The sequence below is a fragment of the Scleropages formosus genome, chromosome 10, assembly GCF_900964775.1.
Source record: "Scleropages formosus chromosome 10, fSclFor1.1, whole genome shotgun sequence".
Taxonomy (NCBI): Eukaryota; Metazoa; Chordata; class Actinopteri; order Osteoglossiformes; family Osteoglossidae; genus Scleropages; species Scleropages formosus.
Genome location: NC_041815.1, coordinates 12973654 through 13045742, shown reverse-complemented (window position 1 = coordinate 13045742; position 72089 = coordinate 12973654). Strand labels below are relative to the sequence as shown.

The window sequence follows — 72089 nt, the reverse complement described above, 5'->3', positions numbered from 1 at the left end:
TGAGCCAAACGTCGGGGTATCATCCCCAGGCGAATGGACAAGTAGAATGGCTCCAACAGGACATCAGCCGGTTCCTTCATAGTTATTGTACAGAGAAGCCACAACAGTGGATATGATGCTAACCTTGGGCGAAATATACACACAATTCTCTGACCCATGCCTCCACAGGATAGGCTTCAATTAAGCACCCGAGTTCAACTGGAGCACTAGTCCACAAAAACCCCCATTCTACCACTTCCCAGTTGCAGCATATTACTTGAGACAACTGTCCCCACTGTCCTTTCTAACCTACCTCACCTTTTCCAACTCCTGTTTCTCATCATTCCCCAGTTCCGTTCCATGTCTTTTTAGTAACGACCACCCGCCTTGCCCCCCAACCATGACTTCAGATCCTCCTCTCCGCTCAGTTCACCGATTGACCAGCCATATGTCTGTCCTTGACCTGTCCCTGACCATGAGATCACGTCTAATCCTTTGGTACTGAATAAATGATTGTGCACTTGGGTTCAGCCTCCTTTATTCGCCATAACAATCTGCCGATCGATCGACCCCGAACAACTCTCGATCATTCTTGTGCCTAGTCCATTTGATAAATGAATGAGCCTGCAGCTGTGTCCGTTGCTTTTTCCGGACCCCCGTTATGACAATAGATTTGAACTTTTTATTTAGCAGATGTTTTTTTTCCAAATTGATTTCCAATGAACTCTATGTTATGTTTTCACTCCACACACCTTATTCACCAAGGTGATTTACACTGCTAGATAAATTACTTACAATGTAAAATAAATTTAAATCCAGTCATGTTTAAGATAATCCCTCTATGCTGCTGGGTGCAATTAATTGCTGTAATACCCTCTCCTTTTATTGCGCTCTCACACTTTACCTCAAAGCAAGTTACAATGTTAAGCTACTTAAACTTATTTACCCATTTATACAGCTGGTTAATGTTTACAAGAGCAATGGAGGGTAAGTACCTTGCTCAGCTACACTACACCCGTACACAGGATTTGAATTTGCAACCTTTATAGCCAAAGACAGCAGCATTTTCCACTACATTATCAACTGCCCCCATGTGTCGAAAAGTTACAACAGATTTAGTTAAACCAAAAGAGCCCTTTCACGTGAAGCCGCAAAAAAAAAAAAAAAAAAAAAAAGAAAGAAAAAGCACCCAAAAAACATTCCCCAAGCAGTCCTCTCCAACAGTTTTCAGACCAGCTGCTTCAATGTCCATCATGAAGTTCACTCAAGGGGCTGCAGCTGATTGTCATTAATTAGTCTGAGGCAGGGGGATTTGAAGAGCTTTCCATCAATACAACTCCATCTCTGCCCGTGTGCTGCCTCCCACCCGCTTATACTTTGGAGAAAAGCATCATATAGATGAATTCATTTAAAGATCTAGTTAAGTTCTGTAATTTTTTTTTTGCAGCTACAAGTATACTTTGAAAGGCTCATTGTAATATGTAAATGGACTTTGAGATACATTAAGATTACAACCAGTAGAAAGTAGGTGAAAATAAAAAGGCATTATCTCTGGTTTTGTTTAATGCTCACTGTTGAGAGAATCATCTTGCAAACAGGCAGTTTTTCTGTCTCATTATTGATTGACACGTGTGGAGCAAGTCCTATTGTTCTGCCCGCAGATTTGTTTAGTTCATGTGATTAATTGCTTTGTTGAGCGGAACCTTTATTTCCCTAAGTTATACGCAATTTGTGCACATGCGCTATTTCCATGATGCGCTACTGTCGCGATAGGCATAGTGGAAGCGTCTTGAGTTCTGTGTGCTTTCCTACGCCCGTGGAAGCAATAACTGTAAGTTGTGAAGTTCTTGCAGACATTGGCTAAAATGTTTACGTGCTTTTAAGTTTGACCTTTGTAATGTAAACTCTGTTTATTCAGCCGTAACTCCACGTTATTGTCTTGTAAAACGCGTGTGTGAGTTCGCGCTGTGTCATGCTAAGTGTGCTATCGGCAAACGATTTAATTAGTTATTATGACGATTGTTGTAATTAGACTAAGTTTCCTTTACTGTTTCTGTTTATTATAGTTTCACTCGCATTTTCACATTTGGAGACAATAAAGGAGCAAGATGCTCATAATCCTGGCTCGTGAGAATCGAGTTTGGCTTGCTGTTAAACTGCGTTAACGTACTGGGTGTGCACAACACGCAGGGAGAACAGTACAGTGAAAAGTTATACCAGCGGTGGGTGCAAGGAAAAAATACAGGAACGCAAGCATGCAGCGTCCATCTTCACCCAACTCTTCAGTCCATGCAGCATCAAGAGCGAGCTCTAAGCGCTCATCTTCTTCCGAGTCATCTATTATGGAGGCTGCTGCCAAGGCTAGAGCCTCAGCTGAAGCAGCTCTTACCAAGGTGGCTTATGCTAAAAGACAGCTAGAAATAAAAAAGCAGAGAGCTAGGCTAGATCTAGAATTAGAAGCATTGGAGATTGAAAAGGAAGCGGAAGCTGCGCGAGTAAACGCTGAAATCTTAGAAGCAGCCGCAGCTATGGGAAATGATGACATGCAAAGTGTGAGGAGCGCTGTCTCGCCACAAGTGATTCAGCAGCGCACGGAAGAATATGTGCGGTGCCGGTCACAGGTCAGTACTCAGACTCCTGCTTTATCGCATCACGATGAAATCCGGCACGCTGCGAACAATGATACTCAGCAAACAACACCTGTAGCTGCAGAGGAGAAGCCTCCACTCAATCTCTTCAGACCCTCAGCAGATCAGCACGCATGTGCAACTGAACGCATACTTACTTCACGACCATCGGATTACCCACGCAGAGAACATGGTCAGCATCCTTCTCATGCTAACACTTCAACCATGTTAGACTTTGCCAAGTTCCTAGCACGCAGAGAATTAGTGACCACTGGTCTCTCCAAATTCGATGACACGCCAGAGAACTTCAGAGCATGGCAGTCCTCATTCCTCAACGCGACACAGGGCTTGGGGCTCACATATAGTGAAGAGTTGGACCTTCTCGTGAAATGGCTGGGTAAAGAGTCATCTGAGCATGTGAGAAGGATCCGTGCCGTTTATGTTACTGACCCCAGAGCTGCCCTCCATCTGTCCTGGGAAAGACTTCGGGAATGCTATGCTACACCAGAAATAGTGGAAAATGCCCTATTTAAAAGATTGGATAGCTTCCCCCGTCTGTCGGCTAAGGACAACACAAAACTGAGAGAGCTCAGCGATCTTCTCATGGAGCTGCTCGCAGCTAAAAATGATGGCTATCTTCCTGGCCTGGCCTACCTCGATACTCCTCGTGGGATAAAGCCCATAGTGGAAAAGTTGCCTCCAGCCCTGCAAGACAAATGGCTCTTCACCGGCTCACTATACAAGGAACAGCACAGAGTAACTTTTCCTCCTTTTTCATTTTTTGTTGACTTTGTCTATGACCAGGCTAAGGCCAGAAATGACCCAAGTTTCATCTTGTCTGGCAGCGGTCAGTCTTATAACAAAGGTGAGAGAACTCAATCAAAGCACAGCGGATTCAAGACTGCCATATCTGTGCAAAAGACAGACGTGTCTGCCACAGTTGATGCAGACTCCACAAGCACTACAGAGGCTGAGAGAGGAGACAATGATCTAGCCCGATACTGCCCTGTGCACAAGAAAACTCATCCTTTGGAAAAATGTAGGTTATTCAGAATGAAAACATTGCAGGAACGAAAAAGCATCCTAAAGGAACACAAACGCTGTTTTAAGTGCTGCTCTCCAAGGCACCAGGCCAAGGATTGTCAAGCGACTTTGAAATGCGGCGAGTGTGAGAGCGAAAGACACTGCTCTGCAATGCACCCTCTCACCTCCCAACCTCCTGCTTCACTGACCACTCTAGAACCAGACGCAGAAGCACGAGGCAGTCCTCCACTCGAGGTGACATCACGATGCACCAAGGTCTGTGGAAAGGGCAGCCTCACGCGGTCCTGCTCAAAGGTGTGCCTGGTGCGTGTCTTCCCCCGGGGTCAACCGGAGCACTCCATCAAAATGTATGTCATCATTGACGATCAGAGTAACCGCTCACTGGCCCGCTCTGAATTTTTCCACCTGTTCCGGGTTGAGAGCAACCTGTCACCATACCTGATGAAGACATGCGCAGGCACCACGGAGATGACTGGAAGAAAGGCGGTAGGCTTTCAAATTGAAGCAGTGAATGGAGGTGTGTGCATGGACCTTCCACCACTCATTGAGTGCAATGAGATAATGACCAATAGATCTGAGATTCCAACTCCAGAGGTCGCTCTCGCACACGCTCACCTAAGGCACATTGCTCCCCACATTCCCAAGCTAGATCCTGACGCGCAGATGATGATCCTGCTAGGGAGAGACATGATACGTGTGCACAAGGTGCGAGAGCAACTCAATGGACCACATAATGCACCCTTTGCTCAGCGTCTAGACTTAGGCTGGGTAATTGTAGGTGACGTGTGTATTGACAATGCTCATAAACCAACTCTGAGTGTCTTCAGAACCCACATCCTACAGAACGGACGCCCGTCTCTCCTCACTCCTTGTCATAACAGCATCAGGGTAAAGGAAAAACCGTGCTACGGCGGGGAGCGCAGGTATGGTCTCTCTACATCCACGTCAAACCCTATGCAACCTGAAGACAAGCTCGGGCTTATGGTCTTTCAGCGTACAGAAAATGACAACAAATGTGCCATGTCCTTCGAGGATGAGATCTTTCTAAAGATTATGGAGAAAGAAGTCCATCAGGATGAAAAGAACAATTGGGTGGCTCCCTTACCGTTCAAGTCACCTCGTCCCCCACTCCCGAACAACAGAGAGCAAGCACTGTCCCGCCTTAGGTCTTTAAGACGCACTCTGAGCAAAAATGCGGAGATGAAGCAACAGTTTTCCTCCTTCATGGAAAAGCTCTTCGAGAACAAACATGCAGAGAAGGCACCGCCCATCCATGAGAAGCAAGAATGTTGGTACCTGCCCATTTTCGGGGTGTACCATCCGCAGAAGCCAGGGCAGATACGAGTCGTGTTTGACTCAAGCGCCCAACAACACGGTGTCTCCCTCAACTCAGTGCTGCTTACAGGCCCCGATCTGAACAATACTCTCCTGGGTGTGCTGTTACGGTTTAGGAAGGATCTCATCGCAGTCACTGCTGATATCCAACAGATGTTTTATGGATTCCTGGTAAAGCACGACCACAGAGACTACCTGAGATTCCTGTGGCATAAAGACAATGACCTATCCAAAGAGATAGAAGAATATCGCATGCGAGTGCATGTCTTTGGCAATAGCCCATCCCCGGCGGTTGCTATCTACGGTCTGCGGCGAGCTGCTCAGAAAGGAGAACCAAAGTATGGAGCTGACACAAGGCACTTTGTTGAAAGACACTTCTATGTGGACGATGGGCTCATATCCCTTCCTACAGAGTCTACAGCTGTAGACCTACTGCAGCGTACTTGTGCATCACTTGCAGAGTCTAACCTGAAGCTGCACAAAATCGCATCAAACAGCATCACTGTGATGAAAGCCTTCAAACCAGAAGAACTGGCCTCAGGCATCCAAGACCCGGGTCTAGATGATGAGACTCTGCCGGCCCAAAGGAGCCTAGGCCTATGCTGGGACATCAGCACAGATATGTTCACCTTTAAAGTAGCTGTCACTGACAAGCCTTACACCCGCCGTGGGGTGCTATCAGTCGTCAACAGCATCTTTGACCCCTTGGGTCTGGCAGCACCAGTGACGATCAGAGGCAGATTGCTGTTGCGGGAGCTGTCCAGTGGAGTTCAGGATTGGGATGCTCCTCTGCCAGATGGAAAGATGAGCAAATGGGAAGTGTGGAAATCGTCACTCGAGGAGCTAAGCAGCCTCCACGTGCCTCGCTGCTATATACCCAAGTCACTCTCAAGACCTATGTACACGGAACTGTGTCTTTTTTCCGATGCCTCAAACTGGGCCATAGGGGCAGTAGCTTATCTAAGAGCTATCACTGAAGATGGCCGTTGTGAAGTTGGATTTGTCCTGGGAAAGGCAAAACTATCACCGCAGCCGGAGCCCACAATCCCACGCCTTGAGCTTTGTGGAGCCGTCCTAGCGGTTGAGAAAGCGGAGCTGATCTTAGACGAACTGGACCACAAGCCGGACGCTGTACAATTCTACTGCGACAGCAGGGTGGTCCTCGGATACATCTGTAATGACTCAAAGCGATTCTTTGTCTACGTACACAATCGCGTGAATCGCATACGCCAGTCAACGTCCCCTGAGCAGTGGCATTACGTCCCTTCAGAAGAGAACCCAGCCGACTTAGCCACCAGATCTGTGGCTGCATCACAGCTCATGAACACAATGTGGTTCAAGGGACCTGACTTCCTCTATAAGCCTCCAAAGCCAGAGAAGCACGAGCACTTTGAACTGATAGACCCTGAAATGGACGTGGACGTCAGACCGCAAGTAACGGCTCTCGCTACCCACATTGAAGCTAAGCGACTTGGCTCTGAAAGATTCCAGCATTTTTCCACATGGAACTCCTTGTTGAGAGCTGTTTCCCTCTTGATACATCTGGCACGTTCCCACAAGTCAGGCTCCACCGACACATCGCAGCACATGTGTAAAGGATGGCATCAGTGTAGCAGGCCTCGCACTCCTGGAGAACTCGAAGCAGCCAGGAGGCTCATACTAGAGTCTGTTCAAAGAGACACATATCCGAACGAATATGCTGCTCTTCAAGCAAACACAGAAGTCCCTAATTCAAGTCCAATCCTGACCCTTGACCCCTACATCAGTGATGGCCTCCTGAGGGTCGGAGGGCGTCTCAGACATGCTTCCCTTGAATCAGAGGTAAAAAACCCAATCATCCTCTCAAAGAATAGCCATGTTACCAAGCTGCTTGTGAAACACCATCACATGGAAGTGAAACACCAGGGGCGTCAGTTCACAGAAGGGGCCATCAGAGCGGCTGGACTGTGGATTGTTGCTGGCAAGAGGCTGGTGAGTTCTATCCTTCATCGCTGTGTAATATGCCGAAAGCTCAGGGGGAAGGTAGAAGTGCAAAAGATGGCTGACCTCCCTCCGGAGCGGCTCAACACATCTCCACCCTTCACGTACGTGGGGCTGGACATATTTGGACCATGGTCGGTGGTCACTCGACGCACTCATGGAGGTGCAGCGCAAAGCAAAAGGTGGGCCATTCTGTTCACATGTATGAGTACCAGGGGAGTACACATCGAAGTTATAGAGTCTATGGATGCCACCAGCTGTATCAATGCATTGCGGAGATTCTTTGCAGTTAGAGGCCCCGCAAAGCAGCTTAGGTCAGACAGGGGGACTAACTTCGTCGCTGCCAGCGCGGAACTGGGCATGGGGTGTCTTGATGAGAGGCAGACCAGCATCCTGAAGTATCTCCACAGCAACGGCTGCACATGGAAGTTCAATCCCCCGCACGCCTCCCACATGGGGGGAGTGTGGGAGCGTATGATTGGAGTGACACGCAGAATATTAGACTCTATGCTTTTACAAAACAAACGCACTCACCTGACACATGAGGTTCTGTGTACCCTGATGGCAGAGACCTCAGCAATAATCAACGCAAGGCCGCTGGTCCCCATCTCATCGGATCCCTCCTCACCAGTTCTGCTATCCCCTGCCATGCTCCTAACTCAAAAGCCAGGCCTACATGCTCCACCAGGAATCTTCACTGGAAAAGATCTCCTGAAAGGCCAGTGGAGGCAGGTGCAAGCGCTTGCGAATGAATTCTGGGGCCGTTGGAGAAACGAATACCTAAGCACTCTCCATTCAAGACGCAAGTGGCACAGAACGCATCGGAACCTGCAACCTGGGGACATTGTGCTGTTACACCAAAGTCAAGCGCCTAGGAATGAGTGGCCAATGGCTCTGGTCACGTCAACCTCTCCAAGCAGCGATGGAAAGGTCCGCACAGTTGAAGTACGGACGTCATCTCAGGGCACCTCGAAGACTTACCTGCGGCCCATCTCCGACGTCGTCCTTCTGCTGGAAAATGACTGGGAAGGACGGGATTGAAAAGGACAGAGAGAAAACAGCTTAAATTTAGTGGCATTAATCATGCCAGACGGGGAGTGTTCTGCCCGCAGATTTGTTTAGTTCATGTGATTAATTGCTTTGTTGAGCGGAACCTTTATTTCCGTAAGTTATACGCAATTTGTGCACATGCGCTATTTCCATGATGCGCTACTGTCGCGATAGGCATAGTGGAAGCGTCTTGAGTTCTGTGTGCTTTCCTACGCCCGTGGAAGCAATAACTGTAAGTTGTGAAGTTCTTGCAGACATTGGCTAAAATGTTTACGTGCTTTTAAGTTTGACCTTTGTAATGTAAACTCTGTTTATTCAGCCGTAACTCCACGTTACTGTTCTTGTAAAACGCGTGTGTGAGTTCGCGCTGTGTCATGCTAAGTGTGCTATCGGCAAACGATTTAATTAGTTATTATGACGATTGTTGTAATTAGACTAAGTTTCCTTTACTGTTTCTGTTTATTATAGTTTCACTCGCATTTTCACATTTGGAGACAATAAAGGAGCAAGACGCTCATAATCCTGGCTCGTGAGAATCGAGTTTGGCTTGCTGTTAAACTGCGTTAACGTACTGGGTGTGCACAACACGCAGGGAGAACAGTACACCTATATTCATGTTTTATTGACATTAACCACCTAGCATTGTAATCACTGGTGACATTTGTTACACAACAAAAATGCATTGAACAAAATGAAGGGAAAAGTGAAGAAAATACAGCTGAAAGCGGGAAATATTTATATCTTTGGAAATTTGCCACTTGTTGTAACAATTGGCAGCAGTTTTACGCAGTAAAATCACTTTGGTATTAGTCTGTACACAACTCTTATGACACTGTTAAAAGCCATAAAATTACTGAGCACCGATCACACTTACAGCTGCATGAAAAGAAGAACCTGATCTGTGTTTCTGTGTGTATTGTCCTGATTTCCTGGGTTGTTTCGTTTTTCCCAAATTGGTACTCTCTTTAACAAGTGTTCCCTGATTAATGTATAAGGGTTTTAGAAAATTAGGCTCAGGTGTTTTGATGGAAGTAGTTTTCTGCCCTCAAAGATTGCCCATGAGTGTTGTTTCTCCTTCTGCTGGTCATTTAAAAGTTGCAGCCTAATTGTGTTAACAGTGGTGCAAGAAGTGATTAGGACACATCCTTGTTTATCACTGGTCCTCATTACGTACCTGTTGTGTGCTGTGCATTGAGTCCCTAAGATTTCCCTTTTTATTACCTATGGTATTCCCTAGAAGAGGAGCTTCAGACAGAAACACAGGACCATCGTTCTACTTATCGACAGCGGACAGTTTTGCTCTCAGAAAGGCCCTGCATGCCTGGAAGTTGAGCAATGGTTTCAGACTTCATTGTTATATTATACATTAAAATAAAATGCCATTTTTAAGTTTACATGATGGGCTTTAAACAAGTTCTTAAAACGAGCTAAAAATATGTTTGTGTTATAAAAAAAATATCTTTTTTCTTCAGACTATTTCACCAGAAGATGGTACTTTAGCTTGAAAGAAAATTGAGCTTGAGTTGAAACTTTTGACTTTTCACAACAGATGTTTCTTCTGATGGTTCACCTTGCAAAATACAGGTGTTATTCAGACTTAGGCCTACAGCTGAAATTAAAGCCAAAGCCATATCATAATACATTACATTTATTTAGCAGATGCTTTTCTCCAAAGTGACTTCCAGTGAACTCTATGTAGTGTTATCAGGCCACACACCTTATTCACCAAGGTTACTTACACTGCTAGATACAATACTAACAATGGGTCACTCCTCCATACACCAGTGGAACATACTCTCTCTGTGTTACTCTCACACTATGGAGAACCTGAACATCATGTCTTTGGACAGTAGGAGGGAACCCATGCAGACAGGGGGGGACATGCAAACTCCACACAGACTGAGCAGGGATCGAACCCACGTCCCCTCACACCACCGAGGCGCTGTGAGACAGCAGCGCTACTTGCTGTGGCCTTCAAATAAAATTTGTACAAATGTAAAGGCATTGATTTAATGCGAGTGAGTTTCTGCTCTAGCTAATTTTGTCAACGTTTTCTAATATATGATCACATAATAATTCACATTCAGCATTGGAAAATGTTTTCCTCCTGAAAATTCATGTTTTTTTATTAATATTCGTGTTTTTTCTTTATACTGTATATTTCAAATGACCAGCCATTGTAAAGAATGAATTCTTTTAATATACTGTGGAAATCTGACTAACTTCTTTCGCAGCTCCTACTGAACTTTCAACTGTGCTGTAAGATTATATTCATTGTGTAATCAGTTGAAGAGGGGGTGCGGTGGTGTGGTGGTGCAGTGGCGCAGTGGGGCAGTGGGTTGGAGTGGGTTGTGCTCTCCAGTGGGTCTGGGGTTTGAGTCCCGCTTGGGGTGCCTTGAGGTGGACTGGCGTCCTGTCCTGGGTGTGTCCCCTCCCACTCTAGCCTTACGCCCCGTGTTGCCGGGTTAGGCTCTGGCTCCCCGTATGGGACAAGTGGTTCTGTGTGTGTGTGTGTGTGTGTGTGTTATCAGTTGAAGCTTTTCATTGGGAAAAGTTGCTGATGCACCAAGATTAAACTTTCACTGTTGACACATTTATATTTTTCATTTTATGTGACCTCACCTTGAACATTTTTAGAATGACATTCCTTATTTCCTTGGTCCAGACTCAAATAATGGGGTTCACAGTATCAGGAAAAATTATGTACAGTATACCTATACCTAAAAAGATGTTAATGTCTGTTGCAATGTCAATGCTGATGTTATGTGATAGAAATCTAATGCTCCCTACCAGGTAGAAAGACAAGTTGTTTTGATGAATTTCTTCAGCCATGTCACTTTGGTTTCTTTATCTGAAATGTGTTTGACAGAGAAAAAAATTGACACTGAGATTTAGCGTGTAACCTTTCAATAATGTGGGGTTGTGGTGGGGAGATAGAGGATAAGACATACGTGGTCATGACTTCTCCCACTTGCCTATTTTTGCACCTACGTTGAGATTTGAACCATATTAAACAAGATGCATAGTCCAGTGCAGATGCAAGTGTTTTAGAAATCGAAGTAAAATGCGAGACTTAACACACTAGAATTCTGTTTTTGCTTATTCCAGAATGTCAGTAAATCATGCTTGTGCTGAGAGGAAAGCCAGTATTCCATGTTCGACTTTGTCCAAGTTAGGCATTGCAAGGAATGTGTGAATTCAGCTATACTGATTTTTTAACGAAGTGAGATGATCCAACTATTACCCTGTCATTCTTATTGACCTCATAATCTACATCCCTTACTCACTGTGTGACTGCGAAGGATCCTTTAAACATGGCAAGTAATTTGGAGTTAGAGGTGGGGAATAATAGTGGCACCTTGTCTTCCAATTCAATCTGCCTGTCCTCCTTTTTTCGAACATGTCTGACATGAATGAATGAAAGAGCCAGCGTTCCTAAGCAATGTACCCAAAAATTGCTCCTTTGCCTGATACTATGCCTCCTTCATCACCAGGGAACTATCCAGCATGTGGATTGTCCTGCCTGAGCACAACTGAGATGTGCGTTAATCCGTATCTCGTCTTAAAATGCCGCATAACTACATTTACATTTATTCATTTGTGTGACACTTTTCTCCAAAGCAGCCTACAACTATTTACCCATTTATACAACAACAAAATTTTACTAGAGCAATTTTGGCTAAGTACCCTCAAAGCAGCAACCTTTGCATTCAACTACTAGTACATATTAATAAGCCTATTAAATAACTCCATCAGCCTTCGTCTTGACAACCTTGTGTAAGAGCTACAAACTTAAGCCACAACAGACAGAGGAAAAAGGATGGTCAGCTCATCTCCATACATGCTGCTGACAGACCTGATCATTGCTGCACAGCATGCCTCCTCGACCAAACAGCACCGTGTAAAATTACCCGTAGTTCATGAACTTCAATTTATGAAAGCTATTGACTTAAGTTTCCTGACTGCTCTGTGTATTATTGATTGCCTGTATTGTATTTTACAATATAACATTCTTACTATTTTGCTTAATCATCTGTGCAACAGAATGAGCTGGTGTTGTAACCATTATTTAACACTGTGATGTTTAATGATGTGTTGTATTTTTTTCTGTTTTGTTGAAAAAATGGAAAGTTCCCAGAAATATGACAAAAATGGCAAAACTATTTTTTCAGGATGTGTCACAGCTTGCTTTATTGTTTTGATCCATTGACTTATGCAAGAAATACATTTAAATCATTTTTAAGATTATTTCTCTCATGAGAACATTTCAAGTTAACAGTATGTAATAACCAACCAAACATGTGCATCTTAAAAAGATATTTAAGAAATACAGTTAAGATACATGTTTGTAAATCAGTATCTTTTTATTTCAGCTGGCTTACTTGAGTCTTATGGGGACTTTTTTCCACACTTCATTACTTTTATTACTTGCTGTCTTATTTCTTTTGTCCTGATACCATAAATTATTGGATTTAAACAGGCAGGCAAAAGCAAATACATTGTGCTGATCGTCATATGACTGTTTGATGACATGTCATTTTTTATTCTGTAGGAAAGGAACGATGTTAAGGCAAAAATTAAACCCACAAACATGACAATAATATGAGTGATGCATGTACTGAGTGCTTTTTGACTAGGTCTGCCTGATTTAAACAGAGAGACAAATATTCTAACATAGGAAAACACAATAAAAAGGACATCAGCTGCTAAGGTGAAGAAAGCAGCACATAGTCCTACAACACTGTTAACATATATGGGACCACATGCAAGGGTGACCAATGCCATGTGTTCACAGAAGCAGTGCTTAATCTCATTGGACTGGCAGTATGACAAAGATCGAGCCAGGCCAACTATTGCTGAAATGAAAACTGCATTTCTGAGCAACAATATAATAACAAATTTCAGGAATGCAGAGAATCTCATGTGTTCATTGTAATGTAGTGGAGTGCAGATGGCGTAGAAACGATCCAGGGCCATCCACAGCAAGATAGTAGTCTGCACTGTTTGAAAAAAGTGAATGCAGAACATCTGAACCAGGCAACCCATCAGCGAAATATGGTTCCAGTTAAACAGGAGATTAAAGAGCATATTTGGAACAAAGAATATTGGTATAACCAAATCAACAAAAGCCATCACACAAATCAGCAGGTACATTGGAGAATGCAGAGCCCTGTGCGATAAGATTATAAATATAATCATGGAGTTTGCAGTGACTGACATTACAAACAAGAGGAAAAATGGGATGAAGAGAAGTTGTTTCCACTCGCTGGATCCAGAGAAGCCACTTAATATGAAGTCCGTGTGAGAGATATTTCTTGCTGCATATTCCGACATCTTGCTGCACAGTGTGGCACTTTCAAAAACACCTCGATAAAGCGGGAAAGTAAATGTTTTAATTAGTATCTAGCAGTTACTTTATTTCATGTATTCTAAAAAGCATTATTTCAAAATGTAAATCATGAAGCACAAACAGCTGTGCACGTTCAAAGTTTTAACTATAGGTATACAACAGAACTTTCTACAGTGCTTTTGACTGTCACCTACCCAAACATCGATTTACATGATACATACATATTAAACACTGTAATAAGTTAAAAACTATACTGACCTAAGTTATATTTATGTTTTGAAATAATTATTGAATGATAATATTAATGATTTGGAAACGGCAGCTCAGGATTCATTTTACATATGAACTCACAATCTATAAATTTTATTCAAAAGAAGAAAATCACATAAAGAGTATTATGCATTTTCTTTTTCGTACAGAGAGAAATTCAAAAATCGCAAAAGTGTTTTACATTCCAGGTTCCACTGTTGAATGCTGTAGGTCCTACAGTCCAAAACCAAAGCCTTCTTTACTTTCAGGTACCCAGTACTCCACAACATCCGACCTCCTGCTGCTTAAATCTGCTGTTCTGTATTCCCTTGGTGGACTGCTGGCTCTCTGGTTAAAGGGAAGAGTAAACAAGAGTTCAGCTCTGAAGGACTGGCTTGGAACTGGGAGCTCTATGTCCTGGACAACATCTTGAGTGAGAATGAAGACTATGTATTTCTGTTTCTGGCAGTCTTTTGCAAAGCAGAAGCCATAAATCCTCACAATCCATTGTAGGGTCTTGCGGTCGGAAGCTGTGCAGTTCTCGTACCATACAGTGAGACAGCTGCTCAGGATGCTCTCTATTGTTCCTCTGTAGAAGGTGGTGACAATGGGAGGGGGGAGTTTGGCTGTATTCATCCTCTGTAGGAAGTGAAAGCATTGCTGTGCCTTCTTAACTAGGCAGGTGGTGTTTAGAGTCCAGGAGAGGTCCTCCGTCATGTGTACCCTAAGAAACTTGGAGCTTTTTACTCTCTACACAGTTGGTCCGTTGATGTGCAGTGGTGAGAGGTCTACTCGGGTTTTCCTGAAGTTGACAATCATCTCTGTAGTCTTATCAACATTAAGAGATAGATTGCTGTTTCTACACCATTCTGCGAGCTGATTCACCTCCTTTCTGTATGCTGACTCATCATTGTTGCTGATGAGGCCCACAACTACAGTGTCATCAGCAAACTTGATGATATGATTTGAACTTTACTGTGCAGCACAGTCATGAGTCAGCAGGGTAAACAGCAGTGGACTGAGTACACAGCCCTGGGGAGTGCCGGTGTTCAGTGTGGCGGTGCTGGAGGTGGAGATGCCGATCCTGATGGACTGGATGATTGTGTTGAATGCTGAACTGAAGTCTATGAACAGCATCCTTACATAGTTGTCCTTTTTGTCCAGATAGGCCAGAAAAAGGTGGATAGTAGCAGATACGGCGTCCTCCGTTGAACGGTTGGGATGGTAGGCATACTGAAATGGGTCCAGTGTGGTGGGAAGACCGCACGTTATGTGTTTCATGACAAGCTGCTCAAAACATTTCATGGTGATAGGTATGAGTGCAACTGGCTGTTAGTCATTCAGGCTGGACACAGATGATTTCTTCGGCACAGGGATGACGGTGGTCGTCTTGAACCACACAGTGACAACTGCTTGGGTCAGGGAAATATTGAAGATGTCCGTGAAGACATCTGCAAGCTAAACAGCACATTCCCTGAGTACCTGGCCAGTTATGTTGTCAGGACCTGCAGTTTTCCGTGAGTTAACTCTGGACAGAGTCTTCCTGATGTCTACTGCAGACAGACAAAGTACCTGGTTGGTGGGAGTTGGGGTGGTCTCACCTGCTGGCATGTTGTTCTGAGCTTCAAACCGTGTGTAGAAAACACTCAACACATCTGAGAGCGAGGCGTCACCATCACAGACAAGTGATGTAACTTTGTAGTCTGTCATGGCCTGAATGCCTTGCTACATGCGCTTTGTGTCCTTGGAATTTAGGAAGTGACAGGAGATTCTTCCTGCGTAGTTGCGCTTCGCGTCTTTGACAGCCCGAGACGGATTGGCCCTAGCCGTGCAATAGGCTGCCTTGTCGCCGGACCTGACGGCAGCGTCTCGGGTTTTCAACAGCAACCGCACCTCAACAGTCACCCGCAGTTTCTGGTTTGCACGTGTGACGATTGTCTTCAAGGAAGTCACATCATTTTTGCACTTGCTGATGTAGCCAGTCACTGATTCTGTGTATTCCTCAAGTCCGTGATATTATGGTATGTAGTACCCTTTCTGAACATCTTCCAGTCTGTGTGTTCAAGAAGCCTTGTAAGCACTGTGACTGTTTGTGTAAACAAGCTCTAAGGTGTTTGTGCCATGGACTGCGAAATCAACATGCTGGTGGAATTTTGGCACTGCACTGGGGTTCAGCCTCCTTGTGTCCTCTGTTTGCCATGCCAAATACAAGTTGTCACGTATGTAAAAATAGCTGTATAATGTGAGATATTTGTCACAAGACAGAGATTTAATGCTGATTTTAACAACAGTGATTTTGATGTTGTTACTGTCCTGCAGAGCAAAGGACATGGGGAAGGCAGGACCCAACTGCAGGATCGTTCATTTAAGGCCAAGTGGAGAGACTTGTTCTTATTATCAAGGACAGGTGAATGGTCGGTTGATTGGTGATTAGGGTGAAAGCGAAGATCCGTGGATCAAGTCGAGAAACAAGGTGAATGGTCAGAAGCCAAGGAACGAAGAACGGGAGTCAAGGACGAAGGGGAACATGAGAGGACATGGACCATGGTGAGTGCTATGAGCACAGAGAGGACAGTAGTTTCAAAGAGATTCCACAACTGGGAAAAGGCTGAGAAGTGTCTTTTGTAGCTGATTGCTCTGATTGAAGGTGCCAGGTGCTTAATCAGAGCCAGGTACTACTGGTTGAAGTGCGGGTGTGGTCATGACAGTTGCCGTCTTCAAAAGAGTAATGGGAGCTTGGAAAAACCTGAAAATCTTTACTACTTGCTCTCACTTTAAAATTGTCTGCATTATATTGCACTTTTGAAGTTTTAATTATCCGTACACATAAAGGCACGCACACACACACTTTCTGAACCGCTTGTCCCATACGGGGTCGCGGGAAACCGGAGCCTACCTGGAAACACAGCGCGTAAGGCCGGAGAGGGAGCGGACACACCCAGGATGGGACACCAGTCCGTCGCAAGGCACCCCAAGCAGGACTCAAACCCCTGACCCACCGGAGAGCAGGACCAGGTCCAACCCCCTGCGCCACCGCGCCCCCCGCAAAACAAAAATACATTGAGCAAAATGAAGAGAAAAGTGAAGAAAATACAGCTGAAAGTGGGAAACTGGGAAATATTTATATCTTTGGAAATTTGCCACTTGTTGTAACAATTGGCAGCAATTTTACACAGTAAAATCTCTTTGGTATTAGTCTGTACACAACTTTTATGACACTGTTAAAAGCCATAAAGTTACTGAGCACCGATCACACTTACAGCTGCATGAAAAGAAGAACCTGATCTGTGTTTCTGTGTGTATTTCATGGGTTGTTTTGTTTTTCCCAAGTTGGCACTCTCTTTAACAAGTGTTCCCTGATTAATGTATAAGGGTTTTAGAAAATTAGGCTCAGGTGTTTTGATGGAAGTAATTTTCTGCCCTCAAAGATTGCCCATGAGTGTTGTTTCTCCTTCTGCTGGTCATTTAAAAGTTGCAGCCTAATTGTGTTAACAGTGGTGCAAGAAGTGATTAGGACATATCCTTGTTTATCACTGGTCCTCATTACATACCTGTTGTGTGCTGTGTATTGAGTCCGTTAGATTACCCTTTTTATTACCTGTGGTAGTCCCTAGAGGAGGGGCTTCAGACAGAAACAGAGGACCATCATCCTATTCATCGACAGCAGACAGTTTTGCTCTCAGAAAGGCCCTGCATGCTTGGAAGATGAGTAATGGTTTCAGACTTCATTGATATATGATACACTACAATAAACTGCCATTTTAAAGTTTATAGGATGGGCTTTGAACAAGTACTTAAAACTAGCTGAAAATATTTTTGTGTTATGAAAAATATGTTTTCTTCAGACTCTTTCACCAGAAGATGGTACTTCAGCTTGAAAGAAAATTAATCTTGAGTTGAAACTTTTGACTTTTCACAACAGATGTTTCTTCTGATGGTTCACCTTGCAAAATACAGGTGTCATTCATACTTAGGCCTATAGCTGAAATTAAAGCCAAAGCCATATTGTAATATATTACATTTATTTAGCAGATGCTTTTCTCCAAAGTGACTTCCAGTGAACTCTATGTAGTGTTATCAGCCCACACAACTTATTCACCAAGGTTACTTACACTGCTAGATACAATACTAACAATGGGTCACTCCTCCATACACCAGTGGAACACACTCTCCCTGTGTTACTCACACACTATGGGGAACCTGAACATCATGTCTGTAGACCGTGGAAGGAAACCCACGCAGACAGGGCGAACATGCAAACTCCGCACAGACTCTACTCACACCACTGAGGCGCTGTGAGACAGCAGTGCTACTTGCTGTGACCTTCAAATAAAATTTGTACATGTACAAAATTTGCTTTATTTATTCAATTTTATTTGTACAAATGTAAAGGCATTGATTTAATGAGAGTGAGTTTCTGCTCTAGCTAATTTTGTCAAGGTTTTCTAACATATGACCACATAATTCACATTCAACATTAGAAAACGTTTTCCTCATGAAAATTCTTTTTTTTCTTAACTTTTGTGTTCTTTTTCATACTGCATGTTTCAAATGACCAGCTATTTTAAAAGAATGAATTCTTTTAATATACTGTGGAAACCTGACTAACTTCAGTCTCACCTCCTAGTGAATTTTAAAGTGTGATGTAACAATGTATTGATTGTTTTATTAATTGAAGCTTTTTATAGGGAAAAGTTGCCACGTGTCACGTTCTCCGCATCTGGCACATCTGCGACACCTGCCGTTCCCTGATGGGAGCGACAATAAAGAGGGAAGCCAAGGAAGCCCAGATGTGGAACCCTGTTTTGCCTCCTTATTTCCCTGCGAACCGTGTTACCAAGAAACCCATCCTGACTTCGACCCTTTGCCTGATTCTTCCTGACCACGTTCTGTGCCTAGCCCTTTGTACTCCGTTTGCCGATCGCCTGACCCTCGCCTGCCCCTCGACTCTGATTATGGATTCTGATTTGGCTTCCATGCACATCGATCCGAGAACTCTGCACTTGAGTCCGTCCGCGCTATGCGCAACCGTGACACCAGGAGGACAGCTGCATTTGCAGAAGCAAAATCCAGGGCATGGGAAGAGTTTGGAGAGGCCACGGAAAATGACTATTGGTCAGCTTCAAAAAGGTTCTGGAGTACCATCCGGCAGCTTAGATGGGGTCGGAGCAGTTTCGCTCAAGCTGTGTTCAGCAGGAGTGGAGAAATTCTGACCTCTGATGAGGACATTTTCGGGAGGTGGAAGGAGTACTTTGAAGAACTCCTAAACCCGAGTGATATGCCTCCCTTACAGGAGTCAGGGCCAGAGGTTTTTGGACTGTCAGAATCCATTTCCCTGGTTGAAATCATTGAGGTAGCTGGTAAGCTCCACAGTGGCAAAGGACCAGGGGTGGGTGAGATCCACCTGGTTGCAGGGCTGTCATTGTTGACACGTCTCTGCAAGGTTGCATGGACCTTGGGGACAGTGCCTTTGGAGTGGCAGACTGGGGTGGTGGTCCCTGTCTTTAAGAAAGGGACCGGAGAGTGTCTGCCAACTATCAGGGTATCACACTTCTCAGCTTCCTTGGGAAAGTCTATGCTGGGGTGCTGGAGAGGAGGCTCCGGCTAATAGTTGAACCTCAGATTGAAGAGGAACAATGAAGATTCCGCCCTGGCGGTGGAACAGTGGACCAGCTTTTTACCCTCTCACAGATCATTGAAGGGGTATGGGAGTTCGCTAATCCAGTCTACATGTGTTTTGTGGACTTGGAAAATGCCCATGATTGTGCTCCCCGGGGAATTCCGTGGGAGGTGCTTAGGGAGTATGCGATACCGGGGCCACTACTGCGGGCCATTCGGTCTCTGTACATACAGAGCGAAAGCTGTGTCTGCATACTCAGCATTAAGTCAAGCCTGTTCAGTGTGAGTGTTGGACTCCGCCAAGGTTGTGCCTTGTCTCCACTCCTGTTTGTGGTTTTCATGGACAGGATATCAAGGCGCAGTCGAGGCCAGGAGGGCATTCTGTGTGGGAGTCGGAAGGTGACGTCTCTGCTTTTTACGGATGATGTTGTCCTTTTGGGAGGGGGGTGGCGCAGTGGGTGGGTCTGGGGTTTGAGTCCCGCTTGGGGTGCCTTGTGATGGACTGGCATCCTGTCCTGGGTGTGTCCCCGCTCCCTCCAGCCTTACGCCCTGTGTTGCCGGGTTAGGCTCCGGTTCCCCGCGACCCCGTATGGGACAAGCGGTTCAGACAGACAGTGTGTGTGTTGTCCTTTTGGCACCGTCACATGGCTGCCTCCAACATGCACTGGAACGGTTTGCAGCCGAGTATGAAGTGGCTGGGATGAGGATCAGCACCTCAAAGTCTGAGTCCATGGTTCTCTCACGGAGAAGGATGGTATGCCCCCTCCAGGTAAGGGGAAAGTTTTTGCCCCAGGTGGAGGAGTTCAAGTATCTAGGGGTCCTGTTCACGAGTGAGGGAAGAAGGGAGCATGAGATCGGCCGCAGACGGGGAGCAGCAGCAGTAATGAGGTCACTGTACCGGACTGTAGTGGTGAAGAGGGAGCTGAGCCATAAGGCAAAGCTCTTCATTTACCGGTTGATCTACGTCCCTTCCCTTACCTATGGTCATGAACTTTGGGTAATGACCGAAAGAATAAGATCGCGGATAGAAGCGGCTGAAATGGGTTTCATCCGCAGGGTGTTGGGACTCACTCTCCGTGACAGGGTGAGGAGTTCGGACATACGGGAAAAACTCAGAGAAGAGCCGCTACTCCTCCAAATTGAGAGGAGCCAGTTGAGGTGATTCGGGCATCTGATAAGGATGCCCCCTGGGGCGCCTCCCTTTGGAGGTACACCAGGCATGGCCAACTGGGACTAGGCCTCAAGGTCGGCCCAGGACCCACTAGAGGGATTATATCTCACAGTTGGCCTGGGAACGGCTGGGGATCCCCCAAGTTGAGCTGGAGGAAGTTGCGGGGTACAGGGGTGGCTGGGACTCTCTGATCTCCCTGCTGTCACTGCGACCCTATTAGGACAAGCGGGATAGAAGATGGATGGATAGATAATCACAATCACTATTAATAAACTGCCAAATAAGGCCAGAATAGTTATGTTATATTATATATACATATATAGTAATAGTATATATAATATTATTACAATATATAATAGGCAAAATAATTAAAGAAAATAGTAAGACACGCATCCGCCTGTACTTGTAGAGTTCTGGAAATCCTACAAAAATAAACTTGGTGTATGTGAAAAGTTGGTTTGATGAAGTTCTTCAGCCATGTCACTTTGGTTTCTTTAACTGAAATGTGTTTGACAGAGAAAAAATTGACACTGAGATTTAGCGTGTAACCTTTCAGTAATGTGGGGTTGTGGTGGGGAGATAGAGGATAAGACATACGTGGTCATGACTTCTCCCACCTGCCTATTTTTGCACCTACGTTGAGATTTGAACCATATTAAACAAGATGCATAGTCCAGTGCAGATGCAAGTGTTTTAGAAATCGAAGTAAAATGCGAGACTTAACACACTAGAATTCTGTGTTTGCTTATTCCAGAATGTCAGTAAATCATGCTTGTGCTGAGAGGAAAGCCAGTATTCCATGTTTGACTTTGTCCAAGTTAGGCATTGCAAGGAATGTGTGAATTTAGCTATACTGATTTTTTTAACGAAGTGAGATGATCCAGCTATTACCCTGTCATTCTTATTGACCTCATAATCTACATCCCTTACTCACTGTGTGACTGCGAAGGATCCTTTAAACATGGCAAGTAATTTGGAGTTAGAGGTGGGGAATAATAGTGGCACCTTGTCTTCCAATTCAATCTGCCTGTCCTCCTTTTTTCGAACATGTCTGACATGAATGAATGAAAGAGCCAGCGTTCCTAAGCAATGTACCCAAAAATTGCTCCTTTGCCTGATACTATGCCTCCTTCATCATCAGGGAACTATCCAGTATGTGGATTGCCCTGCCTGAGCACAACTGAGATGTGTGTTAATCCGTATCTCGTCTTAAAATGCCGCATAACTACATTTACATTTATTCATTTATGTGACACTTTTCTCCAAAGCAGCCTACAACTATTTACCCATTTATACAACAACAAAATTTTACTAGAGCAATTTTGGCTAAGTACCCTCAAAGCAGCAACCTTTGCATTCAACTACTAGTACATATTAATAAGCCTTTTAAATAACTCCATCAGCCTTCGTCTTGACAACCTTGTGTAAGAGCTACAAACTTAAGCCACAACAGACAGAGGAAAAAGGATGGTCAGCTCATCTCCATACATGCTGCTGACAGACCTGATCATTGCTGCACAGCATGCCTCCTTGACCAAACAGCACCGTGTAAAATTACCCGTAGTTCATGAACTTCAATTTATGAAAGCTATTGACTTAAGTTTCCTGACTGCTCTGTGTATTATTGATTGCCTGTATTGTATTTTACAATATAACATTCTTACTATTTTGCTTAATCATCTGCGCAACAGAATGAGCTGGTGTTGTAACCATTATTTAACACTGATGTTTAATGATGTGTTGTATTTTTTTCTGTTTTGTTGAAAAAATGGAAAGTTCCCAGAAATATGACACAAATGGCAAAACTATTTTTTCAGGATGTGTCACAGCTTGCTTTATTGTTTTGATCCATTGACTTATGCAAGAAATACATTTAAATAATTTTAAGATGATTTCACCCTTGAGAAAATTTTAAGTTAACACTAACAGTAGTTAGTAAGCGAACCAAACGTGTATTCCGTAAAAAGATATTTTAAAAAAGATAGTTTGTCACGGTGTTTCCGCGGGGCAGGTGCGTCGAACCCAAGCGCGGAGTAGAGTGAGCTGGTTCAGGGGGCGATCCGGAAGACATGCACATGGTCGAGGAGGCAGGCAAGGGTAACCGATGTGCGCACGTAGTCCGAAGGGAGAATCCGAGAGGTGTAATTCAAAGACAGGCGAGGAGTCGAGGCAGACCAGGGAGTCAATCACGAGGAGCAGGACGAGGAGCAATTACTAGGAACACGAGTGAGTCACGAGGCTGAAGCAAGGTTCCGCAGCTTCCTAAGGTCAGGGATGCCCTTTGATGTGCCCGGAGCCTGATTAGTAGCCGAGTTTGTGGGCGTGACACAGTTAAGATACATGTTTGTAAATCAGTAATTTTTATGTAAACTGTCTTACTTCAGTGCTACGTGGACATTTTTCCACACTTGCTTCCAATTGCTTTTATTACTTGCTGTCTTATTTCTTTTGTCCTGATACCATAAATTATTGGATTTAAACAGGTAGGCACAAGCAAATACATTGAACTGATCGCCATATGACTATTTGATGACATGTCATTTTTTATTCTGTAGGAAAGAAACGATGTTAAGGCAAAAATTAAACCCACAAACATGACAATAATATGAGTGATGCATGTACTGAATGCTTTTTGACTGGATTTGCCTGATTTAAACAGAGAGACAAATATTCTAACATATGAAAGAGCAATTAAAAGGATATCAGCTGTTGAGATGAAAAAAACACCACATAGTCCTACAACACTGTTAACATATATGGGACCACATGCAAGGGTGACCAATGCCATGTGTTCACAGAAGCAGTGCTTAATCTCGTTGGACTGGCAGTATGACAAAGATCGAGCCAGGCCAACTATTGCTGAAATGAAAACTGCATTTCTGAGCATCGGTATAATTACAAATTTCAGGAATGCAGAGATTCTCATGTGTTCATTGTAATGGAGTGGAGTGCAGATGGCGTAGAAACGATCCAGGGCCATCCACAGCAAGATAGTAGTCTGCACTGATGCAAAGAAATGAATGCAGAACATCTGAACCAGGCAACCCATCAGAGATATATGGTTCCAGTTAAACAGGAGATTAAAGAGCATATTTGGAACAAAGAATATTGGTATAACCAAATCAACAAAAGCCATCACACAAATCAGCAGGTACATTGGAGAATGCAAAGCCCTGTGCGATAAGATTATAAATATAATCATGGAGTTTGCAGTGATTGACATTACAAACAAGAGGAAAAATGGGATGAAGAGAAGTTGTTTCCACTCTCTGGATCCAGAGAAGCCACTTAATATGAAGTCCGTGTGAGAGATATTTCTTGCTGCATGTTCCGACATCTTGCTGCACAGTGTGGCACTTTCAAAAACACCTAGAGAATGCGAGAGAGTAAATGCTTAAATTCGTATCTAGCAGTAACTTTATTTCATGTATTGAAGAAAAGCATTATTTCAAAATGTAAATCATAAAGCACAAACAGCTGTGCACATTCAAGCTTTATCTACAGGTATACAACAGAATTTTCTCCACTACTTTTAAGGGCCATGTACCCAAACATCGATTTACATGATACATACATATTAAACCCTATAAAAAGTGAAAAATATACTGACCTAAGTTATAATTATGTTTGAAATAATTATTGATTGATAACATTAATGATTTGGAAAAGGCAGCCCAGGATTTATTTTATACTTGATTTCACAATCTTTATATATTTAATTCAAAAGAAAAAAATCATTTGAAAAGCAATATGCATTTTCTTTTTCATACAGAGAGAAATAAAAAAAATGGCAAAAGTGTTTTACATTCCAGGTTCCAGTGTTTAAAGCTGTGGCTCCTGCAGTCCAAAACCAAAGCGCTCTTCACAGTCAGATACCCGATACTCCAACAAGTCCGACCTCCTGCTGCTTAAATGTACAGTTCTGTATTCCCTTGGTAGAGTGCTAGCTAAAGACAAGAGTAAACAAGAGTTCAACTCTCTGGGCTCGGTGCCATCTGAGATGGACCGCAGCACAGAACACTTGTATTTTGTGGTCTGACGCTCGAACAATTCAGGTAGTTTTTGGAAAAGAAAACCATCATGTTCTCCAGGCCAAGGAGGAAAAGGGTTATCCAAGCTGTTATCAGCATCAGGTCCAAAAGCCAGTGCCTGTCATGATACGGAGATTTGTCAGTGCCCATGGCATGGGTAACTTATACATCTGTGAGGGCACCATTAATGCAGAAAGATATGAACAAATTGTGGAACAACATATGCTGCCATCCAGATGCCCTTTTATCCAGGGGTGTCCCGACATTCTGCCCAGATTATAAGTGCATGACTGCTTAAGCAGAGTACTGTAACTAGATTGGCATGCCTGCACTCCTGATCTGTCTCCGGTTGGGAATGTGTAGCAAATTCTGTAGCGCAAAATACGGTAACGAAAGTCCTGTACCATTGCTTTACCGAAGACCTACATAATGGATGAAAGGGGGAAAATGATGCTTGCTTAACTCGCCCAAATACCTAAGTGTTGTTAAAAGATATGGTGACGTTACAGAGTGGTAAACACTCGACTTTTCCAATTTTTTTGGAACGTGCTGCAGGCAATTTCAGAAGAAATGCATATCTTCACAGAAGTATGCATCTGATTTGTTAAAACAACTTCCTTGTCTTTATACCATTTTTGTTTGAGTACAAATCAAAGTAAAGTTAATAATCGCTCAGTTTTGATTTCCTTATCATTTTTCTTACTGTCCCAATTTTTTTTGGAATTTGGGCTGTACAAAAGTGCATTTAACAACACACACACATTTTCAGAACCGCTTGCCCCATACGGGGTCACGGGGAACCAGAGCCTACTCAGTAACACAGGGCGTATGGCTGGAGGGGGAGGGGACACACCCAGGACGGGACACCAGTCCGCCGCAAGGCACCCCAAGCAGGACTCGAACCCCAGACCCACCAGAGAGCAGGACCCGGTCCAACCCACTGCGCCACCGCTCCCCCCGCATTTAACAACAAAGACCTTTAAATTCTCTGAGGCAAGGTCAACACCTAATTATCCCTCAGAAAGTGCATTACCATTGACTCTTTCATACATGGACCACACACACACATTTTCAGAACCACTTGTCCCATACGGGGTCGCGGGGAACCAGAGCCTACCCAGTAACACAGGGCGTAAGGCCAGAGGGGGAAGGGGACACACCCAGGACAGGACACCAGTCTGTCACAAGGCACCCCAAGCAGGACTTGAACCCCAGACCCATCGGAGAGCATGACCGTGGTCCAACCCACTGTGCCACCGCACCCCCATACCTGGCCCAATTTACGTGAATTTAAATATTTCAGGTTTGTGTTGGTCAGCTATTGGTGTTATGTTCAGTCTTTTGTTTTAACTGCGACATGCGAAAGCAGTGCCTTCAGGATAGATTATTATACACTGCAAGAATATGATATGGTTATCAAAGTAAACAAGGGAGTTTATTTCATAAAACTGAGGTCTGACAGGCCTTTGATTTGGATCCCTCATGAGTTGGACAAGCAAGTGGCCAGAGGTGGAGAAGCACAGAAGTTCTGGTAAGGTGTAGGGATTGACCAGGCTCTGCAGGTATTGGGTGCTGGTCCTTTGACCATTTTTGATTGTAACCAATAGGCGGCAGGAAACTAATGTCTGGGGGCTGTGACAAATGTACTAATCCTTGAGATAAGAGAACTGTAACTTGGGGTATCTGGTTTCAATAGTCTTTTTTTTTTCTGTAACTCTGAATTAGAGTCTGCACAAGAGAGGAGAACGAGGACAGTTTTAACCCCCTTGGGCTCTTGAGCTCCAGGGCAAGTCCCTTCTCACTGTCAAGCAAGGACTTAAAATGGGAGTCATGGCAACTGAATGTTAGTTTATGGTTGTTAGGTGTATATGTTATGGTGGCATAGCTACCAGCATAGTAAGTAGAGGTAGGTTTTACTGCATGTGTGCATGATATTTGGTAAAGGTATTGCGTTATGGTACATTCTGTATGTGTGTATATCCTGCAAGTCACAAAGACATACAGAAAGTCTTTGGCAGGTCAGTCACAACTTGTGCAACAGCTTTCTACATCAGTTGAAGAGGCGTGATGGCGCAGGGCGGAGACTAGAGAAGAGGGAGTCGAATAATCCAAGGGAGCTAGGTGTACCGTGATGTGAGACATTAACACATATAAAAATTCAAATGCAATGGAACAAACACTTTACACAATTTAACAATCCATGAAAAAGTTGAATTTTCATCACAGAAGCTCCATGTGACATCAAGAAGAAATATACACAAACATGTTGTATTGTGCGGGGGGTGCGGTGGCGCAGTGGGTTGGACCACAGTCCTGCTGTCCGGTGGGTCTGGGGTTCAAGTCCCGCTTGGGGTGCCTTGCGACGGACTGGCGTCCTGTCCTGGGTGTGTTCCCTCCCCCTCTGGCCTTACGCCCCTGTGTTCCCGGGTAGGCTCCGGTTCCCCGTGACCCCGTATGGGACAAGCGGTTCTGAAAGTGTGTGTGTGTGTGTGTGTGTGTGTGTGTGTGTGTGTGTGTGTTGTATTGTTGTTAAAGAATTTCGAAGGAATGAAAAGCAGAAAGAAGAGTTGGTCAGTGTGAACTGATGAGAGTTTAATTGTTACAAAGCAGTAGCAAAATAAATACATAGTTGACGTTTATTACAAGATCCACAAACTTGACAATCAGAACACTAACTGGAAGGCATTGACCAAACGTGACCAAATGATGAGAAAGGAATATATATCAGGTAACAGTTCAGATAACAATGACGTGAGCTCAGACATGGAACCCACACAAACAGGGGCCTTGCGCCATCTAGTGAGGTCTCCTGACACCAAAGGCACACTGATGTCATTTGGCAGAGTCACAAAGATAACTGCACTTTATTGACCACCAAAAAAGCAGCTAACAGAAAAAAAATGTTCAGTTGGTTATTTAATAGAGGCATCTGGTAGTGTAGTGGTTAGAGCTGCTGCCTTTGGATTCACGGTTGCTGGATTGAATGTCTCCTACTACTGTAGTACCCTTGAGCAAGGCACCCTACCCTAAATTGCATCAGCTACATGAATTCATTCAAAGATCTGGTTATGTTCTGTAAAATTCTTTTGTAGCTACAGACATACTTTGTAAGCTTTATTGTAATATGTACATGGACTATGAGATGTATTAAGATTGAAACAAGTATAAGATAGCTGAAAATAAAAAGGCATCTCCAGTTCATCTTACAAACATGCAGTTTTTTTGTCTCTTTATTGATCGACACATGCAGAACAAGTCCTATATTCCTATTTTATTTTAGTGTGTTTTATTGGCATCAACTACCTAGCATTGTAATCACTAGTGGCATTTGTTCCACATCAAAAATGCATTGAAGAAAATGTAGAGAAAAGTGAAAAAAATACAACTGAAAGATGTAAATTGGGGAATATTTGTATCTTTGGAAATTTGCCACTTAACTGGTTGTAACAACAAACAGCAGTGTAGTATAGTCTCTCTAGTATTAATGTTTACACAACGCTTATACACCAGTTGAAAGCCATAAGGTTACTCAAGACCATATACACACATTTCGGAACCGCTTGTCCCATACGGGGTCACAGGGAACCGGAGCCTACCCGGCAACACAGGGCACAAGGCCAGAGGGGGAGGGGACACACCCAGGACAGGACGCCAGTCCATCACAAGGCACCCCAAGCAGGACTCGAACCCCAGACCCACCAGAGAGCAGGACCGTGGTCCAACCCACTGCGCTACCACACCCCCCGAATGGCATAATCAGTTACTGAGAATAGATTAATGAACTTACAGTAGTACATTATATTTTCTATCAATTACATAATTATTAAATGTGAAATGATAATATAATAATTGTCATTGTTATGATACTTACATGGGGATATGGTGGTGCAGTGGGTTGGACTGGGTCCTGCTCTCTGGTGGATCTGGGGTTCAAGTCCTACTTGGGGTGCCTTTTGACGGACTGGTATCCTGTCCTGGGTGTGTCCCCTCCCCTTCCAGCCTTATGCCCTTTGTTGCCGGGTTAGGCTCCGGCTCCCTGCGACCCCATATAGGACAAGCAGTTTCAGACAAGGTGTGTGTGTGTGTGTACAATTACATTATGTATTGTATAAAGAAAATATATCTGTTTACAATATGATGTCAGTACATAGTCTATAGGATGGCTGGTAGCAGAGTTATTTCTTTTGACTCAAAGGTCAGAGGTTTGAGTCTCACCTCCAGCTGTAGTACCCTTAAGCAAGGTTCTTAGCCTGAAATTGCTCCAGTGAAATTACCCAGCTGTATAAATGGGTAGATATTTGTGGCTACCTTAACATTTTAAGTCACCTTGCAGAAAAGTGTCAGTTAAAATACTAAATGTCACGTAAAAACTCAGGAGCACCAGACTCAAGCTGTAAGTGCTGTGGGAGCTAGATGAAATGAAGATTCTGTTTAGGTACTCTTGCTTCTAGCTCAGCTGGCTTGACATGGAAATGCAGGCGACATTCACCCCAGAAAGAAAAAGGAAAGGAAAATACACACACACACACACATCTTCAGAACCGCTTGTCCCATACGGGGTCACGGGGAACCGGAGCTTACCCGGCAACACAGGGCGTAAGGCTGGAGAGAGGGAGGGGACACACCCAGGACGGGACGCCAGTCCGTCGCAAGGCACCCCAAGCGGGACTTGAACCCCAGACCCACCGGAGAGCAGGACTGCGGTCCAACCCACTGCGCCACCGCACCCCTCTGCAAGGAAAATACAATTAGAATTAATTAAACGAACCAAAAAATGTTTGTACCTATAAAAAATGTGTAACTCATACTTTTGCCACATACCATATATACCGTAGTATATATACCTTAATGCACACACACACACATTGAATGAAACCACTTGTCCCAAGCAGGGTCATAGGGAGTCGGAGCCTAACCCGGCAACACACCCAGGATGGGACGCCAGTCTGTCACAAGTCACCCCAAACAGGACTTGACCCCCAGACCCACCAGCGAGCAGGATTAGGCCAAACCTACTGTGCCACCACACCCCCCTTAATATACATAGTATAGTATATGTAGTACAGTATATATACCGTGTATATTAAGCCTTCACACAGCTGCTACTCCTGTATTGTACATAATTCTTGTTTGTGTACCTTAAAAAAATTTGTAGGAACATGATCAAGAATCGTCTATTCTGAGTTTTATGCACCTACTCGTGCGATGAACATCAGAGCATTTAGTGGAAAGAAACAAACTAACTTTACTTAAGAATCTCACCTCTGTAACTCTGTCTCCCTTTCTCTTAATGTAATGCACAAATTATATTTCTCTGAGATGCACATCGCTTTGGAGGAAAGTGTCTGCTAAATGAATAAATGTAAATGTAAATATGGACACTCACTGTGTGGAGATTCACTTATCCGGACTTGAAGTATTGTAGCACTCACTCTGGTATTATGACTCTATTGCCATTTTCTGGATTTTTTGGGCCATAAGTACACCAAAACAACAACAAAATGCATCTGACCCCAGGAAGCTGAAGAATAAATTGTTAAAAGAGTTTATCTTTATTTCACTCTTTCCTTGTTACTGTCAAAATTGTCAGGAAACTTGTAGTCTATGTATATAAGATTTCAGCTGAATAGCACCCATAGAATGCTATAAATTTTAAATTGTGAAACATATTACTAAAGATTATTGTTTCATTCAAAAAATTTACTAGAGTTCAGAAGATTATTTTACTTTCTCCTACAACATATCTTATAGCAGCTGTCATTTGGGCCTAGAGATTTGGATCTTTGTTTGCTTCTGTGAAAAAAAAAAAAAAATTAACTAGAGGACTTTCCCTTTACCAGGGGAATACAGAACAGTGGATTTAAGCAGCAGCAAGCCTGAGTTATTGAAGTTCTGCGAACGGGAATGTGAGGAGCATACTAATTTCAGATACCAAGCTGAACACTTTTCCATCTCAGTTTTTCACCAAGGAGTGACACACTGGAACATACAGTCATAAGTACTTTGCATATTCCTTTATTGTCTTTAATGTATTTCAAATTCAAACTGAAATGTAATCCATATTACCTAAAAAAATGCTGAAGATTTAAAATATGACAAATATTGCACGATATTACACAGAAATTGTTACTTAAGTATTTTTACAATTATATCATAAAAAAATACTCTAAGGGGGATAAACTTTATTAGCTTTTCAATGATGTGTTCTTGTGACTGAGTGCAAAAGCAGTTCATATGAAAAAGCTGCATAAATTTTTGTTAAATATTTCCAGTAGAAGCATTTTTCAAGCATTCCAGACAAAAATGGTGTCATATTTTTGTTGTGTATAGTGTACTTGTTTTGATTTAAATTAATAGAAAAAGAGTGTTATCTTATGTTTTAGTCATTTTACAGAGAACGAGAAAAAAAAACCCTGTTTCTTTCCTTATCCAGGTTTTGTTCAAGGTAACAATTCAACATCATGCAAGAATACATTGTCAGAAATTTCTCCCACACAGACTTTGTCCTAATTGGTTTCTCAGGACCAAGAGAGTGGAGACAACTGCTCTTTACCACCTTTCTCTTCATGCTCTTGCTATCTTTAGCTGCAAACTTAATCCTTATGTTTACCATAATATCACACAAGACCTTGCATTCTCCAATGTATCTGCTGATATGTGCAATGTCTTTTGTTGACCTCAGTGTAATGATCTTCTGTGTTCCAAACATGCTCTTCAGCCTTCTACTGAACTGGAACCATATATCTCTCTTGGGTTGCTTGGTTCAGATGTTCTTTGTTCATATAGCTGGTGCCTTCCAGTCTACCATTTTGCTGTGGATGGCACTGGATCGATACTTTGCCATCTGCACTCCACTCCACTACAGAGAACATATGAGGTTCTCCGCTTTCCTGAAGTTTGTCATAGTTCCTATGCTGAGAAATGCCTTTTTTGTCGTAGCAGTTGTAGGCCTGGCTGCATCTCTGTCGTACTGTCAGTCCAATGAGATCGACCACTGTTTCTGTGAGCACATGGCACTGGTCACACTGGCCTGTGGATCCATACACATAAGCAATGTCCTTGGACTAGTGGCTGCATTTTGTGTCCCAACAGCTGATTTTCTTTTGATTACTGCCTCCTACATTAAAATATTCACCTCTGTTTTTAAGTCAGGTAAATCTAGCCAAAAAGCTCTCAGTACCTGTTTTACTCATATTATTGTCATGACTGTGAGTTTAACTTTCGTTTTAACAGCGTTTCTGTCCTACAGAATAAAAAGTAGTATCTCATCTAACAGTCGTGCCATGATAAGTACAATGTATTTGCTTGTCCCTGGCTGTTTCAACCCGATCGTTTATGGTATCAGAACAAAGGAAATAAGGCAACAACTGATGAAAGCAGTGGGCCGCAAAATTTCTCCATGACAACATACAACATAAAAAATACATATATAAAAAAACACAGTTCCTGATAATGGTAATGAACAGATCAAAAGTATTAATTGCCCAACATGTTTGATTAGGTTTTTATTACATAATGGGTGGCATGGTAGTGCAGCAGGCAGCACCTCACAATGCCTGCGCTGTTTCAGGTGTAGGTTTGTGTCCAGTTTTGCCTGTGAGGACTTTGTGAGTGTACCCTCTATGTGTGCGGGTTTCCTTCTGGAGCTCAGGTTTCATCCCACAGCCATAAGACATGCAGTTCAGCTGAATTAGTGTCGCTAAATTCCAAGTAATATCTGATTATGTATACGTATGTTTATGTCTGTGTCTGTGATGTGATGGACGGACTGATGTCCCATCCAGGTTGTACCCTCCTCAGCTTTGCACCCAGCAACTCCAGGATAATCTCCGGATCGTTGTAACCCTGACCTGGACAAATGCTTAATAAACATAAAGGAGTGAATGGCTAATAGATGAGTGAAAGTACTGTGTACAAAGCTATAAGGCTTCATCTTTGTAATGTCTGCTCTACTTCAGGTTGACCTTGGAGGTGCATTCCTCTCTTCTTTTCCTGCTACACCACAATCACTTAGGGTGAACCTTTCTTGTACTAGATTTATACGACTATCATATCTTGTTCTTGTCAATAAACTGTGTCAAACTGGCTCAGTTTAAGGAGGAGTTATTCTTTTCTATCTGATGAAAAATAAAATATTTCATCTCATTTTTTGAGGTGCTATGAAAGCAATGATGCAAGTGAGAAATTTGTAGTGACCCTACTTCATATGTTTATTTACCTTTTTCATATGATACTACCTTCCCAAAGAAATATAAAATTATGTTAGTAAAAGACATATTCATATCTACCATGACTCATTAAGTTCCAGTTACACTGTACATATTAGTATACATATTACTGTGTATTAGTAATTGAACATTTTTGAATATTTAACTGATAAATTGCAGGCACAGGATGGGTGTGATGGGTCCTTTTTGATATGACTCAGCTTCCTCTTAACTACCACAGATAGGTACAGTAAGAGTATATAACTCCAGACTCTATCCCCATTCCTCTTTTCTCATGACCAAGAGATAGTTGAATCCCTACACTAGAGTCAGTTCCTCCCCCTCACCTTGAAAAAGTGGGAGAGGACTTTGACCTCAGTCTTGCAATTGTTGACTTTCATCCCAGTCCCTTCAAACCCAGCAGCAAACTAAGTGGGTGTGTGTCAAAGGTCATATCTTCATGAGGCCAAAAGGACAACATAATCTGCAAAAAGCAAACACCACACCTAGTGCCCCCCAGAGGGACACCCTCAGAGCTTTGACTGCTTCTTTATAGTCTGTCCATGAAATTCACGAACAGGAATGGGACAAAACACAACCTATACAAAGTTCGAATCCTACAATGAATAGGTTTAACAATGTCGGTAATAAGGATAAAACTCACACTGAACTACTACTGGGACTGGATGCCACCCATCAGTGGCCTCGATACCATATATTCCTGTCGTCTCTCCCATAATAGACACCAAGGGACAGGGTCATACACTTTTACCAAGTAAAAAACACATGTAAACAGGATTAGAGTTTTTCCACAGCCTGAGAAACCACCCTGCTAAGGAAAATAGCTTGTCTACTGTTTAATGACCAAAACTGAAGTCTGCTAATCATTCCCAAAAAACCTCAGAGAATGGTAAGGTCTTTCATTCCAAGACCCTGAGAGTCCTATATCTGTCATGTTTCGCCACCATTCCCTGAATAAATAGAGGACTACAAAGGTAGTAGGTGGCACCCTCTCAAGTACCTTCTCTAAGAACAGCAACTGTAAAGAGACAACCTTCCTGTTTTCTGGAAAGAATTCCACCTGCACAGCCCTCAGCTGAGGGCTTGTGAATACCTCCACACCCACCAAGGAGGTCCACAGAACAAGTGAGACCAAGTGCATCTAATGAATACTTTTCCACCTCCAGCACCAGCTCAAGCTCCTTTCCCAACAAAGAATATTCCTACAGCCAGTTTTCCTTAACAGTGTCCAGTCTGATTAATTCCATGCCACTCATGCCTGCCATTTAATTGACATTGCATCCCCCACCTTTCACCTTGCTGGTAGTGAGCCTACATGATGCTTCAGAGCACTTGAACTGTGTTATCTCTGCCTGAGCTCATAGAACATGATATATGTAAATGGTCTGAGTCACTTTCTGAGTTGCAACTGTGCAGACCTTGGGGTGGGGAAAATGGAATATATCATTGTTAGACAGATATGGAGTAGAGACATAGGCTCAAGAGACAGAGATTTGTTCAAACAAGGATACAAGGTCCAGACTAGCAAGCTCATTAAGAGCTTTCTTGTTGCAACTGTCCATTGGGAGGACATATTCTAATGGGATAGTGGAAATAAATGACCTAAGAGAGCAGTGAAGTCCCATACGATTGAAACAAACAGTCCACCAGCAATTAGCTCTTGATGTTTGTGGTCAAATTTAATTGGGCACACAAAGTACTTTGTTGAAATAACAGAGTAGCCATTATAAATTGTCCTTTCAAACAGCTGGAGTTAATGACTTGTCTTACATTTGTAAAACAAAGGACTTGCAAGTGAAGAAAGAAAATGGATTAATTAATAAAGTCTTTAAATTAGCTTCTTTCATTTGTGAACCTCATTACTTTGCTGAAGTGATATATTTCAGTTACAACAGCTAAAAAAAACTGTTATGTTGACCTGGTTGCTCAATAGGTAGCACTATTGCCTCATAGCTCTTGGGAGGTGACCCTAGTTCTGACCCTGGATCTAGCTATGTCAGGTTTATATGTTTAAAAATGTATGGGTTTTTTCCTGCTTTTCAAAGGCAATTATTACAACTAGTTATGATGTAGGTACACGGGTGTTTGTGTGTTTAGCATGATTTACCACCAAAAGTGATCAACCACACACTTCTTGGGTTGTCCTTGTAAACTGTGACCCTGTATGGATAAACACTTAGTGACTATGAACAAATTAATATAGTTTTTCAAAGTTATAAATTGAGATTCTTAGAATTAGAAATTACCCAAAACCAAAAAAAGGCCCTCAGAGAAAACTGCAAAACAAACCATCAGCAAAAGCAAACATAAGAAAATGTTTATCATCAGCCAGTTCAGAAAAATATGTTATGATGATTTCAATACCTGTGAAAAACTGTAAAAGCTATTATTAAAAAGTCTTTGAAATTATATATAATGGGACAGCTGGTAGCGTTGTGGTTAGCGCTACTGCCTTTGGACCCAAAAGTGACAGGTTCAATCTCTGGCTGTAGTATCCTTGAGCAATGTACTTACACCAAATTTATCCACTAAAATTACCCAGCTGTATAAATGGCTAAATGACTGTAAGCATGTAATAATTGTGACCTTAACATTGTAAGTTGCTTTGGTGAAAAAGTGTCAGCCAAATGAATAAATATATACACACTCATTTTCAGAACCGCTTGTCCCATACGGGATCATGGGGAACCGGAGCCTACCCGGTAACACAGGGCATAAGGCCGAAGGGGGAGGGGACACACCCAGGACGGGACACCAGTCCGTCGCAAGGCACCCCAAGCAGGACTCGAACCCCAGACCCACCAGAGAGCAGGACTGTGGTCCAACCCACTGCGCCACCACACCCCCCTCATAAGTCTATGTATAAGGTCATTGATAATAAAGTACTGAAGCCACAGATGTGTAAAGGATAGAGCATAGGACATAAGTGACAATGAACAAGAACTTCTTAGGAACCTTGGAACAAACCATTTCTTTAAAGACTAATGCAAAAAACACTCCATTCAGCATTTCATTAACTTTCTAGTTTTTCTCAGTTTGAAGGAACATATGCAAGGTATGAATGGCTAACAAATCTTTAACGATTTAGTTGGATTCCCTGTCTATCTGTATATTCTATGCTGCTGGTCAGTCAGGTGATGTCGTGAGGGTGCTAAGATGCTCACGTTAAAAAAATTAAAACGACAGATTTTTTTTTTTTTTTTTTGCTTGAGTATCCAACAAACATCAAAACTTTCTGCATCATACAGCGCAAGAACAGCCTCTAGGCACCAGATCCACAGAGGCTGGGGTCTACCATAGCAGACAGGACCCAAGGTGCAGGCTGCACAAAGATGCCCCTGAAACAGTCCAGCACATAGTAGCAGGGTGTAACATGCAAGCTGGCATAGTGTACACTGAGAGGCATAACAAGTGGCTGGGATAGCATACAGGAACATCTGTGCAGAATACGGTATAGGAACAACATCTGAAGTCTGTGTCCAGAAGAGGGCAGTCCTAGGAACAACTAAGATACTGAGCAGAACCCTCAAACTCCAAGGCCTCTGGTAGAGGACCCAAGCTTGAGGAAGACACACACACACCACCTCATATGGGGTGAGAGGGAGGTTTTTTCACATGTATAAACCCCATTTCTAGAAAAGTTGTGATATTTTCTAAAATGCAATGAAAGCAAAAATCTATAATTTGTGAATTCTCTTGAACCTTTATTTAACGAACAAAAGTATAAAGAAATTACTTTTAATGTTTTGGCTGACCAACTTGATTGTATTTTGTAAATATTAACTTCATTGTATTTTCTAAAAGGGGATGCGTGTGGTGTGGTGTGGTGTGGTGTGGTGTGGTGTGGTGGGTTTGCCCTGTGCCTGCTCCTTGGCAGGTCTGGGGTTCAAACCCTGCTTGGGGTGCCTTGTGATGGACTGGCATCCTGTCCTGGGTGTGTCCCCTCCCCCTCCAGCCTTGCGCCTTGTGTTGCCAGGTTAGGCTCTGGTTTCCATGACCCTGTTTGGTACAAGTGGCTTCAGACTGTGTGTGTGTTTGTGTGTGCACTCATAAAAAGTTGGGACAGAGGCAAAATAAGAGTGAAAGTTTATAGAATATTCAAGTCACACCATTTTGGAAGATTCCACAATAACAGGTTAACTGGTAATAGGTGAGGGTATCATGAGTGGGTATAAAAGGAGCATCCACTAAAGGCACGGTCTTTTCAAGAAAGGGTGAGTTATGGCTCACCACTTTGTTCTAAACTTCATGAGAGAATTGTCAGTCAGTTCAAAAAGAACATTTCTCAACACAAGATTGTAAATAATTTAGGTCTTTCACCATATAAATTTCATAGTATTGTGAAAAGATTCAGGGACTCAAAGTGTGAGGCACAGAATGTGTGCCAGCAGTCCAGATCTGTCTCATACTGAAAATGTATGGTGCATCATGAAGAGGAGAATCAGACAACGGTGAACACAGACTGTTGAACAGCTGAAGTCTTGTATCAAGCAAGAATGAGCCAAAATTGCACTTGCAAAACTGCAACAACTAGTAGCCTCAGTTCCCAAACGATTAAAAAGTGGAATGAAAAGGAAAGGTGATGTAACAATGCGGTAAACATGCCTCTGTCCCAGCTTTGAGTGTGTTGCAGGCATTAAATTCTAAATTTTTTATACATACGAAGTACAATTAAGTTGGTCAGTGAAAACATTGAAAATCTTTTCTTTGTACACTGAAAAGGGCTGAGTTAAGGGGTCAGTCAAATAAAGGGTCAAGAGAATTAACAAATCGCAGATTCTTGTTTTTATTGCATTTTAGAAAATATCCCAACTTTTCTGGAAATGGGGTTTGTATGTACTGTGTGTGTGTGTGTGTGTGTGTGTGTGTGTGTGTGTGTGTGTGTGAGAGAGAGAGACTCTGTCTAGAGAGAAAAATTGCTAACATACAGAATAGATATAGACTGAACATAACTGAGGGGGGCACGGGGGCGGGGTGGTACAGTGGCACAGTGGGTTGGACCGGGTCCTGCTCTCTGGAATGGCTGGGGTTGAGTCCCACTTCGGGTGCCTTGCGGTGGACTGGCGCCCTGTCCTGGGTGTGTCCCCTCCCCCTCCAGCCTTACGCCCTGAGTTTCCGGGTTAGGCTCCGGTTCCCCGCGACCCCGTATGGGACAAGCGGTTCAGGAAGTGTGTGCGTGTGTGTGTGTGTGAACATAACTGATGTATATAAAAAGTCTATATATATATCCAGTAGTTTAGAATTTTTTTTCTTTTTTTTATATCTAGTATCACAGCAGCACAGCCAGCTGATGTACAGGTCATTGTAAGTCACATAAATCAACGACCACCTGTACTGATGAGGCAGCTGCAAACAATGAAACACCAGTGCAATGTGTCTGAGTGTCTTGAAAGACCCTAAATAATGTGGATTAAGCTCTCTTGAAGGAACTGTTATCTTTATGTTTCATGTTAATAATGACTGAAACCTGGGTTTCAGAGGAATGACCTAATCTAAAAGACACTGAAAATGGGGGAAGTTCATGCAGGAGTGGAGTAAGGAGTTAGGAGTTCAGCAAATATTCTGACTTGAGGAGGAAGTAGCACCAATCATGATGATTTTGGCTACAATAGCTGTGAAGACACTGTCCATTTTTTTTTTAATTCAGTTGGTCCACTTGCGCACAAGCCTTGTGCTGATAATACAAGGGCAAAATAATCGGTCCCAGAAGGCTTGCCAAACCCTGGATGTCAACTGATGTCCCCTGTCTGACCCTGTCCTCTGGTAGACCAAAAACTTTGACATTCTGACAAAAGCATCTCTGCTGTCTCCAGGGACGTGGGAAACCGCTATAAGGAATGAGACGACAACCCTTCGAGAATCGGCCTATGACCATCAGTGTTGCAGTGTTACTTTCCAAATTGACAGGTCTATGAGAAATTACAGAGACTGTGGGACTAAAGTTAGGTGGGTATTGGCAAATGCTCCGGTCACTTTCCTTTCCTTTTGCTATGGAACCTTGGAATGTGCACATACTTTGTAGGAAGCCATGACTGACTCGATATTCTCCATTAATCTTAGCCACCAGAACTGTTTGTTGCGTAGATTTACAGTCTTAATCTTATTTGGCACTGGGAGAATCGTACATCTATTCCAACAAGGTGAACCTCGTGGGGTGAGGAACAATTCTTTGTCCACCAGTCTATCTTGAGGGCCTAGATTCTTCATCTGCACTTTGTGGAGGTCTTCTCAGAACCTCCAATGAGCAGAAGTAGCAATAAAAAAAACAGGATTCAACATTAAGCCCATTTCAGAAGTTTAATAGTGCTGCATTTCAGTTACTCCAAGCGATAAAATTAACAGCTTTAATGTGCCTTCACACAGATTCTAAGCATCCAAAAATGTATTGAAGGGATCCACTATTCACCAATATATGTCACTGTAATTTTCTGGTTGTGGAAAATGTTTTCTCAGGCACCTCTCCAGAATTTCCCTTCATAACTGAGCTGGGCTAAGATCTTTTGATTGGGAGCACAGTATGCGGTTCACATTGTTGTTAGACTCTTTCAACCATTCCTTGATTACCCATGCACTGTGGCATCATTCTAGAAGATCACAGAAGCACTGAAATCATAAATATTCCACCACAGAATGTATTTATCACTCAGAATTGTTTAATATTTATTTACTTTTATTTAATGTTTATTTTATTTAATATTTACTTACCTCTCCCTGTGAGGTGATCATCACCTAATCCATGTTAGGATTACACCCCACATTATAACAGAGCCACGAGGAGGAACATTTTACTGTGTGAAAGAATCATTCAGGCCTGTGAAATCATTTTGTAGATGCCATAGCTATATAACTTTTTCTAATGATATGTTAATTTCAGGGGGGTGTGGTGGCACAGCAGGCTTGGACCAGGTCCTGCTCGCTGGTGGGTCTGGGGTTCAAGTCCTGCTTGGAGTGCCTTGTGATGGACTGGCGTCCCATCCTGAGTGTTTCCCCTCCCCCTCCAGTCTTGTGCCCTGTGTTGCTGGGTTAGGCTCCAGTTTGCCACAACCTCGCTTGAGACAAGTGATTTAGCTAGTGTGTGTGTTTTAACTTCAAACTTTTTTTTTAAACACAAGCTGAAATATGGCATGGCACAATGGGTAAAGCTGAGCTGCTTGTTTAGATATAGGTTTGAATCCAACTCAGGGTTTGTGGCTTTTCCATGTTCTCCCAGCATTGTCCATAACCCAATCAAGAATGGTTATGAAATCAGCTGGTAACCCCTTCTGATATCTTCTTTACCATGAAAACCACTTAAGTTGTTGCCATTGGGTTGAATTTAACTCTGAAGCACTTATCCACCCCATGCCTTACCTTAACCATGAAAGGATGTTATCTGTGTAATTGTTCCAAAGACTACATTTGTGTGGAATCACCTGACTTCTTTTTATTATTATTCATATCCCTCATTTACTCAATAGTTACGATTATTCATGCTGATTATTTTTATTTGATTAGTTTTGCCAGGCAGACAGCACAATGATGCATCAGGTAACGGTGGTGCCTCACAGCTCCAGGGCTGTGAGTTTGGATCTGAGCCCAAAACTCGCTCAGTCTGTTTTTTTGAGGTTTGTTTTCCCTGTGTTTGCATGGTTTTCCTCTGGATGCTTTCCTCTAGCTACCAAAGTTGTGTTTCATGTGAGCTGGTGAGAAAAATTGGCCTTTAGCATGACCCTGTGATTGCAGTGTGTTGGACTGGGGTTCTACCCAGTGTGTACCGTGTCTCATGCCCTGCGCTTCGGGCACAGACTGCAAACTACCACTACCCTGCATGGGACAAGTTGTCAATATGTGGATAGATGAATGGATGGAGTTTCCTCAGTCTTGACTGCAAATATTATCCAAAGTTCAATAAAATAAATGTTATAATTTTATACATCTAAGAAATGCAACAAAAATTTTCTTTAGTAGGAAGAGAGACACAACTAATAAAAGGGTGAAATAAAAAAATTATTTAAAACAATAAATAAATACTTCTCTATTATATGGTTACATTCTGATAGCTAAGGCAAATGAAAACAACTGCTTCCAAACATATAAGTTATGTATGTAGATAACTTTTTTCTTCTTTTTTAAACAGATAAAGTGTAAAATTAAACAGTGAGAGATGCTGCAAATATTCCTATGCACTGCAATACAACAGAGACATTTTTTCTTATTCCCTTTGGATATCCTGCAGCTCTTTGGGTTATAGGTTTGGTCTGATTTGGACCTGGAGAATAGGACTCTTGTTTACTTCTGCAAAAATTACTTTATCCCGATGATCTGCAATCCATCAGGGAAATAAAGAAAGGTGGATTTAAGCAGTGGAAGGCTACCCTCATTGTAGTATCGAGTTTGTGTTCCGGATGTGGAATGGGCTTTCTCAAAAAGAAATGAGGTACACTGAGCCTACAGCCTGAAATACTTTCTGCAGTTATTTTTAGTTAAAGTATTTTAAAATTTTATAAAATATAAACGCCTATAATGAAAATTTCTTTATTTGCCAAAATAATACAAACTATAGGAACAACATTTTTTTTTTTAAAATGTTGCCCCTATATTTTAAAATAAATAGCAGCGTGACATCTTTTCCTAATAATGAAATGTGCCTGATACCTTGAAATTCAATGTTTCTTATTGTATGTCTACATTTATCTTTTCATACAGGTGTCTCAAATGTCCAGCAACATGCAGGAATACACAGTCAGAAATCTCTCTTACACAGACTTCATCCTGATTGGTTTCTCTGGACCCAGAGAGTGGAGGCAACTTCTCTTCATCCCATTTTTTATCATCTTTGTAATATCAGTCATTACAAACATCATTCTTATGTCTATAATCCTATCAAACAGGGTTTTGCATTCTCCCATGTGTCTGCTGATATGTGCAATGTCCTTTGTTGACCTTACTATAATAATCTGCTGTGTTCCACATATGCTTTTCAGTCTCTTACTAAACTGGAACCATATATCTCTATTGGGTTGCTTGGTTCAGATGTTCTTTGTTCATGCAGGTGGTGGCCTCCAGTCCACTATTTTCATGTGGATGGCACTGGATCGATACTTTGCCATCTGTGCACCGCTTCGTTACAATGAACACATGAGCTGCTCTGCCTTCCTAAAATTTGTCCTAGTTCCTGTGCTGAGAAATGTCATTTTTGTCCTAGCAGTCATAAGCCTTGCTGGATCCCTGTCGTACTGCCAGTCCAATGAGATCGATCACTGTTTCTGTGAACACATGGCACTGGTCACACTGGCCTGTGGCTCCATACGAATCAACAACATCCTTGGACTGGCTGGTACTTTTTGTGTCCCGGCAGTTGATTTTCTTTTAGTAACTGCCTCCTACATAAAAATATTTGTCTCTGTTTTCAGGTCAGGGAAGTCTAGCCAAAAAGCTCTCAGTACCTGTATCACTCATATTATGGTAATAACCGTGAGTTTAATTTTTGTCCTAACATCATACCTTTCATACAGAGGAAGCAGCAATTTTTCATCAAATATCCGTGCTGTAATAAGTACAATGTATTTGCTCATTCCTGGCTGTTTCAACCCTGTTATTTATGGCATCAGGACAAAAGAAATAAGGCTACACATGATGAAAGCACTGAAATGTGGAAAAATTACCCCATCTCACTAAATGAAAAACTTTATGTATAATTTAAAAAGTATCAGTGGTGGGGAAAAAGGCATGCATGTGTAGTGGATATATATTAGATGGCTTGCTTCTAAAAGGAATTGATATGTAAATTCAATATGAACATGACATACCTACTGAAAACTGAAAGGAGTGTGTTGCTCCAACTTTTATTTTTAAAGCTATTTCTGCATAGCACAAAAAAGAAATAAAAATGTTTAAAAGTGTTATTTCTCATTAAAGCAATATACAGTACAACTCTACAAGTATAAATATGTGATCCTGTTGAAGTTTTAGTTCTATTTTATTCAGTATACATGTACATTCATCTCCAGTCATTACCACTGAATATTTTGTTTTATCCTTTATTTCAAGTGGCTGCAAATTTCCAGATACGGGGGGCAATTTTTTTCTCATTCAGACATTAAACTTTAAGTCTGCAGCTAAGTATGAAGAGTTATTTTTTCAAAATTAAACCATGTTGGAATCTCTGGAGTTTGGTTATCTCCTTCATATTGACATGTTGACTTAATTTATTGTCCTGTATATTTATTGTCCTGTGTATCCACTGTTCTGCTCTGTATATTTATTTTCCTGCACTCATCTCACATGCTTGTGTATCTGCACTTTATGTAGTCCTGTGTACTGTTCTGTATCACACCATGGTCCCGGAGAAACGACATTTCATTCAACTGTATACGAGCTATATACAGGAATGACAGTAAAAACCTATTCGACTTGGCTTGATATTGTTTTTGGAATAATAATAAAATAAGAACATGTAAGACCCTGTTAACCATTTGTGAATTATGAACACATAGTTATGCTGCTAAACACTATACTGGTGCAGGAACTTCACGAAACCTAGCTAATATTATCATACAGCAGAAAAATACTAACTAATGACTATCAGCCTGTTTATCTAACCTCAAAAATCCTGAAGAAAGCAGAAAGGCTGGTATTGGCACTCTTCAATCCCTTGGTCAGGGCAGTGCTGGACTTTCCTCAGTGTGCCTATCAAGGGTACAGTTGAATCATTGTACATTTATTCATTTATCTGATGATGTTCTCCAAAGCACCTTACAAAGTTAAGGTTACAATTATTTACCCGTTTCTACAGCTAGGTAATTTTATTAGTGCAATTTAGGGAAGTACTTTGCTCAGGGGTTCTACAACTGTAGGTGGGGATCAAACATACAGCCTTTGGATCCAAAGGCAGTAGCTCTAACCACTACGTTACTGGCTGTCCCTCGGTTAGACGAGTGGACAAAGTTGTCATCGGCCTGCTGAATAGGGCCTACTCCCACTTGGACATGGCAGGCAGCACTCTGAGGACATGTTCAACACAACACAGCCTGAGCTGTTGGGAGAGGACTTTGGTTAGTCCAAGTACATACACCTATTGTGTCCTAGATTATAGATTGCTTGACAACAGGTTGTTTGACTGTACTTCTGAGTGTTAGACAGAGCTCTGAGCAGCACAGGGCCCCTCAAGGGACAGTCTTGGCTCCTTTCCTGTTAACCCTCTGTACCTTGGGCTTTGAGTACATTGTTAAGTTATGTAATCTGTAGAAGTTCTCAGGCGAGACCACAAAAGATGGGAGTATCAAAGACAGATAAGAAGGTGAATACTGAAGCTTGGCAAAGGATTTTTTAGCAGTGCAAAAGGAAGCAACTACACCAGGACACTGAAAAATATCATGAGATTGTGGTGGATTTCACAGAGATTCAATGTTCAGTGGGGATTAACGCAAAAGAAGTGGAAGCGGTGAGGATGTACAAGTTCCTAGGGGGGTGCATTTGGACAACAGGCTACAGCGGTCTAGCAACATTGAGGCTCTATACAAGTAGGGTGTGGCAGGCAGGGGCCCACTCCAACTCCAACTCCCACTCTCACTCCCACTGAGCAGCAGATGTGGTCAGTTCAGAAGAGTAAGGACCTTAAATGGACAGACTGGAGAGTGAATTTTTTCTTTTGAAGGGAGAGAGGCCTCGAATACTGTTTTGAAAGTAAACGAAAAGTGGAAGGGGCAGCACGCTGGCGCAGCGAGTAGCTCTGCTGTCTCACAGTGCCTCGGTGGTGGCAGAGAATGTGGGTTCAATCCCTGCTCAGTCTGTTTGGAGTTTGCGTGTTCTCCCCATGTCTGTGTGGGTTTACTCTGGGTGCTCCTGTTTCCTCCCACAGTACAAAGACATGCTGTTCAGGTTTCCCCATAGTGTGTGAGTGAGTGAGTGAGAGAAAGAGAGTGTGTTTCACTGATGTATGGATGAGTGACTCATTGTAGGTAGTGTATCTAGCAGTGTCAGTCACTTTGGTGAATAAGGTGTGTGGGCTAGTAACACTACACAGCATCCATTGTCAGTTGCTTTGGAGGAAAGTGTCTGCTAAGTGAATAAATGTAAATGTAATATAAAAGCTTCCACTGGGGGAGCTCTGGCATTGAGTTTGAGTTAACCCCACAGCATCTAGACAGCTGACTAATAACGTAATAACAAGGTGTGCAACAAAAATGAATCAATAAAAAAGAAATACTGAAGTCAGTTGTAGGATGCACAAATACATGCATATGCACTATAAAGAATTCAAAACTCACACAAACTGAATGGAGCATCATGTGCACACACCAGCACCTACATCTATATGTCTGCTATCTACACCTACATGTCTGCTTACCGTGCTTGTACACATGGAATCCCAATTTGTAAACCTAATTACCATGAACAATTCTGATTCCTTTCTCCCTGGCACCTTGTTTAGCCTAAGAGTCCTAAAAACAAACTGATGCATCCAGACAGCTGGAGTCAGTGTCCTCTTGTCCCATGAACCAGCACATTTGTCACATCAACATTTACAAATTACCATTAAAATAGACAATAAAACAAAACAAGTTCAATGAGCATAAAGTAGTCAAGGCATTTCTTTGCTTCACTGCGATGAGATGCTAACAGACCCTCAAGTGGCATCATAATGGTGAACAGCTGTCGGATTGCCTCTTCATACACCGTAACAGAAAAATCTGGTTGGTAAAGAAGCTTATGGTGATCACTTCTTGGAGATGATTTGAGCCATTGGTCATGATAGACAAAAAATCCCTCCCCATACTGACCTCTGCCACTGCCTCCACTGAGTTAGAATGGCTTAGACAGAACCTACTGTCTCAACAAGCTTGTTGAGTCTAGACAGCAGTTTCCGTCAAGTGTTGGACTCCTGACTCAGCAGAGGCAGTGGATCAGGCCACAAAAGTACTTCATGCAATATCTGACCACTGGAAACTTTCTTTGCCAAGCTAGTTTCTATTCAGTATAAAACATGTCACTTTTAAAATACATGAATTAAAGAACCTCAAGTGAATTCATAACATTGCAACAGATTTTATATGTATATGTTGAAAGCACAGGCGCCCAGCAGCCCAAAAACATTTTTTTTTTCCGTCCCCCTTTAGGAAATCCAGTGCTAAAATATTTTCTGATCTAAGCCTTGAGAATTGTTCTTGTTTATTTCTGTAAAAACAATTTCATCCAGAGCTCCAGCAGGGGAATAGCAAAAGGTGGATTTAAGCAGCAGGAGGCCAGGCTTCATGAAGTACTGAGTATATGAATCTGAGGAGTGCTTTTGGAAGGTGAGCTACACAGTTTTCCTTCTTGGTATTTTGAGACAAGAATGAGAAACCAGCAATCTGAATCACTTTACTGAGCCTTTTGTTGATGCAGATTTGAAAGAAAATACAAAATATACTACACAGTAGCATTTAGCTAATATAGAATATAAGTAATCATTTTTCTATTTTTCAAAATGTAGCTTTTTATTGCTGGTCCTTTAAGCCTTTTTTCAGGGTGAATGCTGAAATACCAATTGCTGAACATCCTGTGTAAGATTTTAAAAATCACAGTAACATATTCAATTCACAGGAAAGTGTTTAATACCTTAGCTGTCAAAACATGTTAAATGAAGAGAAGAGATTTTTTTTCCCCTCTCTCTTTCTTACCTAGGTGTCTCGCTAACTGCACAAATGACTAGCAACATGCAGGAATATGCAGTTAGAAATAACTCCTACACAGACTTCATCCTAACTGGCTTCTCAGGACCAAAAGAGTGGAGGCAACTTCTCTTCATCCCGTTTTTCCTCATGTTCTTCATATCTGTCGCCGCAAACTCTGCCCTTATGTGTGTTATTGGATCACACAGGACTTTACATTCTCCAATGTATCTGCTAATATCTGCATTGGCCTTTGTTGACCTCAGTGTTATGATCTTCTGCGTTCCGAGCATGCTCTTAAGCCTTCTGCTCAACTGGAACCATATATCTCTGTTGGGTTGCCTGGTTCAGATGTTCTTTGTTCATATAGCTGGTGCCTTCCAGTCTACCATTTTGCTGTGGATGGCACTGGATCGATACTTTGCCATCTGCACTCCACTTCATTACAATGAACACATGGCTTTTTCTGCTTTCCTGAAGTTTTTCATTGTTCCTGTGCTGAGGAACACAATTTTGATTTCAGCAGTTGTAGGCCTGGCTGGCACCCTGCCATACTGTCAGTCCAATGAGATTGACCACTGTTATTGTGAGCACATGGCACTGGTCACGCTGGCCTGTGGTCCCATATATGTCAACAATGCTGTAGGACTGATTACAGCTTTCTGCATCCCAGCAGTTGACTTCATTTTAATTATCACCTCATATGTCAAAATATTTGTCTCTGTTTTCAAGTCAGGCAAGTCCAGCCAGAAAGCTCTGAGCACCTGCATCACTCATATTATTGTCATAAGTATGAGTTTATTTTTTGCCTTAACATCATTTCTTTCATACAGGATAAAGAATACCATTTCACCTAATAGTCGCACTGCAATAAGTATTACATATTTGCTTGTACCTGGCTGTTTTAACCCTATTATTTATGGTATCAGAACAAAAGAAATAAGGCAACAAGTTATGAAAAAAATCGTAAAGCGTGGAAGGGGCGTGGTGGGGGTGATGCAGTAGAGTTGGCCAGGTCCTGCTCTCTAGTGGGTCTGGGGTTCGAGTCCTGCTTGGGGTGCCCTGCAATGGAATGGCGCCCCGCCCTGGGTGTGTGCACCCCCCAGCTCCGCGCCCCGCGCCGCTGGACCAGGCTCCGGCTGACAGCAGCCCGCCTCAGGACAAGCGGCCTAAGACAGTGTGTGTGTGTGTGTGTGTGTGTGTGTGTAAAGTGTGAAAAAAATCATACCACAACATTAAAAAGTGATATAATTGAACTCAGTTAAAAAATCAAGTTAAAATAAAAAATCCTTGTAATTACAATTTACAATGCAATGACAATCATCAGAAGTATTAAGAAGTATTACAAAAGAGGGGGAGAAAGTTTTAATGGATAGTAGATAAAGGTTTAATTTTATAAAACAATTCAAATTTTGATTCCTTATGACTATGACAGTAAGTAATCTCATCTGTTAAAATGTTTTAAAATGAACTTTATTTTATTTCCATTCTCACTTTTCAACTAAAAAAATATAAAAGGAGAGCCTTTCTTTCTTTCTTTCTTTCTTTCTTTCTTTCTTTCTTTTTTTCTTTCTTTCTTTCTTTTAATTTCCCCTAACTAATTTCCTTTTAACTTTCCACTACACTTGACATTTTCTCGGATATAGAAGAAGGAACAATTTGGTCTTTTCTTTGGTTAATGCAAGTATAATAACAATAATAATAATAATAATAATAATAATAATAATAATAATAATAATAATAATGGGAGGGTGTGGTGGTGCAGCCGGTTTGGTCGGTGTCTGCTGTGTGGTGGGTCTGGGGTTCGAGTCCTGCTTGGGGTGCCTTGCAATGGACTGGCGTCCTGCCCGGGGTGTGTCCCCACCCACCCTCAGCCTTGCTCCCTGTGTTACTGGGCTAGGCTCCAGCTCGCCATGACCCCACTCAGGACAAGCGGTTGTTGACAATGGATGACTAGATGGATAATAATAATAATAATACACACACATTTTCAGAACCGCTTGTCCCATACGGGGTCACAGGGAACCGGAGCCTAACCCGGTAACACAGGGCGTAAGGCCGGAGGGGGAGGGGACACACCCAGGACGGGACGCCAGACCGTCGCAAGGCACCCCAAGCGGGACTCAAACCCTAGACCCACCGGAGAGCAGGACTGTGGTCCAACCCACTGCGCCACCGCACCCCCAGACATAATAATAACAATAATAATAATAATAATAATAATAAATGTAACTACAGTATTTATAATAGAGAGAGATGTAGAAAGAGATAATAATAAATGTTAACTAGAGTATTTACAACAGAGAGAGAGCAAAAGACAGAGATAGACAGCGTCCCGATCATTAACCAACTAGCACTTTTCCAGTGTTTGCCAGCATTTCACCTTTTTCTGATTGCTTTATTATTTCCACTTTAGTTTCAGTTGTGATCATTTCCCTTTTCTTTGATGGATCACCATCACTTGCAACACATTTATGCTTTGGTGCCATGGTTACAAGAGTAAGAGCAAAAAAATTAAGGCCAAATACAATAACACATGACACACTGTTAACAGCAACATGGTCCGACTGAAAAGAAGGACGTCTTTGTCCTACCTCGGGCTCACGTGCCCTGCCCATGAGCCGATAAACTGCTTTAGACGTATAATGTTTTGATGCATGTCACAAAATAACGCCCGTTTCTTATTACAAACCGATTTTTAATATATTATTTTTAATAATGGGGCACCTGGTAGGGTATTGGTTAGAGCTACTGCCTTTGGAGCCAAAGGTTGCAGGTTCACTCCCAATCTCTGACTGTACTACCCTTGAACAAGTTACTTACCCTAAAATTGCTCCAGTAAATCACCCAGCTGTATAAATGTATAAATGATTGTAAGCATGTAATAATTATGACCATAACATTGTAAGTTACTTTGAAGAAACATGTCAGCCAAATGAATAAATGTAATATAATAGGCTTTACGGGAGGTGGTTTGTAACTATGGGTTGTATGTAAGTTGATCAGTGAAATACAGAGTGTCTATACTAGTGCTACAATGAGCCCTGTGTTGTTGATCAGCTTTGATCATTGTCCTGGACAAACGGTTCAGAAAATGTGTGTGTGTGTGTGTGTATTACTGTCATTGTTATTGCAAACCTTTGTTCGATCACAATGGTTTTGTCTAAAGCACTTAATTTTATCAGTGTTGACAGCTGCTATTTTATTTGTAGGATTTTGGTCAAGTGCTTTGCTTTTAATTGAAGACGTGTGGTAAGAAATCTATTCAAGTCACAAGCAAACCAAACTACTTTAAATCCTTCAAGTCATGTATTCAGTTAACATTTATTAACTGTAAACTGAAAAAAACTTTTAATATTATCATTTTAGATTGACAGTGAGTGTGAATGATGTTGATCTTGTGTTAGCTGAATTCCCACACTGCACATAAAATTATCGTGCAGATTATTCCCAGCAGTCTTGACATAGTCATCTTAGATGAAGGAAGCAGCTAAATAAATATCTTTAATAATGCTGAGTCAAAATAGTTTTCTTTCCGCTAGTTACCTCTTCTGTGATAGTAAGCTCAAGGTTTTGCACCTGGATTGTTACAAATTTATATGACAATTACCTAAATCAAAGTTCCATTGCGGGTTTTAAACCAATGTCTGATCATATCTAAATTAAATTATTCTGCATATTGTTGGCTCTTTGGGGGGGGGGGGGGGGGGGGGGGGGTGGTGATAGCAATCTCACTTTACAGCTTTTTTCCCCAAGTGCCTAAAACTTTTGCACAGTACTGTATACGAAGGCAAGGGCTGAGAGCCAAAACGGAATCTATCATGCGATTAGCAAATGAACAGCAGCATTATGAACAATTTAAAACACAACTTTTGCTCTGCAAAGCTTATAAATTTCTTGCAGCTGGAGATTCTACAAAAGCAATTAAAAAAAAACTTTTTTAACAATTTTGTTTGACTTCATATATTGACATATAAAAAAAAACTTGGCTATGAAAATACAAGAAACCATCTGACTGTTAACCAGACTTGTTAACTGAGTACAAAATGAGTTTCTTAGTTTTAACTGAGGTACACCCCAGATATCATAGCCATGAAACTTTCTAAGGCAACTTTTGTACCAGATGAACTAATGTACTGGAGTCTAACATATATTTTACTTACTCTATTATACAGTTATGTTGAGGCTCAACATATTACAGATTTGGTGTCATTTGTGATTTGATAATTCTCCTCTTGTTTACATCTGAGAAAGTAACTTTATCCAGACATGCAGCACTCCATCAAGGGAATACAGAACGGTAGATTTAAGAGGCGGGAGACTTGACCTTAATAAGCACTGCACACATGAACCTGAGGAACATACTGAGATGGTGAGCCACACAGTTTTCCATCCTGGTATTTTGAAATCAGAATCAGATGGACTGGTATCTACAGTCTAGGGTATAATTTCCTCATTGGATTTTTTAAGATGCCTAAATTCAGATCTAAACAAAATGCAAAACCTACTATAAAAAAAATGGATGTTGACTCACTTTTAAAAAAAAGGGGAAAAAATATTTCCAAAATATTTCTGAAAAAAAATCCTTTTTGTGTACTCTTAAAATATTTTATTGCAGCTGGCATATTACGTTTTTATTTGTTTCTTCTCTTTTGGCGGTTTTGTGGTAAGTACTGAACCAAGGAGCCAAATGAATTTCATTAAATGCTTCAGTATCAGAACAGTCATAACATTTCCTTAACCCTAACCCTAAGGATAGTATAATAGAGACTATAACACATATTTTACATTTTGCAACTGATTTTTTTTTTTTTTTAATGCAGCCAGGTACTACTGAAAGTGCTAAACTACGAGGAAACATGCAAGAATACGCAGTCAGAAATTTCTCCTACTCTAGCTTCATCCTGATTGGCTTCTCGGGACCAAAAGAGTGGAGACAACTGCTCTTCATCCCATTTCTCCTCATGTTTTTAATATCTGTTGCTTCAAACTCTATGCTTATGTTTATAATTGTATCACACAAGGCTTTGCATTCTCCAATGTGTCTGCTGATATGTGTCTTGTCCTTTGTTGACATAAGTGTCGTAATCTTCGCTGTTCCAAACATGCTTTTCAGTCTCCTGCTGAACTGGAACCATATATCTCTGTTGGGTTGCCTGGTTCAGATGTTCTTTGTTCATATAGCTGGTGCCTTCCAGTCTACCATTTTGCTGTGGATGGCACTGGATCGATACTTTGCCATCTGCACTCCACTTCATTACAACGAACACATGACCTTTTCTGTTTTCCTGAAGTTCGTCATTATTCCTTCCCTGAGAAATATCATTTTGATTTTAGCAATAGTAGGCCTGGCTGGCACCCTGCAATACTGTCAGTCCAATGAGATCGACCACTGTTTCTGTGAGCACATGGCACTGGTCACGCTGGCCTGTGGCCCCATATATGTCAACAATGCTGTAGGACTGATTACCATTTTCTGCATCCCAGCAACTGATTTTCTTTTAATTATTGCCTCCTATATAAAAATTTTTGTCTCCGTATTTAAGTCAGGTAAATCTAGTCCGAAAGCTCTAAGCACTTGTATTACTCATATTATGGTCATGACTGTAAGCATAATTTTTCTTTTAACAGCATTCCTTTCATATAGAATAAAGAACAACCTCTCATCTAACAGCCATGCCATAATTAGTATTATATATTTACTTGTGCCTGCCTGTTTCAATCCAATCATTTATGGTATCAGGACAAAAGAAATACGGCAACAAGTCATGAAAAAAATGAGGTGTGGAAAAGTTGCTCAGTTACACTAACTGAACTGCAAACATAATGTACTAAATATGTCAAAAATTAAATACAAGGATGAATAAAAGTATTAAAGTAAATTAGAAAATCTGTTTTAGTGAATTGCCATGGCTCTGACCAGGACATATAGTAAACAAAATGAGTGAGAGAGTGTTTTAGTAGATACTGTACAGAGAATATGTTTTATTACTCGTGTTTTCTTGTATTGTTATGGTGGCATCAACAGAACTGTCAATTAAAATAGAAACACACACACTGTCTGAAGCCGCTTGTCCCGAGTGGGGTCGCAGCAAGCAGGAGCCTAACCCGGCAACACAGGACACAAGGCTGGAGGGGGAGGGGACACACCCAGGGCAGGACGCCAGTCCGTCACAAGGCACCCCAAGCAGGGCTCGAACCCCAGACCCACCAGAAAGCAGGACCTGGCCAAGTCTGCCACACCACCATACCCCCCTCAATTAAAACATGCAGTTGTAATACATGGCATGCTTTAAACTGAAGACCGAATTAGTTTTATGACCATTCAGGAGTAAATATATGGAATATCAATCTTAATTTCTGCAATTTTAATTTCTTTGGTTTCCAGAATAAACTCTATCATACTGTATCTCTTAAAATGATGTAAGGTGTAAATGTTCATGCACTATAACTTTAAGATCGTGCCCGGATAAACCTTTACAGAGCTACTCCTGTAATGTAACATAAATGTTTAGATATCATATATATAAACATTTACTTTACATTACAGGAGTAGTTGTGTAAAGGTTTATCAGGTTTATTTATATTTATATTTAAAATTATTACTAGGAAAGTGATTAGGAATCGTCGATATTCGGATAAAGTTTTATGCAACTACCCGTGTGATGAGCATTGGTTCATATGCCTGGTGGAAAGAAACAAACTGACTGTACTTAGGAATCATCTGCATCTATGTATATCTTTCTGCTAATGTAATGCACAAATTGTATTTTCAATGAGACCACTTCGGAGAAAAGCATCTGCTAAATGATTAAATGTAATTGTAAATGATTGCTTCTCATATAACTGCCATAGCCATTCCCAAAGCATATAAGTGCAAATGTTTTGCTCTACAAAACAGAAAAAAAAATGGAAAAATAAACCTGAATGATCTCAGAAACTGAAAGAAATCTCTTTTTAGCTTTTTAACAAATGATCTAACTTTTGATGTAAAAATCAACACTCTGCTCAGCTGGGAAACCATTACAAATGCATATCTTAATGAAATACAACATGACTGGACACTGAAATTCAAGGTATCATGTGACCACAAGTTATGAATAAACTTACTAAGCCATTACTTGTAACATATATCTCCAATGAGAGAATGGGGTGTTTTCTAGAAAGTGGAAATAAATGACCAGCAGCTGGTGCCTCTTAAGACACAAACACATAGTGCAGGATTCTTAATCACTTTAACAGCAATTAAATTGGAAGCTGACGTCTGTGGTCAAATATAATTGGTCACTGAAGGTATAAATAACACCTGGGTATTTCAAAATGTCTGAATCTGCTAATTTCTGCCTATTTGTAACAAGGGAGTTTGTGTTGAAAATATATTTCTTAAAACTGTTGAAGGTAATGAGAAGAGTTCACTTTTGGACTTTCAAAATGACATTTGAGGATGTTATTTACAAAAAGTCTTTCAGATGTCATTAGTAATATTATTATATTGTTATTATTATATTGTTACATTATACTGTATTACTTTAATATGTAGAATTATTTTAACAAGCAGTATATTACAGTCTTTGTCAATTTACTGAACTGAAACACATTATAATAATAGTAATATAATTCTTTGAAATTAGAACTGAGGTAGGAAAATTGCACTAAGTCAAAATCCTCAAGTTCTCAAGTTTGAATGAGAATCTGCTGAAATAAATGCATTGCAAGACGCGAACCGTAACTGCAGTTTACTTTTAACAATAAATTTAATCAACGTAAACATTAAACCAAACCATTACATACAAACCATAACATTTTATTTAGAATTATCAATAGCACATTTTTATTATTTTTATTATTTAAACTAATTTACATCAGCAACTACAGAAATCAAGAGAGGAAAACAAGCAATACAGAGACTGCTTCAGAAAAATGCAATATATACAGAATTTAATGAGAGAAGACATTTATTTGTAATGTGCTTACAAGTGTTTTGTTTCACAAAAAAATTAATAATATGATTATTCTATTATACTGTCAAGGGAATGGAAATGTGCAGGTTGAAGAAGACTAGGTATAAACCACATGTAATGTAAGAACTTTTAATCATTTTTCATCCTAAGTTGAGTTACACCTGTTTTGAAATAAGTTGTAAAATAATTGTAGTTCATTTCTGTTTTTCTGACTAAAATAGTTTTTCTTACTATTGCCGCCCTTGAGGTGTCATCTTAGGAGGTTTTGTCGCAGCTTTTGCAATCAGTTCAAAATCACACTGAAAAACATTTTAGTTCTGAAACTCCTTGAAACGATCAGGTGTGTTTATAATGTGTACTATTATCACTTTCTATCCATTAAAACTATGATTTTTTTTCTTGATATTAGTTTTATTCTTTTTTTCTGAAATACGTAGCAGGCCTTTATTATGAATATATACGGAAAAAAATATTAAAATCTGGATTATATACAGTAAACAGGGAAAATCATTTGTATCTCGAAATAAGGTAACATTTAGTTGTTGTAATTTGTTATAACATTTAAGTAATAATTCATTATTAAAATTTTAAGTAATGAAGTCAGGAAAGTTTCCAGATACTGACATAATGATGTAATGTAATAATGAACCTCTTTAAATTGACCTTTGACAAAAATTGAAACACCTCAAATTAAAATAAGCTTATAGCTGATTTGAGTGTCATTCAGAAAAAAAAAAAAGATTAAATTAAAACAATTAGATTGCAATGACTAGGAAATGATTTGTGTTGTTGAATTAACATCCCTTTAGATAAATACAGGCAGAATTAAAAAAATTCAACACAACAAACTCAATTTTATGGCTGTTTTGTGAAATGTATAGAATGACATCAAGAACGAATGCATGTTTAACAATAACTACAACTAACCTTGCTTCCCACAGCAAATAACTACAAAACCACTCAGTAATATACAACACTAACCAATGTGCTGCCTTTAGTAACTAGAGTTGGACTGCTCCACCCAAGCAAATTGATAAATTACACTGCCACTTTAAGCATTCTCATTCTCTCATTCTGAGTTCTCTGACTGACAGCTAGCATTATTGTTACTACTGTTACCATTATTTATTGCTATTGCTGTTGCACTACTCACTGTTATTGTCATTGTTTTGTTTGTGCAGTATTTCTATTGTCTTTGTCCATAGTCTGTGGAGAAGCCTTCAGGAAGAATTTCATGACACATGTACATGGTACTTGTATCTATGACAATAAACTTGAAACTTAATAAAACCCTTTCATGGTTGATTGGAGTTTCAGTCATGCATAAAGCAACACCTTAATAAAAAATACAATTTCAGACTCCATTTAAATACAAGAAAGAGATTAAACATATTTTGCTAGAAGGTCATAGGAATCCAGCTGCATTGTTAGATGTGATGTTATCATTAATTATGAAGAGAAAAATAAATAAAATGTTTAACTGAAATATAGGCAGTTCCTGCCCATGCAATGAGACAAATTGGCCATACAAAATGAGCATAACTATGGGGACCATGTAAAATGTTTCAACAGTCTCACACTAGCAATGTTATACTTATATTTCATGCCAAATAACACTATTTTCAATTCAAGCTAGCTGAAATTATTCATTTAGGTTTTGTTCATTGCAAATGTTACACACCTAATTACAAGTATTAAGAGTAATTCAGCCTTTTTTTTTAATTTCACACTGAGGAACTGAAATATGTGATAAGCTTTTAATTCTAAGAAAGGTTAAAATTTTTCATCTGGTAAAATAAATAGGAAAACCATAGAAAATACTGTAATTTTGTCATTGTACTCATTTTCACTGACCACCTACTTATTGACAAGTGTAAATGGGAAAAACTTGAAACACTACACTAAAAAATTAAAATCTGATTTGTAAAAAAATAATATCAAAATGCAATATCAATATTGTTTTAATTTGTAATTCAGCTGAAGGAATCAAAACAGATATGTATAAACATAGTATTAATCTGAAGAAACAGGTGAAACAGTAAGATCTTGGTCCTAAAAATAAAAATTATTTTTATTTCTGTTAACCTACATTTCTTCAGCACAACACAGTGGAGGATCCTAACTCTTCACTACATAATGTTCAACCCATGTGTCACAAGTCTTCAGTTATACATCCCAGCATGAATAGAGGAGAATAAAGGCAAGAAAGAGACCACGGTGCCAGCACTAGTCTTTTAGTTCATCCAGGTAGTAGTGCCTGAATGCCCAAGTGTCTATCTGTCACTCATCTTTGGCGAGTCAGTGCCATTCTCCTCTTCATCATCCTTCAGCCCAATCAGCCTCTGTCGTGCAAAATCTTCAAAGATAATGTCATCATCACTAGGGAAGCAAGAGTAGGCAGTGTGAACACCATGCTTTAGGGATCATGGTCAGCATAACAGCAAAGGGCCACCAGAAATAGCAAAGAGCCTAACGGCGAAGTAAACAGCAAGAGATTACTGGGATGGACAGGTGTCTTGTCCAGGGTCTACCCCTGATTAGTCTTGCACCCTGTGCATCACGACCCTAGCTTGGAGAAGCATTTACTGATACTCACTTACAGTACTTACTGAGAGTGAGTGAGTGAGTGAGTGAGTGAGTGAGTGAGTGACAAGAGATAAATTATATACAACAATCACTATCTTCAGCACCGAACCATGACATCTCAATAATGTATGTGTTTCTAAGTGGTGTATCAATCGTTTTGGCATGAGGCATGTGGCCAGGACATCCGTGTATCAATCTCCAGACTATTAGACTAGTCAAATGGCAAGGTTTTTCAGGGCACAAAAAAACAATTCATGATCCTATGGGTCTATGAAACATGTGGGCTTTCTGTATCATTGTTGTTAAGACCAACATTTATTGTCAGCTAGGTGTTTATGGAGTTGTGGGTGAAACTGGGCAGGTAGCACTCTCTTCTCAGTTTTTTTTTTTTTTTTATGTCAGGAAAGTTTGTAGCCTGGCTAGTGAAGACAGGATAGCCAACAGCATCAGATGAGATGTACGCCTGCATCCCCCCCCCTCATTTAGTTCTTAACATTAACTACATGCACAGGCCTACGAGGGCCCTGCTAGAGGAGAATTAAAGGGCAGGGCACCAGGCTTTTGCAAATTACCACAGCAAAAGTCCAGTTCAGTGAGGAAATAGTAGTCTGCTTACTTTGTGTCAAACTCAATCAGATTTGTGTCTACTGGGGCTTCGTTTTCTGTAACTGAGACAAAGAGTAAACAACAGCAGTTATTTTGAAAATACATTAACAGTAATACTTTCCAAATACACTGACAGAGCTTAGAGCTTGTGTATTAGAGCAAATTCAAAATTCCTCTGTAAATTCTCAGGGTAATAGGATTAAAATCATATTTTCTTATACTGGGAAGTAAATAGAAGTGTACCTTCTCTATGCAATGTCTCCTCAATTGGTTTTGGATGCATTAATGTAAAAGGAAGTTCAACTGATACGTCACTGTGAATGAAATACAAGAGCATGGGTTATGTTGTTACAGTAAAAGCAAAATATGAATTTCATCAGTAATAAATTCCTCTGACAGATTTTCAAAAGAAGCTCATTTGTGTCAGACAGATTTTACAGTAAAAACACATGACGCAGATATTCAATTCATCGAAAAGACCTTACCCATCATGCTAGAAAAAACAGTAGGAAAAAATATATTTTATTTATTTAAAATAAATTGTTTAATTCTCATCAGGAGGGAAACTACACCAAAACAATGAGACAGCTTACTGATCTACTTTCGATTACTAATGACATGAAAAATAACAACAAAATGAAAATGAAAAATACCTTGTTGCAAGGTCTCCCAGGAGTCTGAAAAAATTGTCACATTAATTCAAAATCCAATGTGATCAAAAATAGAATGACAAAATCATGGATTTCAGCATGGACATGAAAATACTTACCCGCCCCGTGAAACAACCAGCTTCACTTTAACTTTGTAAGATACAATAATACCCAAGATTTCTTTGTTAGCGCCTTCTCTTAACCTGTAAAATAAGTAGTAAAGTTTCTCAAAGGAAGTCAGTGTGCAAATGTAGTACATTATCACTGGAATTCATTGTAGGCGTAAGAAAAACAAAAGTACTTACAAAGTGCTGGAGGCTAAGTTTGTGTCCTCGTGTTTTAGTTTTCCATCTAAAGCCAACCCTTGTTTCTCGCGGTTGTTGGCAAGTAAGGGTTGTAAGTGTGAATACTTTACAAAAGTGGCACTTGGGGCAACTATGTCACTGCAGGGGATAAAAACAAGTTCATTAAAATGTACCGATTAAAAATAATATGGCCAATCATAAAATAAATTAAAATACCAGTATGGAGCATTCAGAACATGACATTTTACATGTTTTTCAAATGATGGTGATTGTGTATTGTGTGCAAAAACATGATTTAAATGTCTTTATCAAACAGGAAACAAACTCTTTAGACCACAGACAGACAAACAGATAGATAGATAGATAGATAGATAGATATCTATTAGTATCTCAACACTACCTACTACATACTACATAGTTCTGATAATTTCTCCCAAAAACATGTCTACTGTTCATTTCATAGAGTAAAATTACATTTCTTACTCTGACTCCTCCATTGCAACAGGGCACTTGTACTGTGCGATACTGAACAGGCAAATGTCCGCATATTGGCGCACTGTGTAGAAGCATTAAAAAGGTATTTCAAAACAATGTAAGTCTTAAAAATACAGGCATATCTTGAATGAACACCTTTTACTGACCTGAAACTTTCATTTTCTTCACTGTCTTGTTTGTGTTGTTTGTCACATGCACATTAACGTTGATTGGTTCTCCATGATAATATATCTGAAAGATAAGAATAAAGTATTTCAATGAGCTTCGCTGCAAACTGCCACTAAACAAACTCAAGAAACTGAGTTGAACATTAACATAATTGGCAAAAACTGTATTTATCAATAATTTTTGCACACTTTGTAAAATTTGCTTTCTACACCTTAAGTAAGGAGAGGGTCTCTTTACGGAAGCATTACACAGTGTTACTGCATCCAGATGTAAAACACTGTACATTGCTGTGCTATAAATGCAAAGCTTCTCCCAGTACTTTGAGATATTTATTCTGGGAATGTGATAAGACACATGCTTGCTGCACTGCAAAAAAAAAATTGATTTCTCACCAACTATTCTCTTGTTACATCACAATCCAAACTCATTTCTTGATGATGTTAATGTATAGAGACTATGCATTTTTACATATTTAACAAAGAAATGGAAGTTATTTGAAAGCGTTGCATGGTCGTACATGTGATAAATTGTAACCTTTTGAGCCTGAGCCTTTGCTGTATGTATGTTGATATGTTTGCTCATTCTCGGTGTACTGTCTATCTGTATGCTGTTTTGACCCTGTACTCTTCATAAAACTAATTTAAAAAGCCACTATATAATTATACATACATACATACATACAATGTTGAAAGCATGTGGACCCCTTTTGTCCCTTAGTTTAGCCATGAAATAGTTATTTCATGAGAAAAACATACACATTGTCTGAAACCCTTGTCCCATACGGGGTCACGGGAAGCCGGAGCTTAACCCGGCAACACAGGGCAAAGGGACACACCCAGGACAGAATGCCAGTCCTTTGTAAGGCACCCCAAGCGGGACTCAAACCCCAGACCCACCAGAGAGCAGAACCCGGTCCAACCCACTGTGCCACATGAAAAACAGTCTGATGTACCATGTGTGCAATGACCAATTCCATATGTTGGTTTAGAGGAACTCGTGTGTGGTAGGAACATGGAAGCAGTGCAGGAGCAAAAATAAGTGAACCCCAAGTTGCATTGGTTAAACCAAGTAGGTAAGTATAATTAGGTGTTTAAATCATCATCCTTTATTCATTTTAAAAGTTTTGTTATAAGATTTAGATTGTAAAAGATAATTTTAAAATTTTATACAAGAATAATAACCATCACTGGATGGTTCACATACAGTACTTTCAAGCAGCGCTGTGTTACAGAAATGTCTACATGGTTACCAGGCAAAACCCACAGAGGTCAGTATTGTGTAACTTTCTGAAATGCTGGATTGAGTTGTTTTTTTTACAGAAAAATTAAACTGATACCCTGGTTTAAACTGGAAAAACTTGCTTTCATGTGCTGAATTGCAGAAGAGGCCTGATATCAGAGGATTAGGGTTGGTCGTGTCGGAGGGTGATGTAATTATATCATTCTCCTTCAAATACCGTTCGTTATCCTTCAAAACAAGAGTTCTTTTTCACCTCCTTGTCCAGAGAGGCCTCCAGTGCAGGGGCTTGTCTGACATGAGAAACTGTCGTGTGGTCTCGCCCATGGGTTGTGGGCCGGGCTTTTCCGGAGCATACTGAACCTTTCTGATCACAAGACATACCGAGTTCCTGTGTGACGAAGACAGACAGACGTGTGTGAGCTTCACCATATTATGCTCCCCTGTATTATTATAAATTTTAACTACCCAAGTAATACAGTAACAATAGTAATGGATTTATATTATGTCAATGATACGGTTTGTGACAACTTGGTTCTGGCTCATACTGGATTTCTGCTGAGAGGACGCGAGCAGACACAGGGGTTGACAGGTTATTTTGGACATACTAGCAACTCCCTCCTGCCATCCATACAGAACTAAACAACATTTTTTTTGCTTTGTGAGCTCTAGAATGCATTCATTGACTGTGTTTCCATGGATTCTGACTGATGACGATGTTAAACATAGTTCTGGGAATTATACATCACCTTTTGGGATTTTTTCTTCAACATTCTCTGCACAGAAAGCTTTAACTTCAAAGTCGACGCCACAGGCCTTCAAAAAAAAAGGCCAGTGTGTATAATTTATGGGCAGCATCAAATTAACCTCATGCTGACATTTCTCTGTTTCACAGCTAGCCATATGAATACAAATGAACAATGTACTCTGGAACGTAACACTACAATTTGGCTGCATGGCTTTGACTCTCATAAAATTATCAACTTGCCAGTTATGATTTTTTGTACAGTGTCAACATGGAATTGCTTTTTAAAACGTGCTTTATCTAAATAAACAGTGCTGTGAAAAAGTGTCTGCTTCTGTCCAATTTTATGTTTTGTAGCTTTTAGAAATTAAATTCCATCAAACATTTTTGTCACTTATAGTTGTAATGAATGGGAAAAGAGAGAAAGAAAGTACACACCAATATTGTTTTTATGCCATTTCTTTAGCATGGAAGATAAGTAAATGTACATTCGTAGGTGTGAAAAAGTAATCCCCTCTAACTTCAATAACCTAAGGGGGTAAGTAGAATGAGCTCTCTGATACAGCTGATTTGGGCCCTATCCAATATAATTAAACCCAGCAAATGTTAAATTAGCAACTCAGAACTCATTGAGCCATATTATGAAACACTCAGAGGAAATTTCTGAAGCCATTTGTAGAAACTCACTAAGCTCTAGTAGTCTGGACCTTTATATTTATTTCATTTAGTGGATACTTTCTTCCAGAACAACTTACAGTGTTGAACTATTACAACTATTGACCCATGTGTATACCTGAGTAATTTTACTGGAGCAATTTTTGGGAAAGTACTTTACTCAAGGGTACTACAGCTGGGATTCAAACCTGCAACCTTTGGGTCCAAAGGCATTAGCAATTAACACAACCCTATGGCCATGGTTGTGCAGCCCTTTGTAAGGATCTGAAACGCCATTGAACCTTGGTCAGACCATACTCATCAAATGTACGACACTTTCATATACAACTATGGAATATAGTGAAGATTGGGACTTTGAGTTACCTTTCCTGTGTCTTCTGGTCCTGGTTGTAGGGTCACTGAGCAAGGTAAGTTGGGAGGAATCTGAAACAGGGGTCAGATGAGTAAATATATTAAAGAAAAAGGTAGTAATACACTGCTCTGTCATTGTAGTGTCAAAACACCCTTAAGTAATGTGATAAAGAATGAGAAAATGGTTCCAAACACATTTAGCTTTTTTATTCATAAAATGCCTTATCAAAGACCCTTGTCATCCATCTACAAATTTTGTGATTTAGTTTCAGTCCCTTATTTGTGATTCTGTACTTCTCTCTAAAAGGTGTTATTATTTTTCTACCTCAAAAGTGAATGGGTAAGCATGCTCTCCAAGTTTTTTGATTAGGCGTTCTTGAAGACGAGTCAAAGATTTCTTTCCTTCTGAAAATGGCGGAAAAGCTTGGATGTTGGCCATGAAGAGATCCTTACGAAATGTCAAACCCAAGACATCCAGGTCTTCCCGGCCATAGCGGAAGGCACAAGTCAACGTCACAAACACTGGAAAAAGGGAAGAGAATAAATTACTGCACTAGCAAATATGATGCAAGTTAATCTGTTTGACAGAGAGGAACTACATGTAATAGTAGGTTAGTATACATGCATGGATAAAGGGGCTATGTGATGTGGCTTCTTCGGAAACTTTTATCTAGCAGCTATGATCCTACGTAATAATAAATGTAAATTCAAAATGACCTCAGGTCTTAAGCTACCGCAAACCCAGGCCATGAGCTTCCTCAAAGTCTGGAAATATGGAGAAATGTATTATTTCAACCCAGTCATTTTATGTCATTAAAAGTGGTCAAAGCACATATGACAGATACTAAACTGGCTTGTGGGTGTATGTCTGAACAATTAAGCACTTTTTAATTACTATATTTGGCCGGATTTACTAAGATTTATTGGAGCAGAAGGATGAGTAAGTTGTGAAAGTGGTGCATTTCCTGACAAAAGACCTACAAAAAAATCTCTCAAGTCATCTGGACCATCTCCTAAATAAGTCAGGTCTTATTATATCATTGTACCAGAAATATGTATGTATGAGATATGAGGATGAACAAGGCTGCAGGTTTTAATCTGTATACCTTTTCTTTCCTTTAGGTATTCTGGATCAATTAAACAACACCATCTGGAATGCGTAGAGAAAAGTGAAATATGACCTCTGCATTTTCTACTTCAGAGAATATTTTCTGATGACAAACAAAGGATTTATTGGATCTCCATCAAAAGCTATGAGTTATTCAAAATGTGTGCGACATTTTGAAATAAACTGTGCTGTACAAGTTTGCAAATCCAAAGGTTGTTTTGTTATTATTTTACCATTCTACTGTAATGAAGTTAGTGTGCTTGGAAAGTAGTTTTAGTAACAGGTATATTGACGTAATTATCTTACCAACAGGTTCCACGAGGTCTATCTGGTCAACAAAGTCCCTCTTGCCAAGATAAACCGTAAGCTGAAAAAGTTAACGGGTCATTTTGCACTTATGCATACCGTATTTGCTAATCTGTCTCTCCTTTATGTCTCAAATGAAATCTCTCGTCTGCCACTGCCTTCTTTACCCTGTACCTCCTCACCTCAGGCCCCCAAAAAACAATTGCTTAGAAGTGACTAAAGGGTCATCTCAATTTTTGTTGAATGTGCAACATAAGAATATTTGGTCACAGAAACACATCTGGCTTCATTTTTGGTCGAAATACCCATACTGGTTTGCCACAATTGAGACTTTTAAACAAAACCTAGGGGCCTCAGAACTCCATGGAGGTATGGGTGACTCGTACATGTATTTTTTTTCCTCAACACTTGTTCTCTCAAGTAGGCTGATGTCTCTGGCTATGGTCTTTCCAGCTTGATATTACAAACCTCAGCTCTCACAAGACCGTGCTGCACAGCTAGCATGCAGTTAATAAACTGAACTTCTCACTAGATCTTTTGACTGCACTTCCAACTTCCAGAACCTTACCGAGGGCTAAAACAATATACAGCAGTGGAAAGGGTTAAGCTGAAAGTGTCTTCAGCCAAATTAAAGCTAAATGAATGTTGTGCAATTTTAATGAAGTAAAATTCTACATACCATGTCTGATCAGGCAAAAAATTCAAGTTGTTCATAAAATATAAACTGTGTTTACCTTTCCATTAGGGCTTGCTTTCTTGAACACTCTGAAATAGATAAAAAATGAGGCATAGCTTGATATGTGACTGAAAAATTAAGTGTACAACTGCAAGAGACAATAGTAGCAACATTGCAGATATCAGAGTAAAATGGACACAAAAATTCTTTCAGATTTACAGCTGTTATGGCACTTTTGAACTCTTTTGCAACCACTGAGATGACATTTGAATTTATTCAATCACCAAATGATTCTACTCTGTGGTACAATAAGGTTACCATCAGCAAGACAAGAAATAGCCTGGTTCTTATTCTGAAGAGTCATGTCTGAATCCACTGCTTGCCTTGTTGTCCCAGCTAGTACCTGCACCACTGAGTAATGCTTTCAAATGCAATTTCCTCCTCCCTTCCCATATGGCTTAATGTTGCACAGCAATTTTTAATGAAAACGCATTCTGAAAAGCTGTCTGTGCATTATGTGTCCATGCTCAAATCACACTGGTTCTGCGAGAAGGTGATTTGCAGCTAAAACTTTCTCTGGAGGTTTAAAATTCATTGTGTACACCTGTGTGCTAAAGCAAATATGACTGTTTGCAGAATTTTTGCTTGTCTTTTCCAGTTAAATACTGTGCTTTAAAATAAATTAAAAAAATAAATAAATAAATAAAAAAGTTTTGAAAATCTAAACTGAAAACTGGCAGCTTTTGAAGCACTTACTGAGAAGCACTGTGATTACCTTCCTGTCTTTGAGGACCATAAAGACAAAAACACTTTTTTGCCAAATTTTGGAACTTGGAATTTATTATGCAGCAGTTTGTACAAATAAGTCAATGGATTTGTTTCCAGAATAACACTCTTTGTGATTCTCTGTGCCCTTGGATCCAGTATATTTCTTCACAGCATGTGTTGTCAACCAAATAAATCCTGGCACAACTGATAAAGGTAAATATTAATGAATTGTCGTTTTCATAGCAACAAGAGGAGCACTTCCTGTTTTAATTCTTCTGTGACAATTGCTTACAACATACATTCATATGCAAATCACACATTATATAAGCAGTCCTATTTTCATTTATTTCTGTTGTGCAGAAGCAGGGAATGAGGATATAACTGTATTGTAGTTAGATTTTTTTTTTCATATTTTGTACTTTGATATTGTTTCAGTTTTCATTAAATTAAATTTTATTAATAGAAAATAATAATATTAATAGTTTTACTGTGGAAAATGTTTTTTCTCTAACCATGTTAATAGAATGATCATGCTGGAACAAGAACAAATGAAATTGCTTCTTGCAGTGGACTCTTGCAGGTCTCACTACAATAGTTTTATTACCCAGTGGAAAATATCCCAAACGCTGAAATGTGTGTTTAATAGAGTACCACTGAAAGCTTATTAAGTTATAAATAAGTTTTTATTTAAAAAGGCGTGCTTTAATACAACTATCGTTGTGCTTGGGCTTTCAACTTTGTCACTGGTTTCTGGAGTACTGGACATGGAGTAGACCGGGACTCATAATAATAAGAATGCAGCTGCTGGTCTAATTTGTGTCCGCAAAAACAGTGGTATTGGAGGAAGTGACTAAACTTAGAATCAGAATGAGTTTTATTGGCCAGTGTGCTGACACACACAAGAAATTTGCTGTGATTCTAGGCACCTCCAGTATTTATAGACAAACAGCTGACAGAGAATTACACACACACACACACACACATCTTCAGAACCGCTTGTCCCATACGGGGTCGCGGGGAACCGGAGCCTATCTGGCAACACAGGGCGTAAGGCCGGAGGGGGAGGGGACACACCCAGGACGGGATGCCAGTCCGCCGCAAGGCACCCCAAGCGGGACTTGAACCCCAGACCCACCGGAGAGCAGGGCCTGGGCCAACCCACTGCGCCACCACACCCCCCTAGAGAATTACAGAATAAATAAAAATATTTACAGAGTATACAAACACGAGAGTATAAATAGTAGTATAAATACAAAAAGTAAATAAGTAAGTTACAAAAAGTGGTTGGATAATGTTGCACTGACAGGAGGCCTATAGGGAAGTGTTAACTGTTCATGAGAGTGATGCCTGGGGGAAAAAAGCTGTTCTTGTATCTGGTCATTCTGGTGGAGAGAAATCTGTAACATCTGCCAGAGGGGAGGAGTGTAAAGAGTTTGTGCCCAGGGTGTGTGGGATCAGTGAGGATTTTGCCCGCCCGCTTCCTCAGTCTGGACTTGTACAGGACCTGAAGGGTAGGCAGGGGTGCACCAATGATCCTCTCAGCCGTCTTGACTGTCCTTTGTAGCCTATTTCTGTTCGGTGTGGCAGCCAAGCTAAACCAGACAGTTGTAAGTGACAGAACTTTGTGTCTATAGTATCTCTGTCTGTCCGAGAAATGTAGTTTCCACTGTTTCGTAAGTTGCTTTGGAAAGAAGCATCTGCGAAATTTATAAATGTAACATAAATGTCAGCAACATGACAGATCTGTGGGGTGGAACGCAACAGTACACGCTTTTGGGTAAGAAAAGGGCTACTGGCTCCCTCCCTCATTGAGCAGCTTGGGGAGACCAGGCTGGCAAACAGCCCCTCCTTTCCTTGTGGCCCTCCGGGACACGTTGCGCACGTGCCTTTGTGTTTTGACTGCCCAGCAGCATTAGGCATGACACATTGTAAATAACAAAGCACAATAAAGAACCTCAGAGCCAGAGCTAGAGCAGGCTGTTGAAAACCTTGAGGCAATGCTCGCCATTCACGACTGCCATCTTATCAGCTAAAGCCTAGACGTGTGAATTGAATTGGTGAGATTTATGAAAAAACAAATACTAAATACAGTGCCTTACAAAAGTATTCAAGCCCCTTGTAAGTTAACCACATTTTCTGGATTTAAAAAGATACACACACATTCTTCCAATAAGTATTTTCATTGCAAACATAAGTGTTCCAGTAGTTTCTTTTAAAAAAGAAATTTGTTAAAACATTTAGTAAAAACTAGAAGAATGTTGCTTGCATAAGTATACAAGCTCCACACATTAAGATTTAGTAGAGCATCCTTTTGCCACAAAAATGCCCTTAAGTCTTTTGGGATAAGTCTGAACATGCTTTGCCCACTGCTCAGGAGTGATTTTGTCTCATTCTCCCTGGCAGAATTTCTGCAGATCATTCAGGTTGATTGGATGGTGCTGCTGGACCGCAATTTTCAAAAAATGCCACGGCTTCTCAATGGGGTTGAGATTGTGATTTTGACTTGGGCAGTATAGGACATTCACTTTGTTGTTTTTGAACCACTTCAGTGTTGCCTTGGACTTGGAATTATTGTTTTGAAGGGAAGGTTCACCTTCTAGCAAGCTTCAGTTTCTGAGCCAACTGGAACAGGTTTCTCTTCCAGTATTTCCCTGTATTTGGTTTCATATATTCTTCCATCAATCTTAACAAGATTACCAGTTCCTACAGATAAAAAGCATCCCCACAGCATTATGCAGCCACCACCATATTTTACTGTAGGGATGGTTTTTGAGGCGTAGGTAGTGTTGGGTTTGCACCATACATAGCACTTTGAATTTTTGCTGAAAGTCTCTACCTTGTTTTCATCTCACCAAAACAATTTTCCACATCCAAACTGAGTCCATCTCATTCATTGCGAGAAACTCCAAACATATCTTTTATGGATATTGGTGAGTAATGGTTTCTTTCTTGCCACCTTCTAGTCCTGTTACGGAGAGATCTTTATATAGTGGACTCATGTATATGTACCTCAATTTCAGTAACTGCCTTCTGTAGATCCTTCAGCGTGATGGCTGGCATCTTTGTTGCTTCCCTTACCAGTTTACATTTTGCCTGGGTGCCAAGTGTTGATAGATGGTCTTCTTTACACAGTGGCTGGGTGGCCTGATACACCTTCCACTTCCTGATGATGGATCCAGTAGTGCTCACTGGGACATCCAAGCACTTTGATTTTTTTTTTCCTGGCTTATACATTTGGATCATGTCACCTCTGTCTTCAGTGGTATTCTCTTTATTCTTCATTTTTGCAGTGTGTTCATAGCCTTGCTAATCCTCAAGAGCGATTTTTATATGTAGAAAAATGTGCCCTTTAATTTAATTGCTCACTGGTAGAAACTAATTATTCACTTATGTCCAAATAAGAGGCAAATGCATCTTGTTTGGGAACAATTTGGCACTTTAAACTTTTGGAGCATGGGGGTTTGAATACCTATACAAGCAGCACATTTCAGTTTTACATTTTATTTTTAATATCTGAGGACAACAACTGATTTTGGTTTTGAAAAATACTGTTAAATATACTGTGAAGTAGATCTCAGTAAAAATTGTGATTGGGAGAACATCTTTGAATCTTTTGAAGTCCAGAAAATGGTGCTAACTTTTAAGATTTGTGAATATTTTTGCAAGGCACTGTGAAATAGTAAGTGGTTAGACAAGAGATCCCAAGAGTAAAATCAGGAACAGTGGAATAGTTTATAGACAAAGAAGTTCAGTGCAGTTATTGCCATGAAGACATATTACATAACAAAGTAATGTTGTTTATAAAAGTAGCTCTGCTGAAAATCCATGTTTCTTTTTCATCATTGTTTTTTTAAGAGAAAAAAATTGTAATTTTTGCCTCAGTTTTCACAAAAAGTGCTACTCACTCCATGAAAAATGTGGTACTTAAGTAGCAACTGCATATTTTACAGAAATGAAAGAGTGGGCATGATGAAAATGGAGGCACTGTTCAGTATGTACTTGCTAGCATTAGGATGAAATTAAAATACAAAAATACTCAATTTATCATGCATGCATCAGCTTTCTAAAACCGCCGTGTTAAATAATGATATTCAAGTTCTGATAAGTGTGTTGATTTGACACTGAGGGTAAATAAGGTTGTTCAGTTTTGCATTTCAAAATAACAGAAACTTGCTAACTTTACCAGTTGTGTCAAGCCGGAACCAGGCCATCAATAACAAAGTCCTGTTATCAGGAACCCATTCCAGGGTCACACAAGTTATAACTAAAACCATGGAATCTCTCTCTGGGTTTGGTACCTACAGCAGTTTGTACAAACACCTGAGAACAAAACTACAACTATTCATTTGGCAGATACAGTTCTGTAAAGCAATGTATAACTTACGGTATAACATTTGGGAGATTAATTCTCAGGCAGTCGATAATGATGTGAAGAGCAGGAAGTGTTGGGTTTCACAGGGAAAGTATGACTTCCTGCTTTATTGGATGGGAACGGGTCTGACACGGTACTATTCCTCATGTGAACATAACACTTCAGTGAAATGCATCCACTGCAGAGTCTAGTTTATGTTAGCGCAAACAGGAGGAATCTTTAAGTAAATATATATTGACGCAATAGCAGGAGCCTGATTTAATATATAAACATCAGTCATGAAAATTTTGTGTCATGTTTACAGATTTAGTACTGAGATTAGCTCATTTTGATTGTATTTATTATGACGTGACTCGCTACTGACAAAAATACACTTCATACCCACTACCTTGGAAGCATAGGTTGCGAAGGAGAATAAACCCCGGCTGAGATAGCAATCACAGGAGAATCAGAGACGGACTCACACACTGTGGGAAATTTGGAGTCACCCATACACCTGAAGCATATGTGCTGGACTGTGAGAGGAAACGGGAGCACATGCAATAAACCGACGTAAACACTGAGAGAACATGCGCACTCTGATATATTGAGCCAGATTCAAACATGCTCCCAAACCCACACCCCAGAGCTGTGAGGAACCAGTGCTTCCTGTTGTACCACAGTGTACCACCATACTAATAATCCATTCATCCATCCATTCATTACCTATAACTGCTTGTCCAGTGCAGGTTACAGTGGTCCAGAGTCGATCTTGGAAACAGACAACACCCTTGATTGGACAGTAGTCTATTGCAGGACTATAGATATTAATTTCTTTTTGTAAAAAAAGAAGACAGCTGGTACATAGTGCTTACAGCTACTGCCTTTGGATCCACAGGTTTGATCCTCACCTCTGGTTTTAGTAACCTTGAGCAAGGTACTTATCCTAAATTGCTCCAGTAAAATTACCCAGATGTATCAATGGGTAAATAATTGTAAGCACGTAATAATTGTGACCTTAAAATTGTAAGTTGCTTTCCAGAAAAGTGTCAGATAAATGAACAAATGTAAAAAAAAAAAAAAAAAAACAGTACATTTTAAATATAGTACTGACCTACAAGCACAGGCATGTATTTTTTAAAAGCAACTTTAGTAATGTGATAGCCAATGTGGCTTTATACCTCATTTTTCTTTTGCGCTTAAAAGAGACAAGAATTGCACAGTTAATTTAATATAGTGCAGTACCTATGAATTTTTAAACACTGCAATGGAGTGGGCTTTGGACTCACTGGTGCCGCCTGTTCAGAATCAATCAGCGCCAAGCACGACCACAAAATGACTAAATGGCACGACACATGAAATGAAGTCTATTTTTCTTCTCCACCCTGGGTCTTTATCAGATGCGCTCACAGAAAGGCACGGGGGAGGGAAATCTTGTCAAACAGCAGCAGCATGTAGCTGCATTAAAGGCAGGTCCTACGGAAGCTAGTTGATGACAATGATGATGATGATGATGATGATGATGATGATGTGGGAGAATGGACTGGTTTCTGAATTACCTGTCATGTGGACCTCTTGTCACTTATAAAATTACCACCTCACTCCACATTTCCACAAAGGGGGTTTGTCAAAATCAGATTTGGAATTGCAGTGAGCTGCAAATTTTATTTTTCAGTGCATCTTCAATTAAATTTGAGCTTGGTGTTTTCTCACACATATGTCAGCTTGTGCTGGGTCTGCAGTCTACCAAGCTGTGTTGGCAGGTGTTTAAATTCAGTATTTCACGTCCTGAAACGCTACTCAAATTGTACAACAGCATCCATCATAATCCACTTTCAGAGGTAGTGTGATGTAACAGAAACTAATTTTCTGCTGCTCGGAGTTGATAGGGAGTGACATTTTGTTGCTTTTGTCAAGCCTGCCATTCTCTCATGCATTATGCTCCAAATTCACAGGTGAACTTTACTGGTCCCAGGCTGGGAGGGACAATTAAATAAAAGCTTTGCAGCTTTGTTTAGCTACCAAGGTACACTGGGGGAAGATGGTCCCAAAGTAGAATTCCTGGAGGACATTTAATTTGTGTATGAAATGCAGGGATCACTGTGTAGGGCCCAGCACAGACATAATTGCATAGTGATGGATGATGCTCACGCGAAAAAATTAAATGTAAGACTCATAAATAATGAATGAATTAATTTACTAATTCATTAGTTGGATCAGTAGGAATTAATTCATCCCAATAACTGTACATTTTCATAACTGTGCGCTTTTGCTTTTCAACTGCTTTTGGAGAAGCAGTAGGTAAACAACAAAGCACTGAGCACAACTGGCCAAAAAGTTTTGATGACCATAGCAATTTTAACTGCAAAAGAGTACGGAATTTCATCTTTACGAAGAGAGCGAAGCGTGCGCCTCTTTGAAATGTGATGAGCCTGGACACAAAGCAGCACCCTATCTTTCCTAACCTGGTCTGCTTCCAAGGTTATTTCTGTCCTGTCCCCAGATAGATCACTCAAGTCTGTTGTGTTTCATTAAGAGTGACAGTCATTCATCATCAGTAAGACACTGTGGTGGTGTAATACACAAATGTTAAAGGAAAGCAGTCTGCACCATGTAAACATCAGATCCACTGCATGTCTAGTTGACACTGAAGACACAGTGTGTTGGGATACCACTACAAATATTGGAACAACAATGACTTCCTGGAATCCAGCAGCTTCCAGATATGAAGTGCATTACGCAGATTTATCATGGTCACTTTAACCGGATTTCTCAGAAGTGCTGGAAAGAGTGTAGATCCCTGATGCC

The 72089-nt window shown here is 40.7% G+C and overlaps 6 protein-coding genes and 1 pseudogene across 6 annotated transcripts; 4 read left to right on the top strand and 3 right to left on the bottom strand.

Annotated features, from left to right (window-relative positions):
- Positions 1-12393: 12393 nt before the first annotated feature.
- On the bottom strand, positions 12394-13839 carry LOC114911676 (olfactory receptor 52D1-like). The gene is made up of 2 exons (XM_029255796.1): positions 13817-13839; positions 12394-13381 (listed from the first exon to the last, which is right to left on the bottom strand). The coding sequence occupies exon 2, from the start codon at positions 13347-13349 to the stop codon at positions 12405-12407; it is 945 nt and encodes a 314-aa protein (XP_029111629.1). The 5' UTR covers positions 13350-13381; positions 13817-13839; the 3' UTR covers positions 12394-12404.
- A 6169-nt stretch (positions 13840-20008) lies between these two features.
- On the bottom strand, positions 20009-23741 carry LOC114911675 (olfactory receptor 52D1-like; the record flags this gene model as incomplete). The annotated part of the gene is made up of 2 exons (XM_029255794.1): positions 22836-23741; positions 20009-20044 (listed from the first exon to the last, which is right to left on the bottom strand). Coding segments are annotated over exons 1-2 (942 nt in total), but the record flags the coding sequence as incomplete, so codon positions are not given.
- Positions 23742-30896: 7155 nt separating this feature from the next.
- LOC114911635 (putative olfactory receptor 52P1) lies at positions 30897-31838 on the top strand. Its single transcript, XM_029255571.1, has one exon. It carries the CDS (start codon positions 30897-30899, stop codon positions 31836-31838), a length of 942 nt encoding a protein of 313 aa, XP_029111404.1.
- A 6748-nt stretch (positions 31839-38586) lies between these two features.
- Positions 38587-42320, top strand: LOC114911634 (putative olfactory receptor 52P1). The gene is made up of 2 exons (XM_029255570.1): positions 38587-38609; positions 41349-42320. The coding sequence occupies exon 2, from the start codon at positions 41358-41360 to the stop codon at positions 42318-42320; it is 963 nt and encodes a 320-aa protein (XP_029111403.1). The 5' UTR covers positions 38587-38609; positions 41349-41357.
- Positions 42321-46327: 4007 nt separating this feature from the next.
- LOC114911686 (olfactory receptor 52K1-like) lies at positions 46328-47533 on the top strand. The gene is made up of 2 exons (XM_029255849.1): positions 46328-47265; positions 47506-47533. The coding sequence occupies exons 1-2, from the start codon at positions 46328-46330 to the stop codon at positions 47531-47533; spliced, it is 966 nt and encodes a 321-aa protein (XP_029111682.1).
- A 3611-nt stretch (positions 47534-51144) lies between these two features.
- On the top strand, positions 51145-52104 carry LOC114911688 (olfactory receptor 52E8-like). Its single transcript, XM_029255855.1, has one exon. It carries the CDS (start codon positions 51154-51156, stop codon positions 52102-52104), a length of 951 nt encoding a protein of 316 aa, XP_029111688.1. The 5' UTR covers positions 51145-51153.
- A 4267-nt stretch (positions 52105-56371) lies between these two features.
- Positions 56372-67990, bottom strand: LOC114911633 (beta-arrestin-1-like; annotated as a pseudogene).
- Positions 67991-72089: the final 4099 nt, after the last annotated feature.

Coding starts and splice junctions, on each gene's coding strand:
- LOC114911686 (XM_029255849.1), top strand. CDS start 46,328: ATGACTAGCAACATGCAGGAATATGCAGTTAGAAATAACTCCTACACA. Junction 47,266..47,505: donor GTTATGAAAAAAATCGTAAA/GCGTGGAAGGGG, acceptor GTGTGTGTAAAG/TGTGAAAAAAATCATACCAC.
- LOC114911676 (XM_029255796.1), bottom strand. CDS start 13,349: ATGTCGGAATATGCAGCAAGAAATATCTCTCACACGGACTTCATATTA.
- LOC114911635 (XM_029255571.1), top strand. CDS start 30,897: ATGCAAGAATACATTGTCAGAAATTTCTCCCACACAGACTTTGTCCTA.
- LOC114911688 (XM_029255855.1), top strand. CDS start 51,154: ATGCAAGAATACGCAGTCAGAAATTTCTCCTACTCTAGCTTCATCCTG.
- LOC114911634 (XM_029255570.1), top strand. CDS start 41,358: ATGTCCAGCAACATGCAGGAATACACAGTCAGAAATCTCTCTTACACA.